At 42.6% G+C, this 72,089-nt stretch overlaps 3 protein-coding genes and 1 long non-coding RNA gene across 10 annotated transcripts; 2 read left to right on the top strand and 2 right to left on the bottom strand.

Moving 5' to 3' along the window:
- Positions 1-13,472: 13,472 nt before the first annotated feature.
- Positions 13,473-17,377, bottom strand: LOC122052107. Of its 6 annotated transcripts, none has more exons than XR_006131869.1 (5): positions 17,153-17,369; positions 16,911-17,008; positions 16,684-16,814; positions 15,143-15,246; positions 13,473-14,310 (listed from the first exon to the last, which is right to left on the bottom strand). It is a non-coding gene; the product is annotated as an uncharacterized LOC122052107 (long non-coding RNA). The 6 variants fall into 6 exon arrangements; XR_006131871.1 differs by having other exon boundaries at positions 13,473-14,548; XR_006131863.1 differs by having other exon boundaries at positions 16,684-17,008; positions 17,153-17,377.
- A 16,962-nt stretch (positions 17,378-34,339) lies between these two features.
- LOC122031286 (pectate lyase-like) lies at positions 34,340-36,001 on the bottom strand. Its single transcript, XM_042590441.1, has 5 exons — positions 35,808-36,001; positions 35,089-35,731; positions 34,903-35,006; positions 34,660-34,798; positions 34,340-34,567 (listed from the first exon to the last, which is right to left on the bottom strand). Exons 1-5 carry the CDS (start codon positions 35,999-36,001, stop codon positions 34,346-34,348), a joined length of 1,302 nt encoding a protein of 433 aa, XP_042446375.1. The 3' UTR covers positions 34,340-34,345.
- Positions 36,002-40,890: 4,889 nt separating this feature from the next.
- On the top strand, positions 40,891-43,990 carry LOC122052114 (probable WRKY transcription factor 13). 2 transcript variants are annotated; one of them, XM_042613532.1, is made up of 3 exons: positions 40,891-41,226; positions 41,384-41,662; positions 43,670-43,990. In XM_042613532.1, the coding sequence occupies exons 1-3, from the start codon at positions 41,018-41,020 to the stop codon at positions 43,839-43,841; spliced, it is 660 nt and encodes a 219-aa protein (XP_042469466.1). In that variant the 5' UTR covers positions 40,891-41,017; the 3' UTR covers positions 43,842-43,990. The 2 variants fall into 2 exon arrangements, with proteins under 2 accessions (XP_042469466.1, XP_042469467.1); XM_042613533.1 differs by having other exon boundaries at positions 43,682-43,990.
- Positions 43,991-58,608: 14,618 nt separating this feature from the next.
- On the top strand, positions 58,609-60,170 carry LOC122031372. The gene is made up of 2 exons (XM_042590516.1): positions 58,609-58,964; positions 60,095-60,170. The coding sequence occupies exons 1-2, from the start codon at positions 58,609-58,611 to the stop codon at positions 60,168-60,170; spliced, it is 432 nt and encodes a 143-aa protein (XP_042446450.1).
- Positions 60,171-72,089: the final 11,919 nt, after the last annotated feature.

Genomic DNA, 72,089 nt, shown 5'->3' on the forward strand with positions numbered 1-72,089 from the left:
AAATCTTTCTTTTTAGATACGCATGGCGGTAAACAAGGCAGGAATTCTCTAGCCAGGATCCATAGACCACTTTTGAATTCCTGTTCAATCACTGGTATGATGAATTGTACCCTAACAGATGAGGTTCAACTCACCCCGCCAATAAATTTACAGGGCTTTTCCTAGTCCAGAAGATCCTGGATCAGAGGATCTGACCTTCAGTAAATAAGTCAAATCAAGCTGAATCAAGATTTGGGATATTCTGTTAGACACAAACAATCTAATGTCAGAGATTTATGGGTACTTAGTTGAATTTAAAACTTCACAGAATTTAAATTTAACTTACAATCGAAATGACCTGAGCAGATAATCTCAGGTTGCCAGCAGGAGCTGGTTTCCGTAATGCAGCAGAGCTGAGCGACAGGGCAGGTCTGCAAAGCGGTAGAGCAGGTCTGTAGGGCGGCAGACCAGAGCAGAAGACTAAGTCTGCAGAGCGGAAGAGCAGGTCTACAGAGCGGAAGACTAAGGCAGGTCTGCATAGCAGCAGACCAAAGCGGCAGGGCAGGTCTGCAGAACGGAATGACCAGGTCTGTTTGAGCAGGTCTGCAGAAAAGGAAGACCAGGTCTGCAAATCAGAATGACCAGGTCTGTTTGAGCAAGTCTGCAGAAAAGGTAGATCAGGTCTGCAGAAAGGGAGACTAGGTCAGACAGTAAGGTCGGGCGAAAATTCCGACCGGGCAAGCTGATCGAGGCCTGCGAGTAGCAGCTTCCTTGAAACAGATTCACCCACCTCCGACTGTGATTCGAGGTTTACTTGGGTCGTCTGTTTCCCAGGATAGAACGATCGACCGCGAACTCTACCACGGGCACTCTAGCGAGCAAGAGTTGCACGACAGAGGAGGGGAATGAGGAGAGCTTCTGCCTTCATAACCTTTTGCCTGTGGTCGCAACCTCCTTATGATCATTACTCAACGCTAGCTTTTCACTTAGTCGTTTTGATTCTGCATTAATCTTTCTTTAATGCATCTGTTACACAAGCAGCAAAAAGATATATGTGGCAAAATGTTAGTTGTTCCGCTTGGGCAAATTTTGCCCCGACCGATTCGGCATTCATGTGCGCAGGTCGCGCTCGAGTCAACTTGGTTCAGTGCAATCCGGGCCTTGGATTTGCACCCCCGAGAGAAAGTCTCTCCCCATGCATTTGTCCACATCCTCAATGTATGTGAATTAATATAAACCAACAAAGATGCCAAGAAACTCCCAATGTGGGACTAAAGTCTCATGCACAATAGAGCTTCTTCTCTTCTCCATTCACACTTATTCAACATATTCAAATTTGTTTGATAAAATAACTGAGACAAGTCAAGTCTAGCTTAAAATGACCAACCTTTTAAAATGATTATTCAAGCTTGCTTGATTTATTTTTTATAAGCTTGTTTGAAACTTGACTTGAGTTCGTTTAGATGTTATCAAACTCTCAATTCAAGCTTGACTTGAGCTTAGTTCAAATTTGATTCGTTTAGATATTATCAAACTTGTTGATACAGTCTGACCTGGATGTTGTTTTGATGTTGACACTGATTTAAGTTTCAATCAGATATTGAATTAACTCAGACAAATCAGGGTTGACTTGGTTGACCTGATTAATCTGATTGGGAAAAGTCCGAGCAAGGAGCTTGGCATTGGAGAAGTCCTGGTGAGTGAAGCCAGGCAATTGGAGAAGTCCTGGTGAGTGAAGCCAGGCAATTGGAGAAGTCCTGGTGAGTGAAGCCAGGCAATTGGAAAGTCCTGGTGAGTGAAGCCAGGCAATTGGAAAGTCCTGGTGAGTGAAGCCAGGCAATTGGAAAGTCCTGGTGAGTGAAGCCAGGCAATTGGAAAGTCCTGGTGAGTGAAGCCAGGCAATTGGAAAGTCCTGGTGAGTGAAGCCAGGCAAGGGAAAATCCAGATGGATCAAGGGTGATCGGACATCTGGTATTGGGAAGTCCAAGTATGGAAACTTGGCATGTATAGTCGGAGAAGAGCTCGGTAGCTCGGTCTCTGGACTGTCAGGATTAAGGGTAGCAAGCTTGGAAGCTTGCCTCTTAAATCACAACCTTGGATCGGTCTGATGACCGATCCAGTGGCACAAGTGGCACGGGTGATCGGTCGGCAGACCGATCCAGTGACACTAAGTGTGCCCTGATCGGTCTACGGACCGATCAGTAAACACTCAGTAGCATACTGTGTTGGATCGGTCCGTGGACCGATCAGACTATGGGTGGATCGGTGCACAGATCGATCCCCCCCTCGATTCTGGACTCCGTCAATTGTTTCTGATCGGTCAGGAGACCGATCAGATAGCCCACAGAAGCTTCTGTGTGGTAACTGATCGGTCCACTCAGTAACGATGGAAAAAGAGATTTGAACGTATGGATCGGTCTGCAGACCGATCCATACTATAGTCTGTTTTGCATGCACTTTCTCTGATTCTTTCTGATTCAAAGTTGCTTTTGCCTAAATATTTCTAACCATCTGCTGCAAGATTTTGAGGTGCAGGTTACTGGTAATTTGCAATTGGTTGATTTCAAATTGAGCTTCATTAGTAGAGGATACCAGAGAAACTTTTGCTATGTTCCACTGTAAACCTGTTAAAGCAGCAAAGTCGTGGCTGCGATCTGGCGGTGATCTGGCATCGATCAGCTCAACTCATGGTGATTGGGTGGAGCTCAGAGACACCAGTGAAGACCAGAATTCCATTGGTGTGAGCTCAGATGATCAGATGAGAAAGAAGCGTGATTGGCGATGCTATGGCTGGATGCAGAGATTTGCTGCAGTTTGGCAGGGATCCGTTGCGGGCGAAAGGCAGAGATGGCAGAGACATAAAAGGCTGGTTGAAGAGAGGGTTAATAAGAAGTTCTTTTGGGGAAGAAAAAGAAATACTCTCTGTCGATCAGTGCAAAAGCTTTGACGCTCGGGGCTGAGAAGCGGCTGTCTCGACTTGCTCTCTGTTTCACTGACCTTCGCGTGACTGTAAGCTTAATTTTCATTCTCCTAAGTCACCAAGCTCAGTAAGTCTTGTGCTATATTCTACATACCTGTTGAGATTTTGTTGAGAGGTCACTCCACCGAGAAGGAGAAAGTTCATAGCCGGGTGTTCACCGGGGTTGATCTACCGAAGATCGGCTTGTCCACCTTACGGACACCGAGGAGTAGGGGCAAGTTATCCCCGAACCTCGTAAACACTTGAGTCACTGTGGTTTGCTTTGTTTCTTCTCTTATTCTTATTCTGTTCTTAACTTGTTTTCCGCTGCGCTAACCACTCGTGTGAGTTTTATCTTTAAGTTTTAGCTTTTGAAGAGGCTATTCACCCCCTCTAGCCATCCAAGATCCTAACAAGTGGTATCAGAGCTTGGAGCTCTTCATCCGGCTTAACAACCTAAGAGCAAAGAGATGGCCATGAGGGAAGGTTTTAGCACAAATCGACCACCTTACTTTGAAGGGGCAGATTTCCAGTACTGGAAGGGACGCATGGAGTATTACCTAAAGACGGACATTGCCATGTGGTTCTCAGTCAAGGAAGGCTACACACCACCAAGAGATGAGGAAGGTAAGGAGCTCGAATCGTCAAGGTGGTCTACCGAACAACTCCGCAAAGCACAAGCCGATGCCAAGGCCATGGTCACCTTGCAATGTGGAATCGCCAAGGACCAACTAGTCAAGGTAGGTCCTTTTACTAGTGCAAGAGATCTATGGAACAAGCTCATTGAGCTTCAAGAAGGGACTCGGGACTCTCGAATTGCCAAGAGAGACTTGTTCCTCAACCAACTCCAGAACCTCACCATGAAGGAAAATGAGAATGTAAGTGAACTTCATGGTAGGTTTAAAGAGATCATTAACGGTCTACATTCCATAGATGAACATGTAGAAAACCGCGATCTTGTAAGGTATGCACTTAAAGCTTTTCCTAGGAATGCCTTGTGGTCATCTATGGTAGATGCCTACAAGGTATCCAAGGATCTTTCAATTGTCAAGTTAGATGAATTTTTCTGTGAAATGGAATTACATGAACTTGCTAACAAAGGCCAAAAGGAGAAAGGTATTGCTCTTGTTGCAGGAGAAAGGAGCAAGGATGGGAGAAGGAAGAAGGAAAAGAAGAAAGAAAAGGAGATCTCCTCATCCACCTCTTCCTCCGAGTCCGATGACGAAGGCGAATCATCGTCATCAAGCGAAATGGCAAATTTCGTGAGGAGGATCATGAGAAGAAGCCGAAGATACAAAGGTAAACCTAATGATCCGAACATTGATAAATCTAACGTTACGTGCTATGAATGTAGTAAGAAAGGGCACTACCGAAGTGAGTGTCCTAAGCTCAAGAAGGAAGAACGAGCCAAGAAGAAGGAAGAACGAGCCAAGAAGAAAGAAGAAAGAAGCAAAAAGAAGAAGGCCCTTAAGGCCACTTGGGATGAGTCATCTTCAAGCTCATCCGAGGAAGAAGAGAAGAAGGAGAAGAGCACTCGCCATTTAGCACTCATGGCAAGGGAGGACTCCGGAAGCGATGGCAACTCAAGTGATGCTTCAAACGCGGCCTCATCATCCTCGGATGATGAAGAGGTAACTTCTTCTCATGTAGAAAAATGTTATAAGACTATTACTCATTTATCTACATTGCTTAAAAAGTCGAAAACAGAAAATAAATTGTTAAAAGAAGAAGTAGAAATGCTAAAGGCTCTTAGGGAAGATGAGGTTGATGACCTCCATCTAGAGCTTCTTGAAGATGAGAACAAGGCTTTGAAGAGTGAGGTTGAGAAGCTCAAGAAAATGCTTGAGAAATTCTCAACTAGCTCTAAGACATTAGACATGATCTTAAATGCCCAAAGGGCAGTCTACAACAAAGCCGGGATAGGTTATCAACCCAAAGAATCGAGTTTTATCTCATTAGTGTCTAGGACCCAATACCATAGATCAAATGATTCTAGGGTTCATGGAACTAGGAAGGGTATGACCAAAGCATGGGTTCCTAGGTCACTTCTTGTAGATGCATTAGGTCCCAAGATTTGGGTACCTAAAACATTTATCTTTCGTATCTTGTAGGCATTGATCGAGGGGGAGCACCTATCAACTTGGTTTGTTGATAGTGGATGCTCCAAGCACATGACCGGGGACAAATCTCTATTTGCTTCTCTTCAAAACAAAAGTAGAGGTAATGTGTCCTTTGGTAACAATGGTAGTCTTAAGGTAATAGGAGTTGGAGACATTCATATATCCGAATGTCTTCATATCAAGAATGTCCTTCTAGTCAAGGGAATGACTTTTAATCTCCTAAGTGTCAGTCAATTGTGTGATACGGGTTACACAATTGAATTTCATTCAAGTCAATGTTTGGTTAAAAACATTGACACTCTTGACACAGTACTAGTAGGCACAAGGGTAGACAATATTTATCAAGTATCATTTAAAAGTGCTACTAATGCTTTGATTAAGTGTTTCATGTCAAAAGAAGAAGAGTCTTGGCTATGGCATAGAAGGTTGGCACATGTAAACATGAAGAACATCCGGAAGCTAGCAAACAAAGGATTAGTGCGAGGCTTACCAAGCATCAAATATCAAAAGAACAAACTATGTGATGCATGTCAAAAGGGTAAGCAAACAAAAGCGGTTCATAAAGGTAAAAGCATTGTAAGTACTTCTACTCCGTTAGACTTATTGCACATGGACCTATTTGATTGCAGTAGTGTAATATCTTTGAATGGAAGTAGATATTGTCTTGTGATTATTGATGATTTCACTAGATATACTTGGACCTTCTTTTTGAAACATAAGGACCAAACCATAGATATTTTCATTTCTTTTTGTAGAAGAACGGAAAATGAAAAATCAACCACAATTAAAACCATTAGGAGTGATCATGGTGGTGAATTCCAAAACCATAGGTTTTTAGAGTTTTGTCAAGAGAAGGGTTATAGACATGAGTTCTCTACTCCGAGGACCCCACAGCAAAATGGGGTTGTGGAGAGAAAGAACCGAGTCCTACAAGAGGCTGCACGAAGTATGCTCTGGGCCGAAGCTGTGAGTACAACTTGCTATGTGCAAAATCGAGTCCTAATACACAGATTTTTAGGAAAGACCCTCATGAACTTTGGTTTGGGAAACCACCTACAATTAAACATCTTAGGGTGTTTGGTTGTAAGGTGTTTATCTTGAACACAAAGGATCATCTTGGGAAGTTCACGGCTAAGGCTGATGAAGGGATACTGGTCGGGTATTCACTCACCAGCAAAGCCTATCGAGCCCACAACAATAGGACTAAATTCAATGAAGATTCCTCTGATGTAGCTTTTGAAGAAATCCCTAATTTAAATGATCAATCAAGGGATGTAGAACAAATTCAATTCGAACTTAGAAGGCTAAGTTTGAATGACCAAAACATCGAAAGAGTCGAAATTGACTCTGATAATGATGAGCAAGGACAACAAAGAACTCAGGTGGATCCATTGCCTGATATTGAGTCCTTGTCTGTGCCAAGTGAGACCACTCATGAGGCACCATCAGCACCAAGGCAGTCTAGGCTAGACACTAGTCACCCCCAAGACCAGATTGTGGGAGACATCCATCAAGGGGTTAGGACTAGGTCATTCTTTAGAAATGAGTCCAATGAGGTCGCTTTGATCTCAGAAATTGAACCTAGATTAATTGATGAGGCATTGCATGATCCTGAGTGGATCATAGCTATGCAAGACGAATTAGGTCAATTTGAAAGGAGCCAAGTATGGGACTTGGTTCCCAGACCTAAGAAGACCACCATTATTGGAACCAAATGGGTCTTCAAGAACAAATTGAACCAAAAGGGAGATGTAGTTAGAAACAAGGCAAGACTTGTAGCCAAGGGCTATAGTCAAGTTGAAGGCCTTGATTATGATGAGACATATGCTCCAGTGGCCCGATTAGAGTCCATTCGCTTAATGCTAGCTTTTGCTGCACATAGAGGTTTCAAGCTCTATCAAATGGATGTAAAATCGGCCTTCTTAAATGGTCTCATTAAGGAAGAAGTTTATGTTGAACAACCACCGGGATTTGTGAATACCGAATCTCCAAATCACGTGTACAAGCTCAAGAAAGCACTTTATGGGCTTAAACAAGCACCACGAGCTTGGTACGAAAGGTTGTCAACATATCTACTAGAGAAGGGCTTTGTTAGAGGACAAATAGACCCAACACTATTTCTACGTAGAGATGGTGAAAATATTTTTGTAGCCCAAGTATATGTCGATGACATAATTTGTGGCTCAAACAACAAGGGCTATTTAAATGAGTTCATCACTCACATGGAGAGTGAGTTTGAGATGAGTCTAGTGGGAGAATTGACTTTCTTCCTTGGACTCGAAATCAAACAAACTAGAGATGGTATTTATGTCCATCAAGCAAAATACACTCAAGAGATGCTCAGAAAATTCAATATGAGTGACTCTAAGGAAGTGTCCACTCCAATGGCGACAAACACTCGCCTTGACAATGATGAGAGTGGAAAACCAGTTGATCTAACGCAATATAGAAGCATGATCGGTAGTCTTCTATATCTCACAGCCAGTAGACCCGATATACTTTTTGCTGTGGGCATGTGCGCTAGGTATCAAGTCTGTGCAAAGGAATCTCATTTAATTGCAGTTAAAAGAATTTTGAGATATCTTAAGGGCACAATAAGAGTAGGTCTTTGGTATCCTCGTACCGAGTCTTTTGACTTGATAGGTTATACCGACTCCGATTATGCTGGGTGCAAATTGGATCGAAAAGTACGAGTGGGGGTTGCCAATTTTTAGGTTCATGTTTAGTTAGTTGGTCAAGTCGGAAGCAACATTGTGTTGCTCTCTCCACGACCGAGGCTGAATATATTGCCATGGGAGAGAGTGTATCACAGTTGTTGTGGATGATACACACCCTAGAGGATTATGGACTCTCTTATAAGGGTGTACAAGTGCTATGTGACAACATTAGCACGATCAACCTAACTAAAAATCCAGTCCATCATTCGAGGACTAAACACATTGAAGTGCGTCATCACTTCATAAGAGATCACGTAGCTAGGGGTGACATTGCACTCACATATGTTGAGTCAAAGTCAAACCTAGCTGATATTTTTACCAAACCCCTTCCGGAGAATGAATTTAGTCATTTAAGGAGGGAGTTGGGAATGTGTTTGGCTCCTTAGGTCATTAGAACTTTACCATGATCAATAAGGACTATTAAAATAACAAGAGTAATTGGGACAAAAATTTGGGCAACTTGGGAACATCTCACATACACTATAAGGTTTAACAAAATGTTTTTGTTTGCTAGAAATGGGGTGAGATGCTAGGATCAACCAAATTATTCAAAATGTATCATGCATCCCTTGAATAATTAGGTTGAAGAGACATTAATTGAGTTTGGGGAACACCATTACACAATTCATGTGTATTTGGTTCCTAGATCTTACTCATATATTCCAACCAAGGAATCTTGGTTGGACATTTGCCTAGAAATTCTCTAATCATGGTTGATGGTTGATGTGTTGATTGGTATTGTTGCTTGGTTCATGTCATGACCTTGATTGATAAAACGCTAGGTTATTAAAGGAAATAATAACAAATTGGATATATTTTGACAAACTTGAAACTAAACATAACAAGAATCAAGAATTTCAGCTTTCATGCCTTGATTGCAAATTAGGACAAGTTGTCTATTTTGACAAACTTGAAACTTGTCTGAAATCTCAGTGTTTGTAGTCGAATATGAAAGTCTCAAATTATAAACAAATTCACACCATAAGAGCCCATCGTTAGGACATAGTTATGATTGTAGATTCTCAGGGTTCTAGATATTGAGTTTGACAGTTTTACTGGAGAAACTTCTACGACCTATCAAACATATCTAAGGATTTCGGTTACTGAAATCACTGAAAATTTCAGTATCAGACACTGATCGGGCTACAGCCCGATCAGGAGAAGATGGATCGGTCGACAGACCGATCCAAAAACTTCCCAACCTTACTGTCTGTAATCTGATCGGTCCAGGGACCGATCAGGGTATGTTTGTGCGGCTCACTGATCGGTCCAGGGACCGATCAGGATAATCTGATACGCATAGGGTTCTTCTGATCGGTCCATGGACCGATCAGTGGTTCTAACTTGGGCTTACTGTTCGATCTCTGATCGGTCTACGGACCGATCAGGTAGTTCCCTGATCGGTCCGAGGATCGATCAGCTTCGCACTTCCTGATCGGTCTACTGACCGATCAGGAGGTTCCCTGATCGGTCTGGTGACCGATCTGTGGGCTTCCGAAACCTTCTGATCGGACAACCGTCCGATCTTTTCTTCACTGTACACCCATCTTAACCCTTAAAACCCCCGATTCTTCTTTCCCTCATTCACACGAACCCTAGCCGACTCTTCCCACCAGTTCACTCCTTCTCTTCTCTTTGCACGCCGAAGCTCCAGCACTCGCCCTATACTAAGGTTCAAATGGCACCAAGGTAACTTCTTACCTTTCTAGAATTTGGCAGCATTATGTTTCTCACTGAATTTGTTGTTTTGTTGTCTCGGTTCTTAATTGTCGGTGGCTCCGGTGCTCCCCATTTCACCCCATTGTGTCCCCTTAGGAAGAAACCCACTGATGGTGAGGGAACCTCTAAGGAACCAACCAAGACATCCAAATCCAAAACTCCTGCTGCTTCTTCCCGACCCCAACCGGCTAGTTCCAGTAGATTCCCAAACCGCCGGACTGAGGAAGCTTTTCAACAAAGGACATTCAAATTACTCCCTTGTAGGTCCGTGGATAGAAAATTCATGGACGAATTTTGCCCACAAGTGTCCGAAATCTTAGCATACTACAAACTCGATACTCTAGTCTACTTGGAACGGGATATCAACTATGACTTGGTCTCTGAGTTCTATAATAACCTTCATGAGACTAATGATCAAGGTTTTAAAACAAGAGTTGCTAGGCGGACTCTTGATTTCAGTATCTCATCTTTCTTTGAGTATCTCGATTGTCGGAGGTGTTCCGGTGATGTCTTTTCGATATTTCCTGACCTACCAGAAGAGTTACCTCCACCGTTTGATATCTCATCTGACGAAATCTATGAGTACTTCTTCAGACAGCCTAGACTAGGGCTAGATGAGCTAGATGTTGACTTCCCTACTTTTGCAGCCTTGAGATTATCTCCTCAAGACTACATTCTTTTTAAAATTGTCACGAACTGCCTTCTACCTATCACATCTAAACCACTATCTGAGATCCGACCATATCATTGTCTTATGCTTTATGGTTTGCGTCGGCGTCTCGATTTTGATATCATGTCAAGCATCTACTCCTCGATCATATCATATTCTCAGCCTAGCGGCTTCACTATTTATATGCCTTATGGGCATATAATTACTGATTGGCTTGAGACCCTTCAGGTTGATGTCTCTAAGGGTAGAATAATCAAAATGATCAGGCAGGATTGCCGACTTGGGAAACGAGCATTTTCCAAGTCTGGAATCATAGGGCGAAATGGGGAGGTTCAGTGGAAGGATGGGAGAGCTTTAGGTGAGTTACCACGACAGGTTGCAGCTGCTCCTCCTGCTGACATTGGCGAGGCGGACCCTGATCTGCGCTGGCAGATCGCGGAGTTGGAGGACCGATTTGATCGCCACGAGGAGATGGTGGCTGCTGAGTTCGTTGGTCTACGTCTCCACATTGACCGACGCTTTGAGACCCTACAGAGACATCAGCTGGCTACTCATCAGGCGTTTATGGGATGGATGGCCAGCCACCCACCACCTCAGCCTTCTACAGACGATCCATCTTCAGGCAGCGGCGTGCCCCCTCAGGGATTCTCTTATCCTGTTGCTGATGACACTGCTCCTCATGATGAGGATGCGAGTTGATTTTGATTATGTGATTGATTGTTGATTGTGCTACTTTGTTCTAGATACGATGTTGATTGCCTGTCCTGGATGGTTGCTATTTTAGACATTATGTTTATTTTCATGCGTTTTGTACTCCTATGATATCTTTTTCATGCTATGTATATGACATTGCTTGAGTTCTATCATATCTTACTTCTTTTTGTGGATTATGATATGGGTTTAAGGGGGAGGTGTTTGTCAGTCCTCATATTTTTTTATATATATATACCTTTTCGGTGTTTGACAAAGGGGGAGAGAGTATTTGAAGTTTAGAGACGAATTGTAAACTCAATATGAAAAAAAGGGGAGAAGATATTTGAGATATATCCGTCTTAGGGGGAGGATCCCGATTTCCCTAAAATTATGGATATGAAAGCATTTCTGATCTAAACTTAAATCGTGTTGTCAAACAACAAAAAGGGGGAGATTGTTGATACAGTCTGACCTGGATGTTGTTTTGATGTTGACACTGATTTAAGTTTCAATCAGATATTGAATTAACTCAGACAAATCAGGGTTGACTTGGTTGACCTGATTAATCTGATTGGGAAAAGTCCGAGCAAGGAGCTTGGCATTGGAGAAGTCCTGGTGAGTGAAGCCAGGCAATTGGAGAAGTCCTGGTGAGTGAAGCCAGGCAATTGGAAAAGTCCTGGTGAGTGAAGCCAGGCAATTGGAAAGTCCTGGTGAGTGAAGCCAGGCAATTGGAAAGTCCTGGTGAGTGAAGCCAGGCAATTGGAAAAGTCCTGGTGAGTGAAGCCAGGCAATGGAAAGTCCTGGTGAGTGAAGCCAGGCAATGGAAAGTCCCGTGAATGAAGCGGGCAATTGGAAAGTCCCGTGAGTGAAGCCAGGCAAGGGAAAATCCAGATGGATCAAGGGTGATCGGACATCTGGTATTGGGAAGTCCAAGTATGGAAACTTGGCATGTATAGTCGGAGAAGAGCTCGGTAGCTCGGTCTCTGGACTGTCAGGATTAAGGGTAGCAAGCTTGGAAGCTTGCCTCTTAAATCACAGCCTTGGATCGGTCTGATGACCGATCCAGTGGCACAAGTGGCACGGGTGATCGGTCGGCAGACCGATCCAGTGACACTAAGTGTGCCCTGATCGGTCTACGGACCGATCAGTAAACACTCAGTAGCATACTGTGTTGTTACTGATCGGTCCGCCGACCGATCAGTGAGAACTCAGTAGCATACTGCGAATACCCAGTATGCTACTGTATCGATACTGACCGGTCTCGGGACCAGTCAGATTGATGCCTGATCGGTCCGGAGACCGATCAGGTTAGTTCCTGATCGGTCCGCAGACCGATCAGTAACGATCGAAAAAGAGATTTGAACGTATGGATCGGTCTGCAGACCGATCCATACTATAGTCTGTTTTGCATGCACTTTCTCTGATTCTTTCTGATTCAAAGTTGCTTTTGCCTAAATATTTCTAACCATCTGCTGCAAGATTTTGAGGTGCAGGTTACTGGTAATTTGCAATTGGTTGATTTCAAATTGAGCTTCATTAGTAGAGGATACCAGAGAAACTTTTGCTATGTTCCACTGTAAACCTGTTAAAGCAGCAAAGTCGTGGCTGCGATCTGGCGGTGATCTGGCATCGATCAGCTCAACTCATGGTGATTGGGTGGAGCTCAGAGACACCAGTGAAGACCAGAATTCCATTGGTGTGAGCTCAGATGATCAGATGAGAAAGAAGCGTGATTGGCGATGCTATGGCTGGATGCAGAGATTTGCTGCAGTTTGGCAGGGATCCGTTGCGGGCGAAAGGCAGAGATGGCAGAGACATAAAAGGCTGGTTGAAGAGAGGGTTAATAAGAAGTTCTTTTGGGGAAGAAAAAGAAACACTCTCTGTCGATCAGTGAAAAAGCTTTGACGCTCGGAGCTGAGAAGCGGCTGTCTCGACTTGCTCTCTGTTTCACTGACCTTCGCGTGACTGTAAGCTTAATTTTCATTCTCCTAAGTCACCAAGCTCAGTAAGTCTTGTGCTATATTCTACATACCTGTTGAGATTTTGTTGAGAGGTCACTCCACCGAGAAGGAGAAAGTTCATAGCCGGGTGTTCACCGGGGTTGATCTACCGAAGATCGGCTTGTCCACCTTACGGACACCGAGGAGTAGGGGCAAGTTATCCCCGAACCTCGTAAACACTTGAGTCACTGTGGTTTGCTTTGTTTCTTCTCTTATTCTTATTCTGTTCTTAACTTGTTTTCCGCTGCGCTAACCACTCGTGTGAGTTTTATCTTTAAGTTTTAGCTTTTGAAGAGGCTATTCACCCCCCTCTAGCCATCCAAGATCCTAACAAAACTTTCAATTCAAATTTATTTGAAACTTTTACTTGTTTAATTAATTATTGAACATCCTAATTAAACTTATTTATTTATTTTATTTATTTTATTTATTTAGCGTATTAATAAATATAGTTTATGAACATTGTTCAGGAGCGTTGTTCACAGAAATTATTCACAAACGTTGATCACTAAATACATATATGTTTAAATTTGTTTGTTTAATTTAACGAGCTGTTCAAGCTTGTTTAATTTAACGAGCTGATCTTATGTATATTAAACGAGCGTAAATAAGTTCTTACCAAGTCAAATATCAAATTTATTCATAAATATTTGATTCATTTACTGTCTTACATATACAAGATTAGATTATACATAGGGACCTAAACTACTTGCACATCTATCTATTAATTACAACAATAATAACAATTAAATTTTATCCAACTAGATGAAGTTGATTTGCACATCTATTAACTATTTTATCTTTTTAGACTAATAATTTAAGTCTAATCAACGTACGATTGCCATAATCGATATTTATGTCTTGCTGCTAATAGTATACATTTCTGAAGTATACTATTAGCAGCAAGACATAAATATCGGTCACATACACTTAAATTTGGATTGCCCACCGAGTTTAGATCTGCCTAAATTGAATAAAGCGCTCTTCCCGTGTTTAGTTCCAATAAAGTCAATAAAAGCCACCAGGAATCCTGGGGAAGGAAAGAAAATGGTCTTCAAGTAGCCTTCTTCTCCTTTGTTCTCTAGAGCTTTCTCCACTTGAGGAAGATCAAAGACCTGAGAAGACCATAACCACACTAGACCATTGCTTCGTTGATAAAGAGTTGCCACTTATCAATGATGATACAATGATGCTGACAAAATTCCGGGTGGTGACGATGGTTGTGTTAGCAAGTGAGCCAAATTGGCTTATGGTCAAGAAGATGAAATTTTGTCCCACTGCGCCGCAGAGACAGTACATAAGGATGTCCCAAGCTGCCTCTGGGCGCTCCTGGCAAAACCTCACTGCCTCATTATCACTTGCATGGGGCCAGCCAAACATGTAAATAACATTGTAAATGGTTCCCCAAAGGTTCATTCCAAGCATGATCTCCCAAGCAGAAGTTTTTGGGTACCTATTAAAGGTTTTTTATTAAAAGAGAAACAAATAGATGCAGTTATAAATTATTGTGAAATTTGGATACAAGTACGATTAAAGCACTAAAATAAATTTGAAGGTACACAAGCATTTTTGTTTCATCTTGTTTAAGAAATGGCGTTTGTGAAGCCGTCAAATGCTAAATTCAGGAAGCAAAGCCCATAGCCAAGTGGAGCATTTGGATGGGCAAGCTTCTTTATGGTCTTTGAGCTAGTCTGTAATCAATCGAATCAAGCAATTTAATAACAAAGCTATTGTAAATGTATTCAGAGAGTGAAGGGCATGAAAAGTTCAATAAACAAAAATGTAACCATATCAATATAAAATGTAGATTCTAATGTACTGTGGTAGTTCAGAAGATACACAGCCAGGCATGGTCCATTTCCATAGACCATACCCTACTAACCATATTTCATGGAACAAGATAATACCAAGAACATCAGGCCAAAATGACTGGCATTGAGGATGAAAATGACTTACATGAGCAATCATGAGGTTTTGGTCCTCAAATAAAGAAGTTAGATCTTTAATAAGGTGTTCATTATTTATGTCTGAAATCAATTCCACATACCAAGGCACAACAAAGAACCCAGTCCTTGGAATATAACAAACTCACTCAGAAGCCACTGAATGACAGTCATAAAAAAAAAGTCATTTCTAATGTATATTCAAAATTGTTAGATGCAGCCACCATCTTTTATCCCAAGAAATTAGTCATTTGGATATGCATCCCCATTGCAAGAGTTGGATCCCCATGCGTGAAAAAAAATTGATTTTGATGCAAAAGAGTATGAAGGGAAATGCCAAACCTTCAAAAGTGCAAATGAAGATACCCCTCCGGCAACAAGGAAAGTGAGAACATATTCTGGAAAACTATAATTGATTCCATAAACACGAACACCCACCAGTATAACTGTGAGATCAAGGCATAGTTGTCAGTAGCAATTATCAGTTGGAGAAAAAGTATGCTTATGTTTATGTTAAGCCTCCATTCAGATAGAATACTTACGGAATTCTAAATAACAATCAATTTTTCAAGTTGGTTATCTTTAAACTAGTTCTCCCATACTAGAAACATCAAATCTTTCATTATGGAAAAACAATATGTATCCTTAATTAGGAAAAAATAAAATATTTATTATCGATAAGGTTAAACACTCTACTCAACAGGAATCATTTTTGTAGACTTTGCCAATACCTGTTATAAACAAACTCAATACTCTTAGAAGTCCTTAATATGGCAGCATAAAAACAGTGATTTTTAGAAGGGTAATTTTTTATCCATTCATGATACAAACAAGGGAATAAGGGATGCTAGAGAAGTGAACTAGGAGAAACAAAGTGAGGCGATCATGTCAATGTGCGGTTGTGCCCAATCACACAGGTAACATAAAAAGGAACTTGTTTCCACAAGCTCACATTCTTAGGATAGTTTAGAGTTCAAATATTAAAAATTTGTTATTGGTAAATATGATTGCCTTTGGAAACATACTAAGTTCCAAACAAATTAATTTGGGAGATAGAACCATGTACATCTTTGAATTGCATTAATTGGTTAATCTGTTAGAGCAACAATTAGAGCTGACTATTAAACAACCCGACTCGAAACACAGTTATTACACGACCTGAATATATAAATAGGTTAATATAAATTGACCCATTTATCAAAAATAATTCATTTAAAAGAAAATATCAGTAACTTTATGTGACATATCTTAATGTTAGGATCATCACAACGGAAAAAGCACACTAGGATGTTGCAAAAACATATTATTTATTTTTTATCATGCTTGCATCCATGTGAAGGAAATTCAAACTATGTATTGGAATGGAAGAAAGTTTAGGTCGCCATATCTTAAGCAAGATGCAATAAACACTATGTCCTTTACGCTATCCATGTGACTCAATCCCTTGAGCAGGAAAGAGGTGCTAGAATACTTGGATTGGAGGGAGGGAGGAAGGAGGAGGAGATCTAACCACCACCTTATAAGTATGTCCACCACCACAATAGGAAATCTATGGAAGCTAGGGATCACCTTATTCATCAACCAACACTAAATTGATGTGTTATCATTGTAGTCACATAGATACTTTTACAGAAAGAACAATTTTAAGGCATCATGAAGAATATATCTGTCATGTATATAATTGGTTAAAAAAAAGCTATATGTTTTCCTATCTATTGCATTCAGACTATCAATGCTAAGATATTGAGTTGCAATTGCTAAATCTAGAGCTTTACTAATGAAAGTACAATGACCCGAGCCAACAGACACGATATTAACTATATGAATTAGTAGTCGGCAAACAAAGAGGAAAACATCAAAAGCGTTGGACAATCTAGACTAACCTCTTCGGGATAACTGATATACTTCAAAGCTTCAATTCCCATAGATGAACTGATGGTATTAGTGATGCTCGGGCTCCAGTAGCTCCGTAATGGAGCTCTCCCAGACGAACTCCTCGACCACAACTTTATCACTATGCAATTAGTCATTCCCAAATCAAAATGAACCAATTAACAATCTCACATCACCCTCAATTGACAAGAACATGCAAAATCCGCAATGCGCATACTGATAAACGACCACGCGAGGCAAAGCACGTTCTGCGCCAAGTTTAAAAAGGAGAGGTGCTCGGATCGTTTCCCATTCGGCCCAAAAAGCTTGGTCGATCTGCATAGAAAAATAGGAAAGAAGATTCGTCTTTCAAAACCCTAAATGTCCGTGCCAAAGATAAAGGATCAATTTAGGATGGAATGGAAAAGTTAGAGAAAGGTAAAAGTGGAAGCGAAGCGAGAATGAAGTGAAGGTGCTCACACAATTTCTTACAGGACACCCTGGAAGATGTAGGCGGACCACATGCCGACGCAAGAAGATGCGCTCGAGCCCGGAAACGGCATCGCGAAATTCCATCCTCTGGCGGAGGAATATCCTCCGTAGCGCGCTTGCAATCGATGTGAGGAGAATGAAGAGAGAGAGAGGGGACGGGAATGTTGAGAATTAAATTTTATTTTTTTAGACATAAAAGTTGATGATAAAAATTTAGGAAGATAGAGAGACAGAAAGACGTGATAATTATTGATGAGAGTTTGTAACAGGATCAAATTTGATGAGGTGTCTTGATAAGGATAAGAGTCTCGTGGAGATAGAATTAAAAAAAAAATTAGATTATTAGTGTTTATCCAATGAACCTATAAATATGTACCTTTTCATAAATGAAGTGGAGCATTTTGTTTTTATTCTCCTCCTCTTCCATGTAAAGATTCTCCTCTTTTTCCACAATTTTTCTTCTCCCGTAATTTTTTTTCCAACAAAGTGGTATCAGAGCCATGTCGATGCTTCCTATCCCTCAACTTGCTGATTTGAAGTATAGTAATTGGAGTATCCAACTAAGTGTCTTACTGGAGAGTGAAGGCTTGTGGGATATTGTTGAAAGAGGCTATAAAGTGCCTCAATAAGGAGTCGACCAAACGGAGGCACCGAGGACAGCAATGGCGGAACAAAAGAGAAAAGATAAGAAAACTCTTTTCTTTATCTATAAAGCTCTTGATGAAACTACTTTTGAGAAAGTAGTCAAAGCTACAACTTCCAAAAAGGCATGGGAGATCCTACAAGTAGCATACAAAGGTGATGAAAGAGCAAAAAAGTATTCGCCTTCAAATCCTAAGAAGGGAATTTGAATCGTTGGAGATGAAAGAATCCGAAAGTATATCAGACTACTTTACAAGAGTATTAGTTATTGTCAACCAATTAAGAAGAAATGGTGATGACATTGAAGATAGTCGCGTCATAGAGAAAATTCTCTGATCGTTGGAGCCAAGGTATGACTATGTAGTTGCGGCCATAGAAGAATCAAAAGATGTAAAAGACATGAAGGTGCAAGAACTATTAAGCTCTCTACAAGCTCATGAAGCAAGAATGCAAAGAAGACGGAGAGAGCCTATGGAGCAGGCTCTACAAACCAAGCTCACGATTATTGACCAGAAAGAAGAGTCAAAGACCGAAGGTTCGCAAGAAAATGACGGTAGCCATGGTGATTTCCGTGGACGTGGCCGAGGTAGAGGCTGTGGCAGGGGCTTTGCTTGAGGTCGAGGAAGAAGTAAATGTTAGGACCTTGACGTTCGCTAGAGGGGGGTGAATAGCGTCTCACCCAAATCGTCGCTTTCTACGCTTGTTAGTGCACAGCGGAAACAAAAATACTAATAAACAAAAGCAAAGCTAACCGTAGAAAACAATAAACAAGAAGAAAATCCAATGACACGTTGTTTTACGTGGTTCAGAGATGAAGCTCCTACTCCACGGCTGTCCGTAAGGTGGACGATCCCGATCCGTCGGTGGATGACTCCCCGGAAAACCTCCGGCTAGCTCGTGTAGCTCCTTGTGGGTGGAGAAACCTCGCCACAACCTCGTACAAGCACGCTAGATCACTTGGACACTTGGAGACTCTAATTAGGGTTAACCACCACTAATTTCGTCAACTTCAACTAAGCTTCTAATGCTTGGTTATATAGGCCACGGGTTAGAAAACCCCGCCTACCAGTCGACTGCCAAAACATGCAGTCGACTGCCCTTCGTGGAAATTCGACCGTTGCAGCCCAACGACTCGATACCAACTCTCTGTTCGCTACCAGCCGACTGCACCAGTCGACTGATGAAACTGTTAGGACCAAAAGTAGCTAGAGGGGGGGTGAATAGCTCGTCGCGTTCGCTCGGTGCTCGGCGTTGCTTGTTTCTTCAAAGATATGGCAGCGGAAGATACACAAACAATCACACAACGCTAACACGGTTGGTTTACTTGGTATCCACCTCACAAGAGGTGACTAATCCAAGGATCCACACCAACACACACACCCTCCACTAATAAAACTCTCCTTTATGGTAACTACCAAGGACGAAGAAGCCCTACAAGACTCAATACAAGAAGAGAGGGAAAGGATACAAGAAATACAAGCTTACACGCTTACAATGAGTATAAACCCTAACCCTAGCTTCTCTTCTTGGCTTTGATCCACCTCTTGACTTGGAGAACTTCCAAGATCCTTCAAGAACTGGCGATCTAAGCTTTGTGAGTGCTGTGGAGGAGCTGGCGAGAGATCTGGAGTGAATCGGTGAAGAGATGCCGAAGACAACGTTCGCCTGCGGCTATAAACCCGACGCAACGGTCGGATCCCGATCGATTTGAATGTTCCCAATCGATCGGGGAGGCTTTGGATCGATCCACGGATCGATCCAGAGCGCCTCTGTGCTCTGGGAAAAACGCCTGGATCGATCCATGGATCGATCCAGCGCTTATCGCGCAAAGCAGCCGCGTCCCAATCGATCCACTGATCGATTGGGACATCTGGATCGATCCACGGATCGATCCAGAGGCTCTCTGTTCGCTTAGGAAAGGCCTGGATCGATCCACTGATCGATCCAGCACTTGGTTTTTGCCCAAAACCAAGTCCCAAGCCTCTCAAACCAACATCCGGTCAACCTTGACCTGTTGGTACATCATGCCTAGCATCTGGTCACTCCTTTGACCTGCTAGGACTTCCCACCAAATGTCTGGTCAATCCCTTTGACCCACTTGGACTTTTCTATTCATGCCAAGTATCTGGTCACTCTCTTGACCTACTTGGACTTCCATCAGATGTCTGGTCAATCCCTTTGACCTATCTGTATTTCCTCGTGCCAAGTATCCAGTCAATCCTTTGACCTACTTGGACTTCCCAACACCAGATGTCCGATCATCCTTGATCCATCTGGATTTTCCCTTGCCTGGCTTCACTCACCAGGACTTTCACCTAGCTTCACTCACTAGGGTTTTCCATCTGCCTAGCTTCACTCACTAGGGCTTTCACCTGGCTCCACTCACCAGGACTTTCACCTAGCTTTACTCACTAGGGTTTTCAATCTACCTAGCTTCACTCACTAGGACTTTTCTTCTGCCTGGCTTCACTCACCAGGACTTCCATTCTACCTAACATCCCAGTTAGGACTTCCCAGTCAAGTATCCGGTCAACCTTGACCTACTTGACTCTTCTTCAATCAATTTCTTATTGTCAAACATCTAAACTCAAACCAAGACTCAGCTTGGTCAACCAGGTCAACCTTGACCTGAGGGATGTTGCACCAACAATCTCCCCTTTTTTGATGTTTGACAATACCACAATAACACTTACAATACCACATGTAAGTTAGGCTAATCCTATAGCCTCAATCTTCATGCCACTAGGTGATGAACACATAAATTAAGCTCTTCATTCTCCTCCTAAGAGGGCACACTCCCTCTAGGTAATGAAAGCCTAACTTACACTCATTCACAGGTCCTTTCATTCTCCCCCTATTGGCACACATCAACCCATCTTTTGGGCACACATCAACCCTTGCCCCAATTTTGGGTACACATCAACAAATCCATTTGTTGACGACTCTCCCCCTGAAGAGTTGTTCCTCGTTGTTCACAACATCACTCGTTGTGATCAACACGATAATGAAGGTCTCATACCCTTCATTTATCCTTAACTTCTCCCTCAATGTAGACAAATACCCAACCTTGAGTATTTTCTAACCACTTGAGTTCCCACTTGAAATAATGAAGATATCCACTCCCCATTTCAAGTTCAAAAGCTCATACATGAGCATTTTCTTTAAAGAAGGTTAACCACCTTCCAAGGTTCATGAAAAATAAATTTTTCATGTCTTTAAAGAGTCCCTCCCCCTAAAGACATGGTGGTAATCATTGCACCAACAATGACTTGGAATCCCTAAACCTTTAGGAAACCCAAATTTAGAAGTTTTGAGGTTCAAATACTCAAAATTTGAAACAAACCTCAACCTAAACTTCAATGAAGCCTTCCTTAACCAATCCATCCTTGTTTTCACATGAAAACACCCTTTGTATGTATACAAATGTATTTTAGGGGTTTGGAATGGTTACCTAGACTCAAAGAGGTTCAGAGATGCTGAAATCAAGCCTTCCCAGCCAAAATCAGCAACTTGGATCGATTGGAGTTGGGTTCCAATCGATTGAACCTTTCTGAATCGATCCACTGATCGATTCAGACTACCTGGATCGATCGGCTGATCGATCCAGCGAGCTTCTGCTCGCGGGAGACTTGCCTTCTGAATCGATCCACGGATCGATTCAGGCACTCCAATCGATCCATGGATCGATCGAAGCTCTGATAGTTGCTGAAATTCCATTTCAGTCAACTTCAGAAACCCCTAGAAAATTCTACAAAAATCCAAAAATCATAAAATTTCGTGTAGACATTATTTAGGGCATACTTAATCATGGAAAAATAGTTTTCTATGAAAATACATCATATTTTCAAAGATTGGCACAAGCTTGAAAACTTGCTAAAACTTTAGCGTTTTCTTCAAGTTTGTGTCTAACTATTCAATGGTGATTACTATCAAAAGATAGCCTTCACCATGGTTTTCCAAAAGCATTTTAAAAATATTTTCAAAACCAATATCCCATCATGTTCCTTGGGCATAATGCATATGACTTGTACATTAGCTTTCCCAATGATGGGAAAACACATAACTATGTGTTTTGATGAACCTAAAAACTCAAAAGAATGCACTCAATCAACATCTTGAGCTTTGTTCATCACCCTAACATCTTACTTGTATCTAATGTGCACTAAAGCACATACAAGTCACCTTATAGTCTTTGTGAGATGTAGATTTTGGTTTTTGCCCTAATCTAGGAATCATGCATATCTATCTAGGCATTTTAAAGATATTAGACATCCACCTAGGATGTCACTTGTTAATAAGTGTTGTTAAATGCCATTTGTCCTTAATTACCAGGAATTAAACTAATGCATGATAATGTTATGACATACATCAAAATAAAATAACTTTCAAAAGAAAGATTCCTATAACTACATGATGTATGAATGTCATGACATGGTATTTTTTGATTTTGCATAATAAAACATGAATGCAAAAATAGACATGATGTCATGGCATATGATGGGCAAACAATCATGGCAAGATTTAGCATAAATAAAATATACCTAGATTAACTATCTAAGTATCCTTAAAATCTTAGCTAAACTTACAACTTAAACCTAGATTGCCCTAAAGTGCTTCATGAAAATGCCAAAGCCTAAATTGGCATTTCTAATTCCCTTGATTAATGCATGCCAATTGAAAATAAGCATTCCTCAAATGTTGGCATATTTCATTTTTCCACAAGAGTAGCACCTTTAAATTAAGGCACGGAACCCCTTAAATTTCCTAAGAACATACCAAAATCCCAACTTGGTAGTTCTTACGAATTTCCCAATATGTGTCATTTAAGATTAAAATCAATTCTTCCACCATTAGGCACATTTTACTCTTTCAAGGAGTAAATAATAATTCCATTTCATTTTCAAAAGTTAACAAAACCTTGAAAATGCTCCTTGAGTGTCAATTTCCTCAAAGTTGGGTTAACTACCCTTCTAATCAGAGTTGACACTCTCTAACCCATTTATGGGGTAGAGAAAATGCTCCTAGGAACCCAACACCTATTGGTGCTCCTTGGATGCTCTAGGTACTCACTAGGAATAACTTCCCTAGATACCTTCCTAGTGACCTTGTTGGGCTTCTTAGAAGCCTTGGTCACATTTTCTAGGTCAACACTAGGGATAGCCTCCCTTGTGACTTTGTTAGTGACTTTCTTAAACTTCTTAGAAGTCTTAGTCACTTTGGTTGCAAAGATACTTCTAGGGATATCTTCCCTTGTATCTTTGACTTGACCTCTAGACTTAGGGTTTGTTCCATAGCTATATGGAACCCTATGATAACTAGGCACATCCTTTTTTGCTTTGGGTTTGTATCCCAAACATCTATGGTCATTTGATGGCTTTTGTACCCCTAAACCTAGGTTATGCTCATTTTGACCTTTTAGGATATTTTCCATCCTTTTTAGGGTCTTTTCCATTTTATCAAGTCTTGATCTCAAGACTTGATTTTCTATCATTAAATCCTTAGATTTTGATTTTTCATTACACCCATGAGCATTTTTGTTTTTGGGCTTGTATCTATTATCCTTAGTGTTCTTTCCCAAGTGTCCATCTACCTTCCTAACCTTAGGTTGGGTAGTTTTGGCATGTAGGGCCACATACTTTTCCTTAAAGCCCTCATGCTTCCTATTCTTATGGTAAATCGCATTAAAATGATAAAAATTAGAACTATCATGCTTTTTACCATAATGTAAAGGAGTAGGCTCAATAAATGTTACCTTCTTCTTTACCTTGGAGGCTCCCCCTTGACTAATGCCTCCTTGAGCCTTGACCATCTTCTTCCCCTTGAGGCATTGACTTCGATAATGCCCTTTTTGTTGACACAAGAAGCACACAATGTGCTCTTTGCTCTTCTTTGTCCCGGGGGTGGTCTCCTTGGGCTTCACCTTGCCCTTTTGTGCCACTTGACCCTTTTTCTTGGCCAGTTTAGGGCACTTGCTCTTGTAGTGCCCATGTTCCCTACACTCAAAGCATATAATATGATTTTTATTATTAATTGAAATATTTATACCTTTGCTTGTAGGGGTGGCATCTTTTCCTTTGGATCCGGAGGTAGAAGCTTCCTCTTGATCGGACCTTGATTCTCCTCCATTTGATTTTTCTTGACTTGTGGAGGTAGAATCTTCTTCCTCCTCTTCGTCTCTTGACCCGGATGTAGAAGCTTCTCCTTCTTCTTGATCAGGTGTCACCAAGGATTGCTCCCCCTCAATCCTAGAAGTGGAGGCTTCATCATCTTGAATATGAAACAAGGAGTATGCTCCCTCCTTGTTCCCTTCGTTGCATTCCCTTGAGAATGAAGCTTCTTGGATTTCCTCTTCTTCGGAGGTTGAGCATCTCTCAACCTCGGAGTCCTCCTCTTGGTCTTGCTCCAAAGAGTCACCCTCTCTGGATACTTCTTGTTCTTGTACAGTGGAGGGGATCTCTTCATGAAGCTTGGCCAATTTGCTCCATAATTCCTTTGCATCTTCAAATTCTCCAATTTTGCAAAGGATGGTGCTTGGCAATAAATTGACCAAAAGCTTGGTCACTTTGTCATTTGTCTCGCACCTTTGGACTTGCTCCGGGCTCCATTTGCTTTTCTTTAGAACTGTGCCCTTTGAATTTCTTGGAGCCTTGAAGCCTTCCATTAGAGCAAACCATTGCTCTATCTCCATCATAAGAAAATTTTTGATTCTTGATTTCCAAGAATCGAAACTTGTGGAAGTGTACGGTGGAGCCACCCTTGTGTCAAATCCAAGTCCATCTTGAAATTGCATCTTGAAGTTGAGCTTGATAAAGTCTTGAACTTGAAGAATTTGCTCCAACTTCTTCACCCTCTAGCTTTTCTTGATATGCTTGACCCTTCCGGCGATGATTCCGGTGAAGAGCGGCCTCGCTCTGATACCACTTGTTAGGACCAAAAGTAGCTAGAGGGGGGGGTGAATAGCTCGTCGCGTTCGCTCGGTGCTCGGCGTTGCTTGTTTCTTCAAAGATATGGCAGCGGAAAATACACAAACAATCACACAACGCTAACACGGTTAGTTTACTTGGTATCCACCTCACAAGAGGTGACTAATCCAAGGATCCACACCAACACACACACCCTCCACTAATAAAACTCTCCTTTATGGTAACTACCAAGGGCGAAGAAGCCCTACAAGACTCAATACAAGAAGAGAGGGAAAGGATACAAGAAATACAAGCTTACACGCTTACAATGAGTATAAACCCTAACCCTAGCTTCTCTTCTTGGCTTTGATCCGCCTCTTGACTTGGAGAACTTCCAAGATCCTTCAAGAACTGGTGATCTGAGCTTTGTGAGTGCTGTGGAGGAGCTAGCGAGAGATCTGGAGTGAATCGGTGAAAAGATGCCGAAGACAACGTTCGCCTGCGGCTATAAACCCGACGCAACGGTCGGATCCCGATCGATTCGAATGTTCCCAATCGATCGGGGAGGCTTTGGATCGATCCACGGATCGATCCAGAGCGCCTCTGTGCTCTGGATCGATCCATGGATCGATCCAACGCTTATCGCGCGAAGTAGCCGCGTCCCAATCGATCCACTGATCGATTGGGACATCTGGATCAATCCACGGATCGATCCAGAGGCTCTCTGTTCGCTTAGGAAAGGCCTGGATCGATCTATCTCCTGGATCGATCCACTGATCGATCCAGCACTTGGTTTTTACCCAAAACCAAGTCCCAAGCCTCTCAAACCAACATCCGGTCAACCTTGGCCTGTTGGTACATCATGCCTAGCATCTGGTCACTCCTTTGACCTGCTAGGACTTCCCACCAAATGTCTGGTCAATCCCTTTGACCCACTTGGACTTTTCTATTCATGCCAAGTATCTGGTCACTCCCTTGACCTACTTGGACTTCCATCAGATGTCTGGTCAATCCCTTTGACCTATCTGTATTTCCTCGTGCCAAGTATCCAATCAATCCTTTGACCTACTTGGACTTCCCAACACCAGATGTCCGATCATCCTTGATCCATCTGGATTTTCCCTTGTCTGGCTTCACTCACCAGGACTTTCACCTAGCTTCACTCACTAGGGTTTTCCATCTGCCTAGCTTCACTCACTAGGGCTTTCACCTGGCTCCACTCACCAGGACTTTCACCTAGCTTTACTCACTAGGGTTTTCAATCTGCCTAGCTTCACTCACTAGGACTTTTCTTCTGCCTGGCTTCACTCACCAGGACTTTCATTCTACCTAACATCCCAGTTAGGACTTCCCAGTCAAGTATCCGGTCAACCTTGACCTACTTGACTCTTCTTCAATCAATTTTTTATTGTCAAACATCTAAACTCAAACCAAGACTCAGCTTGGTCAACCAGGTCAACCTTGACCTGAGGGATGTTGCACCAACAGAAACCACCGGTCGACTGCTACAGTACTGCTACAGTAACGGTACAGTACTGCTACAGTAAACCCTAATTTTGGAATTTTCCCCCGAGTACATTCACTCAGCACTCGTTCTCGCCCGACCAACCTAGACCTAGCCTTCTAGTCTTCTCCATCAGCCTTGCGTCCCTCGGATGCCTTCCCATCCTTCACGCCTTGCCTTCTGGAGCTTCCATCGGCCTTGTCATTGTTGTCGGGTCTTTCTTTGCCAAGAGGTCGTGCCTCCGGGACTTCATCCATTGCCAAGTCACACTTGGACTTACGTTGCCAAGACTACATGCTTGGACTTACACCGCCAAGACTCATCCTTGGACTTTCCTCCTTTGCCAAGATCACACTTGGACTTACGTTGCCAAGACTACATGCTTGGACTTACACCGCCAAGACTCACCCTTGGACTTTCCTTGTTGTACCTGTATCCTACACACTTACAATTCATATCAAATACAACAATAAACCTAACTTAAACCTTTACCCAAACATCAAAACCTAGGGTACCCAGATTGCTCAAACAATCTCCCCCTTTTTGATGTTTGGCAACCCGTTTAAGTTAGGGAAACAATATAGCAATACATATGCAAATAAATATATGTAATCTATACATGCATAAATCATGGAACCTAATCCTAGGCTCCCCCTTCACCTAAGCTCCCCCTTGAGCTAGGATTTCTTGCAAATGTAAACTTCTACCCCTTTGCTAATAAATGAGCAATCACTCCCCCTTCACCTAAGCTCCCCCTTGAGCTAGGATTTCTTGCAAAGGTATGTAAGTTTCCCACTTAAACCTAAACTTCTCCCCCTTTGCCATACATCAAAAAGAGCTCCAACAATATCTCAATTATTGGACTCTTTGACCTCTAATGACCATAAACATCATGTATTAATCCCCCATAAGATTACATACATGTTCACCACTCTTTTGGTCATTTTCTAATGCTTGAAAAATATTTTCAGACCGTATCAGTCGACTGCCCTCATGAAAACGAGCTTACAGAAACATTCTGTGCTCGTGAACAGTGTTACCAGTCGACTGGTACACTATTCATGAAAAAATCAACCTTTTCTGGCCAACTTCAGAAATGTGCCAGAAATTCCACAGACCTCCAAAAATCCCCAAATTTTATAGAGAGGTCTATTATATCAATATATACTTGGAAAAAATATATATAAAAATATATCTATCACAGATCCCAAGATTGACATAAAATTCAAAACTAGCTAAATGGTTCAATTAAACTTTGACCTAAAGTCCTAGTTTTGGCTTCCTCTTGATGTATCTGCCCATACTAAATCATAATGCATCACTAGCATTAGTTTATATGACATCTATACATCAAAAACTAATTTTCATGCAATATGAACCCAATTCATATTTCTATGCATAAAACTCAACTCAATTGTGCCAACCCACTATGTTAAAGACTTAAGTTCGTCTCCTAACCACTTGGCACATTTGATAACTCATCTACCATGGGTCCCAAAGGCTCTTCCTAACCTTAAGAATCTTAACCTTAGTCACCTCCCTTGGTGACTCATCCAATATGGCTAGGCCACTTCGGTGCACCTCGGGTGATACTTGGCCTACAAAACTCACCTTCTTAACCTTAGACACATTGTCTTTGATTAATTTCTTCTTGTCCTTAACCTTGGACATCCCATCCTTGCCATAATTATATGTCACCCTAGCATATTCCTTCTTATTGGCCTTGGATGACTCTCCCTTGTCTTTGGTCATACATCTCTTACCAATGTCATGTGCTACCTTAGCACTTGACCTCCTTTTGGTCTTGGAGGGACCTAATTTGACATTTTTGGATCTTTGACCACCCAAATATATGTCAAGTCCTTTAGGTCCAATAATGAACCTCTCTAGGATTTTCTCCATTTCCTCAAGCTTTGTCTTCAAGGCTTAATTTTTCAATTCTAGGGTTCTAACCCTAAAGTCAACATGTCCACCTTGGGCATCCCTAGACCTACCCACCTTCCTAGGCATATGTCTCCCTTTCTTGGGATTAATGCCTAGGTTTTCAACCACATTCTTCTCCTTAGGCAAGATAGGTTGTTTCCTTTTAGGTCTATCATTTGAAAATGATTTCCTAGGGTTATCACCTACATTAACCCTATTCCTATCATTATATCTAAAACCATAAATATGCATGGGAAAATAATTCATATTATTTTTAACATGCATAGAGGAATTTGAATTTGAACTTAAATTCAAATTAGGGTTTACCTTACCCTTTACCTTTGGAGCTCCCCCTTGACATAAGCCTCCATTCTTCCTCCACTTCTTCTCCCACTTCTTCAAGTGCGCCAATTTCTTGAGCTCTCCTCTCCTTGGGCACTTTGTGTGGTAGTGACCCCACTCACCACATGTAAAGCACCTAATGTGCTTATTCTCCTTCTTCTTCCTACAACTCACATTAGTTTCCAAATTAACTTTAGTTAGTTTAGGGTTTACCTCCTTTACCTTCTTGAGCAAAGGACACCTACTCTTGTAGTGGCCCATCTTACCACACTCAAAGCATTTAATGTGATCCTTTGTGCTCTTCTTGGTAGTTGAGGTGGAGGGTTGAGCTTCCAAGATCTCCTCTTCCTTTGATTGCTCTTCTTCCTCTTCACTTAAAGATGTGGACGATACCTCCTCATCTTCCTTCTCCTCCTCGGATGTTGAGCTCGTGTCAACATTTGATTGGTCCTTCTCTTCTTGGACCAATGAGTCCTTCTCCTTGGGTTCCTCCTCTTCTTGGATTTGTGTAGGACTCTCATGAAGCGTAATTACCTTTTTCCAAAGGTCACTTGCATTCTCGTATTCACCTACATTCAATATCGCATTAGGAGGTAATAAATTAATTAAAATTCTAGTTACCTCCTTGTCCGTCTCCGATTGCTCCCTTTGCTCATCGGTCCAATATCGACGTCGGAGACGCTTTCCCTTCTTGTCTGTTGGAGCTTTAAACGGTTCCTCGAACGCAATCCATTGGTTCCAATTCATTTGGAACCACATCTCCATGCGCTTCCTCCAATAGTCGAAGTCCTCGCGCTCATATGGAGGTGGGATTCGGATGTTCCATCCGAGAGGTCCCTCCGACTCCATCTTCTTCCTCTAGCCGCTCTCTTGGCGATTAGTTCAACAAGAGCTCACCTAGAGGGAGGGTGAATAGCGTCTCACCCAAATCGTCGCTTCCTACGTTTGTTAGTACACAGCGGAAACAAAAATACTAACAAACAAAAGCAAAGCTAATCCTAGAAAACAATAAACAAGAAGAAAATCCAATGACACGTTGTTTAACGTGGTTTGGAGATGAAGCTCCTACTCCACGGCTGTCCGTAAGGTGGACGATCTCGATCCGTCGGTAGATGACTCTCCGGAAAACCTCCGGCTAGCTCGTGTAGCTCCTTATGGGTGGAGAAACATCGCCACAACCTCGTACAAGCACGCTAGATCACTTGGGCACTTGGAGACTCTAATTAGGGTTAACCACCACTAATTTCATCAACTTCAACCAAGCTTCTAATGCTTGGTTATATAGGCCACGGGTTAGAAAACTCCGCCTACCAGTCGACTGCCAAAACATGCAGTCGACTGCCCTTCGTGGAAATTCGACCGTTGCAGCTCAACTATTACAGTAACGGTACAGTGCTGCTACAGCAACGCTAGAGTACTACTACAGTAAACTCTAATTTTGGAATTTTACCCCGAGTACATTCACTCAGCACTCGTTCTCGCCCGACCAACCTAGACCTAGCCTTCTAGTCTCCTCCATCAGCCTTGCGTCCCTCGGATGTCTTCCCATCCTTCACGCCTTGCCTTCTGGAGCTTCCATCGGCCTTGTCATTGTTGTCGGGTCTTTCTTTGCCAAGAGGTCGTGCCTCCGGAACTTCATCCATTGCCAAGTCACACTTGGACTTACGTTGCCAAGACTACATGCTTGGACTTACACCGCCAAGACTCATCCTTGGACTTTCCTCCTTTGCCAAGATCACACTTGGACTTACGTTGCCAAGACTACATGCTTGGACTTACACCGCCAAGACTCACCCTTGGACTTTCCTTGTTGTACCTGTATCCTACACACTCACAATGCATATCAAATACAACAATAAACCTAACTTAAACTTTTACCCAAACATCAAAACCTAGGGTACCCAGATTGCTTCAACAGTAAAGACGACAATAAAGGTAGAGACCAAAGATATGACAAAAGAAATGTAAGATGTTATACTTGCAACAAATTTGGACATTTTGTATCGGAATACCGCTCAAACAATGTGTAAGGGAATGCTAATTACGCATCAAAAGAAGGCAATGACAATGATATAGTTTTGCTAGCAAGAAAGGATGGAGATTCCACAAACAAGAATTTATGGTAGTTAGACCCCGGGGCAAGCAATCATATGTGCGAGCATAAAGATATGTTTACTGAGTTAGATGAAATGGTGAATGGACAAGTCTCGTTTGGAGATGCATCCAAAATCTAAGTAAGAGCTAGGCGTTGGTAAGATTCTCATCAAACTTAAAGATGGTGCTCACACATACATCACTAATGTTTATTATGTGCCCAACATGAAAACTAATATTATTAGTCTTGGATAATTGCTTGAGAAAGGTTTTAATATGCAATTAAAATATGGTAGTCTTCGTTTAAGAAAGCAAAGCAAACTTATTGCTCATATTCCTATGTATAAAAATAGGATGTTTTCTCTCAATATTAAGCATGTTACGGCAAAATGTTTAAGTGCATGCATAAAGAATAGTACATGGCTATGGCACATGAGGTACGAGCATATAAATTTCAGAACTCTAAAGCTTCTCTCAAGCAAAGGAATGGTGAATGATTTTTCTCATATTAATACCCAAGATTATATATGTGAAAGGTGTGGTCTTGGCAAACACCCTAAAGCAAGTTTTCCAAATGAATCGCGCAATCGAGCTAAGAAGTCTCTTGAACTCATTCATACAGACATATGTGGGTCAATCACTCGATTCACTCTGACCTCCTTTGGAGGTCATCGATATTTTCTAACCTTTATTGATGATTTTAGCAGGAAAACTTAGGTCTATCTTTTGAAGAATAAAGACAATGCTTTTGAGAAGTCCAAGGAATTCAAAGGATTGGTAGAAAATCAATCCGGCTATACTATCAAGGCAATGCGGTCAGATCGTGGTGGTGAATTCACCTCAAAAGAATTTGAAAAATTCTACAAAAATCATGGCATCTGAAGGCCTTTAACCACACCTTACTCCCCTCAACAAAATGGAGTTGCTGAAAGGAAGAACCGAACTATTCTTGACATAGTTCAAAGTATGCTAAAAACGAAAGAAGTACCTAAAGAATTTTAGGCTGAAGTCGTAAACTGTGCTATATATTTGCTAAATAGATCTCCTACAAGGAATCTAGAAGGAATTACACCTCAAGAAGCATGGACAGGATACAAGCCATGTGTATCTCATTTGAAGATTTTCGGGTGTATTGTCTATGCACACATTCCGGATCAATGAAGAACGAAGCTTAATGACAAAAGCTTACTTTGCATTTTCATTGGCTATGATGTAAAATCGAAGGCTTACAGACTCTATAATCCAGTGAACATAATAATTATCATAAGTAGAGGTGTTGAATTTCAAGAAGATGGTGCTTGCAATTGAAGCACTAATATAGTGATGATTCAAGAAGAAGAACAAGTGAAGGAGAAAGAATCAACTCCACCACCGTCGCCTACTTCTTTATCATCCTTGGATGAAGAAAATCCTCCACCACAAAAGATAAGGAGTCTTCAAGAATTATATGAGGTGACAACTCCACTTAATCTCATTTGTCTTTATACTAATGAAGAGATTGTATCTTTTGAAGAAGCTATTAAAGATTGCAAATGGAAGAAAGTCATGGATGAAGAGATGAAGGCAATTGAGAAGAATGAAACTTGGCATCTTATTACTTTGCCCGATGGCCACAAACTCATTGGCATGAAGTGGGTTTATAAAGTGAAGAAAAATGCTCAAGGAGAAATAGAAAAGTACAAAGAGTGACTTGTGGAAAAAAGCTACAAACAAAAGGTTATCATTGACTACGAAGAAGTATTTGCTCCCATTGCCCGAATGGAGACTATAAGGTTGATAATCTCTTTAGTCGCTCAACTAAAGTGGCAAATATTTCAGTTTGATGTTAAATCGATATTTCTTAATGGCTACTTAGAAGAAGAAGTCTATGTTGAACAACCGGCTGACTACATCAAGAGAGGGCAAAAAAGAAAGGTGTTGAAATTGAAGAAAGCTCTCTATGGCTTGAAGCAAGCACCGAGAGTATGGAATTCAAGAATTGATGCATACTTCAAAGAAAATGGCTTTATGCAATGCCCTTATAAGCATGCTCTTTATGTTAGAGCAAATAATGAGAACATCTTATTGGTATCATTATATGTAGATGATATAATCTTGACAGGAAGTTCACCTCAAATGATAAAACTTTTCAAGGAAGCTATGGCAAAAGCATTTGATATGACCGATATGGGACTTATATCCTACTTTCTTGGCTTGGAGGTGAAACAAGGAGTTGATGACATATTTTTGACTAAAGAACAATATGCAAAGGAGATCCTCAAGAGATTTAGAATGGATGATTGTAATTCAATTAACACATCGATGGACTGCGGAACAAGCTATGAGCTATCCAAAAGTGACGAAGGAAAGACGGTTGATCCCACACGTTTCAAAAGCTTGGTGGGAAGCTTGCGGTACTTAACTTGCACTCGACCGAATATATTATATGGAGTCGGTCTTGTAAGTAGATTCATGGAGGAGCCTAAAGAGACTCATTGGAAGGCAGCCAAGTGAATCCTTTGTTATGTCTAAGATACTCTGAATCACGATTTTTTTTATTCTCACTCTAACAATTCTCAACTTGTTGGATATTCAGATAGCGATTAGAGTGGAGACTGTGATGACCGGAAAAACACTTCCAGCTTTGCATTCTTCGTTGAAGATACAACATTTTCTTGGATGTTAAAAAAACAACTTATTGTTACTCTTTCCACTTGTGAAGCAAAGTACATTGCGGCATCCTCATGTGTTAGTCATGTTATATGACTAAGAAGTTTGCTAAAGGAAATAAAATTTGAACAAAATGAAGTAACTCAAATTTGCATTGATAACAAATCGGCAATTGTTTTTGGGAATAATCTTGTATATCATCAAAGAAGTAAGTATATTGATGTTCGCTTTCATTTTATTTACGAACATGTGAAAACCAAAGATGTGAAACTAGTCTATATGAAGACTAAAGATCAAGTTGCTAACATCTTTACAAAGGCACTCAAATTTGAAGACTTCATTAAATGTGATATTTACTTGGAGTCACAAAATCAAATTTAAGATGAGGCGTTGAGAATTAAATTTTATTTTTTAGAGATAAAAGTTTATAAAAATAGAATGATAAGGTGACAATTATTATTGATAAAAGTTTGTGATAGGATAGAATTTGATGAAGTGTCATAATAAGGATAAGAGTCTCGTGAAAATAGAATTTTAAAAAAGTCTAGAGTATTAGTACTTATCCAATAAATCTATAAATATATACCTTTTTCATAAATAAAATAAATAAAAAATTTTATTTTTATTTTCCTCATCTTCCACGTCAAATTCTCCTCCTCTTCCAAAATTTCCTTTCTCCCATCATTGTTTTCCAACAAGGAAAACGAAAGCACAGAATAGTCAGGTCGCGACTATTTGCGCTGGTGGAGAGACGACTCGCTCATGACGCGGGACGGGAAGCGGAGGGGAGAAACGTCAGACATCTTACGTGGGAGTGTATCATTGGATAATTAAGGAAAAATGAGCCTCATTGGTCAAAACGACGTGGTGCATGGCAATGGCGACCGACGTGGGCTGAAGTGCAATGCTTCTATATAAAGAAGAAAAATAGAAATCCCAACAAATAAAATGACTGTCAATTAAGTAGATTCGCCTTGTGAAGCCACAGCATACACAAGATAAGAGACAGGATTTGAGAAATTTTTTAGAAAAGGAAATCCATCTCATTCCCATCCCTTCTCATCCGCGCTCTTCCTCCTCCATCACAATAGCAAACTTCGCATTTGATGCAAGCGTCGACGTCGATCAGCAGGGGCGATTAGGGCGGCAGTTGAGAGCACCGGAGAAGCGAGTGAGGCGTCCGACCGCCGTCCCAGGCTTCGCCTTGATGAGTAGTTGCCTGGAGAAGCCACCGGTGGTATCGCGGCCCGACTGAACGAAGAAGGCCCCGTTCATTTGCAGGTCCCTCTCCGACGTCCAGTTCCAGTTCTTCCACACGGATTCCTCCGCGTATTCCCTGTGCGTCACCTGCCGTGCATATGTATATCAACCTCTTATTAATAATTTCTCAGATTAACCATTTAATATGGATTGATTAATTAGTTAATTAATCACCTCACCTCTTTGGCGGCTTGATTTGGTGGGCCGAGATATCTGTTGCCTTGGCAGATGATGGTGGGGTGCATGCTGCCGCCGATGGCGTACATCAGCCAATGCGTGTAGTCGTTGTTCACTACGTGGACGAATCCCCATCGGCACCTACATTCAGTTCGTTGATTGATTAGTTAGCGTTAATTAATCACTAGTGCGACAACAAATCCCTGAAATAATTTCAGGATTATTTATTCCGACTAATTCCTGACCTTGGCATCCTCTGCACAAGGCCTTGCCCGAAATGGTTGTACGCAATCGTCACCTGCATCTTCACATCCTCTGAATTCGCGTCGCTGGCGCCCAACAAGATCACCTAAAATTTTTACATACAAATTATGTAGTTTTGTTTTCCCCCCTATATAGAAGACCAACATTATCGAGTGAAATGTGGATACGTCATTGTGGCGGGTAAGATGGCAGTTGGAGATGGTGATGGCGGTGGAGGCCTCGATGGCGTCGATGAGACCGTCGGCGCAGTTGAACATGGAGATGTGATCGACCCATATGTTGGAGGCGCCGAAGATGCTGATGCCGTCGCCGTCGCTGCGGGTGCGGATGCCCCAGTGCTGCTCGGAGTCGCGGATGTTACCGCCGGACCCGGATTTGATGTCGTGGATGTGCAGGTTGTGGACGATCACGTGCTGCACGAACTGGATGGTGAGGCTGGCGCCGTAGGCGATGTGCACGTTGGCTCCCCGCCCGTCGATCGTCTTGTAGTTGTTGATCATCAGCTCCTGCTGCAGGCGGATGACCATGTCGCGGGCGAAGATGATCCACAGCGGCGCGTCGCGGGTGACGCCGTACCGGAGCGTCCCCGGGCGCGGGTCCAAGAGGTCGTCGTCGGAGGGGTCGGTCACCACGTAGATCTGCCCTTGGACGCCGCCCAAGGCGGTGCGCCCGAACCCCTTCGCGCACCGCGCCAAACGCTTGCGGTCGCTCGCCCAATCATCGCGGCACCGCCAGCATCGGTCGATGGGGTTCGTCGCGAGGCACGGGCCGTCGCTCTTGCCTTTGCCCCGGAGGCTTCTCCTCGTGCTGCTGCGGTTTGGCCAGCAAATTTAACGTCACAATTCAGTTAATCTAAATTGGTCATTTATATAAAATAGTGGCTCACAGATTGGCTGAGCCCGCATTGAAATTGTTGACGACGGTCCCCGGATCGGAGACGTAGGCGTTCAGCGTATTGTTGCGAGCCTCAGCGGCGCGCTTCGCCCAGTAGTCGTCGAAGACGGCGATGTGGGCGTAGGACAGAGCAGCAGAGGCGAGGACAAGCAGAGAGAAAGAGAAGAATTTAACATAAAGCTCCATTTTGTATGTCTTAACTTGACATCCACGCACCGATCGAACAATATAATTTGATCCTTTGTTGGCTGTGTACTTCCAATCGCCGAGGAAAGCTGTGGGTGAGAATTGGTGGTGTTGCTCAATTTAGAGAGGGTGTCTTTATATATCTGAGTGGAGAGGGGGTTTAAATTAAAGAGTTCGTTGGCGAGGAGAGCGCGAGATCAGAGGAGCGCCACAGGGCATAGAGTCTCTGCAAGCGGTGCAAAGTTTAATAATAATAATACTAATAATAATAATAATAATAATAATCATTATTATTATTATTATTAATTAATTAATTAATTAATTAAAGCGGTAATTTGTGTTGGACGGTTGGAGAATGCATAGCCAGCTATGTATCTTGTGGTGCAACCTGAGTTAGAAATTATGATATATTTAAAATTATTTAATATTTAAGTTATAAATCATAGATGTTGTACAATGATTTTATAATTACTATAATTATATATAATGGCTATAAAACCATAATTCTATGTGGCATTTCAATTATAATAATTATAAAATCATAGTTGCTAACAGTTATAACATATCCGAATTTAAGATTTAGATAGAAAATATAGATAAAAAATAATAATAAAAATAATATAGTAAAGGATGACTTGATAATTATAATTAGGTTTTTTTAATTAAAAAATTAAAGTAAAATGCCAGAATTTTAAAAATAAGAGTCATACTTTTGATTTTTTTGACCTTATACGTTAGTCTGATTATAGGAGTGCAGATCTTCTTCTTCGTAATTTTTTGTCCCTCTTATAGGTTCATCTTCTTATTTAGGTTATAGTTTTAAGTCAAGTCAGACGATCAAAGGCTTCCAACAATAGATGAGTTACCGTCTGCTCGGTACTATACAGTTCATCCAATACTAACGATCTCTGATTGCCTGACTCAATTTAAAATTATAAATTAAATGAAAAAAATCATAACTAATTTTGATTAAATTTTGACCACAAGCCGATGTGTACACTATGAAAGGGAATAAAAAAAAATAAAGATTACAGACTAAAAAATCTGAACAAGAAGGCGTTATTGAAGGTTTAAATTAGGTAAAAGACAAGTATGCTATCAATAGTTAAGAGAATTAAATCGGGTTTGATAGCCACACAATAATCATGCACCAGTTTTTGAAGGACACCAGCTACCACCGCCAGTTTTGGACTCGAGGTTTCCTTTCACCCTCAACTTTAATTTTATTTAAGATGCATGAAACATGAAGATGACTCGTCGATCAGGTGAGTGTACCAGCGTATTCATCAATATAAGTCATATAGAAACCACTCTCTGAACACCACGTAAAACTGAAAAGACAGAGAATTGAATTGAGATAGTTGAGATGCTATCATTATAGGTGACAGGACGGCATGATTGACCTCACCCACCGCTATTCTTCGCAGTTTTTCCCCTCATATTTTAATTTTTTTCTTTAATTGAGATGTGTGCATAAGAGCTTGAGAGAGTGTAGTCAAAAGACTGCTTGACATCCAAAAAAAAAAAAAAAAACGTTAGAAATTTTGTTAATATTGTTTGATTAAAATTTATATTTCGAGGGTTTTTTCTCAAACTATGACATAAGCAAGCACAAATTTAGTCTAGCAAATTATTATAAGACATAAAATGAAATAATAATAATAATAAAAAAAAAATTAATAATATAGTGTTTGTATTTAAATAATAATAACACATAAAACTTAAATATTAATTACATTTTATTATTTTTATATTGTTTTGATGACTTACACACTGTATTTAACGAGCACGGTTTGTTCTTTTTAATGCACTGCTAAATTTATTGTGCATGCCATGGATTGGCTTTCAAGAGAAGTAATTAATTAAGTGCTTGAACAACTTAATTGGCCGGATCAAGCGCATTGTTAGGCAAAAAAATTACTGCGCATGCCATGATTAATTTACAAAATCCATATTCTCGATCAATTATGATCTCACGTGTAAGCATGCGTTCATGCATGCGAGTGAAAAAGATGATGGCAATTAGTACTTTAATTATTTTTTTCTCTAATAAGCTGACTATTAATTAAGTCGTGGAAGTGTGTGCTCCAGCACGATTAGATTTGTATAATATCTGACTACAATCGCAAACATTAAACCATGCAAATAGATTCGCATACTACTATGCATGTACTGAACAAAGCAAGTACCTCCAACCAACATAATCAATTAACTAGTGTTGCTATCAAATTGATTGTTTATATATTGTTATTAGGACCTAATTATATGTGCAAGAGGCTTAATTATAAATATCAATATAATAAACATAGTTGGAGAAGACTCAAGTATGTAGATTAGTTTTGTTAAAGTGGAATATAATATTAGAGATCTAATATAATTTTTGTGTTTTAACTGTAAATTAATATTATTTTCTTTCCCATCCTATAATCATATTATCTTGGGAAAATGTTAATGATAATCTGATTGCCAAATGATTAAATATTCCACATTCAGATCAGGATGTACATGTACATTCACTAATTGTTTCATACATATATATATATATATATATATATATATGATCCCGTCTGGAGGTTGAGTCAGGCAGAGACTGGTTGTATTGTCGCTGGTGCTGACGGAAAGTCGTCGAAATGCCTGGGTGACCGGGTACCTCCTGGAAAGGTTCCCACGAGCGGATGACGGGGGGTGATGACAGAGACGACTACGCGAGGGTCTTGTGCACACTCAGACAAACCGCCTCTACGTTAGAGACCAAGAACCAGGGAAAAATTCTCCGGGTTAGGCCCTCCGATGCTCAAGTCAGATGCTTTTTCTCCAGAAGCACAATAAAAGGATGAAAAGTAAAAGAGCAAAATGGAAAGACGAGTGAGCGTACCTGCGTAGAGACAAAACCCCCCCTTTATATGGCTGGAGGTACTTTTGGAGTCTGACGGGTGTCAGGGAATGTCGGGTGTCAGGATTTATCTGGCGGTGAATGACACATGACATCTTCCTATAGGTTTAAGGAGGAATCGGTGGGCAGTGAGCCCTAGACCGTTAGCATATTCCCTGACATGTAGTGATTATTCTCTGACGGGTTGTTACGATTCCCTGGCTTGCTTGTCGTATAGTGTAGGCTCGCCCCGATCTGTTAGCCCTCGTCTGGGTCCTCGTACCTACTAATCTTGACCTGTATGCACAAACCTGCCTTTCCTGGCGCATTCCCTGGCTTGTTTGTTGTCTCACAAATAAAGACATGTACGTCCCGCCCTGCATTTGCCATTCGGTTTATCTTGGTAGATCCAGACCTGCGCCTACCGCCCTGTAAGCCTTCGTCCACATATCCTGACCTGTGCGTTGTTGGTCCGTGTATCTTGTTCTGCGTATCTTGTCTTGTAGATCCCGACTTGTGAGCCTTAGTCCTCATATCTCGACCTGTGTCTTGGCTTCGCGTATCCTGCTCTGCGAGTTTTGATTCGTATATCCCGACCTGTACGCTATGTCCGTGTATCCTGTTCCGCAAGTCCGTAAATCCTGACCTGTAATCCTTGGTTTGCACCTCACAACCTGTACGCCTTGTCCGGGTACCCGACCCGCAAGTCCGTAAGTCCGTAAGTCCTGACATGTAATCCTTGGTTTGCCTATTCGACCTGTATGCCTTATTCGGGTATCCTGACCCGCAAGTCCGTAAGTCCTGACCTGTAATCCTTGGTTTGCCTATCTCGACCTGTACGTCTTATCCGTGTATCATGTTCCGCAAATTAATAAGTCCTGACCTGTAATCTTTGGTTTGCCTATCTCGACCTGTACGCCTTGTCCGGGTATCCCGACCCGCATATCCTACCTTCAGAGTTCCTACTTGACATGTAGGTTAAAATCCGGAATGCTACTTGTGCCCGACTAGGATCATCCTGTAACCCGACCCTTTGAATCCTACGTAGGCCGGAATTTTGACCTCCACGTAGGCCGGACTTTTGACCACCATATAGACTTGACTTCTGACCGCCACGTGAGCTTGACTTTTGACTGCCTCGTGGGCTTGACTTCTGACCATCTCGTGAGCTTGACTTCCGATCACGTTCATTGTCCGATCCCACTATCATGTACCGTATTAAAAAATATATATATAATCATAAAAATCTATTAAAATGATCGATTGGATGAAAAGTGATCTTTAATGGAAGAGTTGACTTCTAATTTTCACAAAACACACTGCTTGTTTACTTCCTTTTTTTTTTCTTTGTTTTTCATTGGAATTTGAAATAATCAATGAGACACTAGTTACAATTATTGTCTTTACTCTGGAAGAGTAAATCTATATTCTTCAGGAAAAAAAACCCTATTAATTAAATACTTTGCATAACTACTGTTTGAAAGAATGTGATTATCTTTAAAATTTTAATTCAAAAAAACAAAATTCTTAAACAAAATAAAGGTGGAGTTGTCGTAGTTGACTACAAGTGGAATAGCTAAGTATGGGCAGCAAGAGCCAAAAAGAGGAGGAATATAATCAATATGCACGTCACATGATTTTATTCCCTTCAATATATACATATATTTAATTCATATAGACAATAACCAAAGTGCTATATAACTAACATACAACTATAACACAGTATATAATTAGACTCTTCAAACAATTAATTAGAAATTTAAGATTTAAATTTCAACTGCAGCATAATACAATAAATTAGTTGAGCATTTCTTGATTTATTAGGATGGTCAATAAAAATTTTTATAGAATCAAATTCATCATCTCTAAAATTAATTGGTTGGAGAAATTAAATATCTCATATTAAAAAAACGTGAAGAAGATAAGGACTGATCAACTGTTGGTAACAATGAAAACAGTATCAGATGCGTACTATAACTATTGGGTGATTGCTGTATAACTTCTTTTTCTCATTGACTTGGGCCTTGAGGCACCTTTCGCTAAATTCCTGTCCTTAATTTGTGAGACACAAGTGACAGAGATCGAGCCAGAAAGAGAGAGGTGAAGGATATATCAAGTTTGTGATTGATAAGGGAGAGGGATCGATGTTTCCTTCCACTTCAGGTGCAGCGAAGATGAACCAGCAAATAGGTTTGGTGGAGAATCCTCCGATCAGCAGCTTCAACTTCCAACCTTCTCTTCTTCCTTTAAGCTCTTCTGCTTACGCTACGGTTGGAGGAGGAGATCTTGTTCCCATACACGGAGAAGATGTTGGTCACCACCGTATTAGGTCTTCAAACAATATTGATTTAGGGTAAAACATTTTTTCCTTTGTCATGAGTACTCTATGATTCTGTTTTTTTTTTTGTTCCTTTCTTATACTTGTATATCAAATCCTTACAAACACCAAAACCAACAAGATCAACTAAGGATTTTTCTTTTGTGCGTGTGTGATTGGTAATTATAATTAGGTCAGAAGGTAGGTCATCCAAGGACAAGCTGGGATCATCGGAAGTTGGAATCGTGCAGATTCATGGCATGATGAGTAGCAAGAATGATAAGGCCAATAGCAGTTTGGCGGTCGGTTCGACTTCGATGAGGATGATGAAGAAGAAGGGAAAGGGTATGAGAAGGAAGATGAGGGAGCCAAGGTTTAGCTTCCAGACGATGAGCGAGGTAGATGTGCTGGATGATGGCTACAAGTGGAGGAAGTATGGCCAGAAGGTTGTCAAGAACACACAACATCCAAGGTAACTGATTTATTTCCTCAGAGTAATTCTAAACCTGTGAAGAAATTGAAAAAGGAGGAGAGAGTTAAGTCTAATTAAGGTAATTAATCATCCTAATTAATGATAAGATACTTAAACAGTCTTCTCGTATGTATTATAAAGATCCTCTTCCAAGATATGTCTAATGCAAATATGTACTTGAACTAAAGCCTATTTCTTCCTCGACCATCAAGATTTTTATTTTTCTTCCTTTTAGGAAATCGCTTCAGATATACATAGAAATCCACAACATATGAAAATTAATAACATGTTGATAATCATATAAACGAAAAGTGGGAAGCATGTACACATGAATTACATGTTTGTGATTCCTTTTTCTCGAACTGTAGATCATCTCATTTCAAGGGGCGGTGCTGTAGGTGAATGATTAAGCAATCACATGTGCCAAAACAGAAAGGAATAAAGGCAAATTGTTAAGTGGTATGAAGTATATATGAAGTGCTAGGGCAAGGATATACGAGCAAATTAATTGCTTTTAACTATCAGGATGCTACAATTATAGTACGAGTTCAGGTTTTAGAAAGGGCTTCAAATGTTTTGATCATTGCAAGCCAAAAAAGCTGGGTGGTAGGGCCCTCTTTGGATTGGGCAAGATCATGAGAAATGATGAGGATTGGAGACCCACAGTCAGATCTAGACAAGTGAACACCATTACTTAATTTACCTCTAAAAAAATTAGCACTTCCTTTGGGCGTTTGATTCAAGAGATTACATTTGAAACTAGATTATAACAAACATATAGAGTCATGACATTGTGTGAGATAATGTTGCCAACATAACTAACCAGTAGATGATTTAATAGGTAGAGTTTTATTACGAAGTATTTACATATGTGCTAGCTTGGCCTTATCGTGTTTAACTTGGTTCTAGAGGCATGGGTCATACTTTAGATGTTAACATAATTAATTTTATCCAAGGTAGAAACACTTTATATTAATCAATTGATCTTTATTACATTGATCATGCATTTTTTTAATTCTTCTAATTTTTTTTTTGTACTTTTCATCCCCTCTAATAATTTAAATTGTTCCAATTATAAAATTCACTGATTGTGTATGATATACATGCATAGGCTATTTTTTTTTTTTTTTCATATTTGTCATCTCTTGAGTTAGACCTACCAGCTTGATGAATGAATTAATCAGATCAAACTTACTAATCATATTTCTTATTTTATTTTAAAAATTAATGTAATTAATTAGTATGGGCATCATTGTTAAGAAGTTTCTCCATTAAAGAATAGCGTTACATAAGTTTTTTTGCTTGAAAGGTCGCATATATATGGAAGATATGTGTTTCTCTATTTTTCCTCACGTGGTCAAATTTTTGACATAAATGATATCTATTGTGATTTTTCTTAATATTAATAATTAATCTCATTTAAAATAATTATTCTTCTCATGTATCTCACATGCATGTTTCAACTTTTTCTTTTATATATCTATATATGGTTTTTCTTTATTAGTTCTATTTACTAGGCTGTAAACTTATTCTCAACTAAAAACATATTTTTCTAAAATCATATTATCTCTTTTTATAAGTTTCAAAAGAAATTACTAATTCAGTCAACTACGATTATCATTAAATCTATTGTTTCTCAATTATGATAACAATAGTGTTATTGTACTTCAAAGAATGCAACTCAAATCTTATGAACAATTTCTTATATGAATTAAATATCTCTTATTATTATTTTTTAAAATATATACTTAACTTTCAAAATTCAAACTTAATATATAATTAAGATGGTGGACCAATATTGGACTGCGTTAACAGTCAGAACAAATAGTCTTAATCAGCTAGCTAGCTTGCACTGTTACCAGTAGTACTACTGGAATGATCAAAAAGAGCGATGATTGAAATTGCAATCATTCTCTTTTTCTCTTATGCCTGAATGCTTTGTCCTTTCTGAATTAGTGTTTTTTATATATATAAATCTAGTTATTGTACGTTGAAATTAATATGCAGGAGCTACTATAGATGCACACAGGAGAACTGCCGGGTGAAGAAGCGGATCGAACGGCTGGCAGAGGATCCGAGGATGGTGATCACGACGTACGAAGGGCGACACGTGCATTCTCCTTCGCACGACGAGGAGGATTGGCAAGCCCCGTCGTCCAAAATCACACTCTTTTGGTAGTTACGTAGTTTAATATCGATCACCATCGTAATTAATTACTTACAAAGTCTTATGCACCCGCAAGACAGATATATATAATCTGCATGTAATGTATCAATATAAACATCTCGATAATTTTTTTTTAATAATTATTTTAAGATTAAACTCTATGCATCATCGTGCATGTCGTCAGGGCCATGATACATGGCTGATGCAATCATTTATAAATTTAAATTTTATTAAACTAATCTAATTTATACTGAACTTTATAATAAAAATTAAATAAATTGAATTGATAAAATATTAATTAATTAATTTAATTTTTAATTGAACTAACTAAAATTTTTAAATATAATTAATCTCGAGTAATTTTGGATTAATTAGTGAAAGTTCTCAGTGGAAGTTAAAAGTGAAGGAAGATGAGATTGTACAGCAACTGTGACTCGTGTTGATACCGAAAATTTAGGGAAGTTCTTCCTTGGCATTTCAACATCAAAAACAAAAAAAAATGGCGCTGCCAGATCCCACGGCCAAATCTTGCTCCGTTGTGGTTGAACTCCAACACTATCTTAGCATACTGCATATTTGTTTAATCAATGACAATCAAATCGTTCGTTATTTACCTCCTTTGTATTGACTCTGGAACGAATTAGCAGGCAGGGGCAGGGCCGGTTCAAGACATAGGCCATTAAAACCTATGCCTAGGACCCCTATTATATTAGGGTCCATAAATTTTACATATATATATCTATGTAAATTAAATATGAATATTAATTTAAAAGCATATAAGTATGAATATTAAATATTTAAAATTATGGTTAAAATAAAATTTAGTTGAGATTTATTTTTATCGGTAATTGTAATTTTTTACTAGCTAAATTATATTTGGTCAAAAATTTCAAACTTTTATAAATTAAATTTGGATCATTTTTATTTTTTTACTCGTGTTAGATTTAATTGATAATTTTAATTTTTTATTATTAAAATTAAATTTAGTTAGTATTTTTTTTTATATTTTTTTATTAAAATTTAATTAGTAATTTTAAATTTTTTAATGATATATTTATTGATTACACTTAATTTTTATATATATATATACACACACTTTTAATAGTCAAAAACATATTGAAAATCATATTGAAAATGTAGAATTATTTCATTCTTAAATTTTATTTTTATTTCATTTTTTTTAATAATTCACGATCAATATTTTCTAGCTAAATATTTTTAGATAAATAAATTTTATTAATAATTTATCAAAGTTAAAATAAATAAAAAGACAATTTAGTTCATGAAACTCGGGATTCCGAGGAAGAGTCTATTATACATAATGATTATATTTAGTACTCGAACCTATTTCCTCTAGGTCATACAATAATTTTATTGTTGTGTCGAAACTTTCCTTCCTCGAAGTTAAAAATGATTGATATTTTTTTTAAAAAAATTATAATTAAAATGTATATTAATAGTATTACAATAATTTATTATTGTTTCTAAATTAGATAACATAAAATATTTTTAAAATTTTACTAATAATAAAATAGTGAGGTTTGACATAAGATAAAGTTTTTATGGCCTAGTTGGTCACTGCTACTAATTGTATAAATAATCATTGACAATATATGAAACTACCCTTTTAAATTTTACTAACAAAATTAAATGTCGCCCCTGGGATATGGTTGATTTGACTATAACTAATAAAATTAAATGTTTCTAATATTTATTTAAAAAATATTAAATTCTTTTTTCGCCTAGGGCCTCAAGAATGGTTGAGACGACCCTGAGCAGGGGCGCTGGGGGCGAACGTATTCGCCTTTTGCCACCATGATCAATCCCTGAGTGTCCCCTCGGATGGGTCTAGTGGCTAGCGCATGAGGTGTTGTCACCATGAGGTATGAAGTTCGAATCTCGGCAAAACCGAGGTAAATGTCTTCCTTATGTGCTAGTCACTATTCCAAAGGCTAGTAGTCGCCCGTGATTTACCTCCTTCGTGTTGACCCTCGGATGGGTTGGCAGGGGCGCTGGAGGCGAGCATATTCGCCTTTTGCAACCATGATCAATCCCCGGGTAACCCCACGGGTCATCGGAGATGCTAAGTGGTGACATACTTGCCACATGAGATCGCAGGGTCGAACTGCAGGGCTGTCGAGGCGTAAATCCCCGGACCCTATGCAACTCACCCCACCATCACTTGCCCTCTCGGCTGCCGTGATTTACCTCCCTCGTGATGCCCTGGGGTCCGATGCGGCAGAGGCGCTGTGGGCGAGCGATTTCGTCTTTTTCCATATGATCAACCCCCAGGGTGCCCTCAGGATGGTCTAGTGGCTAGCACATGAGGTGTTGCCACCATGAGATCTGGGGTTCGAATCTCTACAACGCCGAGGTAAATGTCTCCCTTATGTGCTAGTCATTATTCCAAAGGCTAGTAGTCGCTCATGATTTAACTCCTCCGTGTTGACCCTGGGACGGGTTGGTAGAGGCGTTGGGGGCGAGCATATTCGTCTTTTGCCACCATGATCAACCCCCAGAGGAGTCCCCTTGGGACAGTCTAGTGGCCAGCGCATGAGGTGTTGGCACCATGAGATCTTGCGTTCGAATCTCGGTAAAAGCCAAGATAAATGTCTCCCTTATATGCTAGTCACTATTCCAAAGGCTAATAGTCACCCATGATTTACCTCCTCCGTATTGGTCCTGGGACGGGTTGGCGGGGGCGTTGGGGGCGAGCGTATTCAGCTTTTGCTACCATGATGATCAACCCCCGAGATGCTCTCTCGAGATGGTCTAGTAGCTAGTGTATGAGGTGTTGCCACTATGAGGTCTAGGGTTCGAATCTTGGTATAGCCGAGGTAAATGCCTCCTTTATGCACTAGTCACTATTCCAAAGACTAGTAGCCGCCCGTGATTTACCTCCTCCGTGTTGGCTCTAGGACGGGTTGATGGGGGCGCTGGGGGTGAGCGTAATTCGCCTTTTGCCACCATTATCAACCCCCGGGGTAAGATTGAGCTGGTTAGTACGGAGCAGAGTTGCTACCATAGGACAAGAGTTCGAATTTCGACAAAGTCGAAGAAAAAAAGCCCTCCTCCGCACTGGCCAACTACAACTTCCCGATTTAATTACCTCCTCACAGATGATCGTGGGGTCGACCGTATGGGGCGGCTGGGGTGGCAGATTCTACTTTTTTTGCTACCATGATCAAGAGGTTTACCTCCCCTCGGGGCAGTGCGATGGTTAAGACATAGGGTATTGTCACATGAGGTTTTAGGGTCGAAACTCGATTGTCCGAGCATGCATGCCTTAGCCACTTGCACTACTGATTAGTAGTCACCCGTGATTTACCTCTTTTATATTGACCTAGGGATGGATTGACAGGGGTGCTGAGGTGAGCGAATCACTTTTTTTACCACATGATCAAGAAGTTTACAGTTGAACTTAATTCGTTGAAAATGGTTTCCTCCTCTTTATCAATTGCCCCTTTCTCTTTCGAGCCCAAAAGTGACCCGGACTCCTCAGCTTCCATTGCCTCCTCCCCGTTCATGACCTTCATCGAAATATCAATTTAATTGAATTAAAAAATTTTAAAATAAAAATCAAATAAAATTATCTGAAATAATTATTTTTTTAAAAATAATAATAATTTAAAATATTTAAAATGGCCAATCGACCTTTTGTATCTTTGGCGACCTCGCTTCCGGTGGCAGCCAACCTGCATCTTACATCGGCCAACCCTCCTCTTGCACCTTTGGCTCCTGCTAACTAGCCTTTGGTGCCGGCCAACCATCATCTTGCATCGGCTAATTAACCCTCCTCTGATACCTCTCAAATTGAACTGAATTTAATTGAAATTAAACCCACCAAAATTTTTTTGACTTAGTCGAACTGATCAAACTTTCTAATAAAAATCGAGCAAAAATCAAATTGATAAAATATTGATTAATTCAATTTTCAACTTCAACCAAATTAACTCAACTTTATACGGCTACGTGACATGACCTTATCTCTCCATGCGACACGATTGTGTATATCCACACGATGCGGTTGTGTTAGAAGACATAGTCAGGTTGTGTGACTTGCTGACATAACATCGATTTAACCGAATTAAGAATTTAAAAATTGAAATCAAACTGTATTATTTGAAATAATCTCTAAAAAAAATTTAAATTTTACAAAATAGTTAAACCAAACTTTTAAATTTAATCAGTTCAATCGGTTAACTGAAATTTTATTCACCCCTATTCTACTCCTTCATTGCTTGCTTTTATCTTATAATTTATTTTCACCATATAAAATATATACCATTATATATCACTTTATTATTTTTGACAACCCAGAATTTTTTTTAGAACCGAAATCAAATTAAGCCTATATAATGTTTGAAAATTGATAAATATAAAATCATGCACAACAATTAATGTAAGTGTACGTAATCAAGAAGATGAGGGATCTATAGAAACAATATTTGGATGGAGACACTTTCTACTTCAATTTCGCTGAGAGATCTATGAAACAATATTAGGATGAAGACACTTTCTATTTCAATTCCGCACAATGAAATGAAGTCCAACCCTATATAACTTTACCTTGTTTGGTTGAGAAATAAAATAAGCCAAAATAAATTGAAAACAAAATTTTAAGATTATCTAAATATAAGAGAATTTTATTCGATTCCTTAAAATTTTCCAAAAATATTAGTATAATGATATCCGTTCTAAGACAGTTATTAACAAGATGGATTTAGATTATTTTTTTTTAACGTTGGCAAACTATTATTAAACTTAATAATTTTTGTCCATTAACAGTAGAAATGTGTAGTGTGATACGAGCTTAGTGTGGCACGAAGTTTGGATGACATATCAGATCAAAGTGGTTTGTTTTAATTAGATACAAATTATCTCTAGGATTAGTGGGGACACCTAAATTATATATGTTTAGCTGTAGCAGCAAGGGAAAGGGAAGAACTGAAATAAAGGACACGTAAAACCTTTAGCTTGCTAATTAACCTGCAGAATTAACAGGATGAAGAAGTTAATTGTGGTTGAGCAAAACAACTTGAAGGTGATTGAAAATGGACAAAGGATTGGAGGAAGGCACAGATTTAATAAATCGCAGCTTTCATTTGTATATGCGAGTCCAGTAGGATCTGAGATCCACTCCACAGAAGTAATATCATGCACACTTATCTGCATCAAGTAAAGTCCATCTTCCAGTCAAATGTTTCAATATTCAGACTATTCAGATTCTTTTCCACCGGTCACAACGTCCTTTCACATTCTCTATCTGCTAAATAAAGATTCTTTCATTCATAGTCTTCTAGAATTTATTCTCTATTTTAACAATACATAACAATTATGCCGTTAAAAATCTAAACCCTAATTAAATAATTTAATACATTAAATTTGAAGGGGTTATATTATATGCAGTGGTGGATCTAAAAATCCAAGCATGAAGGATTGATCATGATGAATTATTTTTGAACCGTTAATAAAATCTATGTAATTAAAAAAAGAATTTAGAGTGGTCAAATTATAATAGAGCATATAAAGATAGATTCTATGGTAGTGGATTCGTTCACTAAGAGGTTGTCACCCAAGGTGTTTCATCAACATGTGCTGAATATTGAGAGTTTTTATTTATGAATGAACACATGTATTTGTAACTTATTATATGTACTAAAGTTTTACATGTACATGAGGTTTTGACTCTGTAACATAAGCACAACAAAATTTACTATTGTAGCTTTGCATATGATTTTGTAAATATGATGGGATGCGGATATAGCCTAAGGCCTTAAGCGTGATTAGGGAAGGAAAGAAGGGTATTTTGGTCATTTTGCATGTTGAGGGTTTAGAGGTTTAAAGGGGAAGCACTGTTCATAGCTGAGAGGAGGCTGGGGTTCGTGGTTGAGGGGGCAGCCGCTAGGGAGAAGTTTTTCTTCCTCTCCCGCCCCTCGTCGGCTTCGAGGCCTACCGTCGGTAGATCCCCTCCTTTTCTCCATTGCCTCCTTTCCTTTGGCCTTCTTCACGCCAACACCGCCGAGAAGCATTGTCGTCTACTCCTTTCCTTCTCCTCCTTACGCCGCTGTCGCCAGCGCAGCGCGTCGCCACTGCCGCCTCCTCTGCCCCTTCGCGCTGGCCGCCGCCACAAGGGGAACGCACGACAAAGTCGCGTTGCCGCCACCTCATTCCCCCACTAACGCAGACGCCACCGGGAAAGATCGCCTCTAGCTATAGCGGCCGACGGCGTCTCCCGCCGCCACTGCTGCCTCCAGCGTATGTCGATGCCGCCGCTGACGCATCCGGCAGCCGCTGACGCTCCGGCGACAGCGGCCGACACTTCCAACATTGCCGACATCGCCCCCAGCGGGTGCCGAGCCGAGGTGGTTCCGGCCATTGAGCTGCTGGGTTTTACTCTGCGCATCGTTATTATGAGTGTGAGTTATCTGTACTATCCGGCCTGCGTGCCGCGTATCGGCTTGTGAGCCGTTGTCATGTCCCGGCCTACATGCCGCTTTCCGGATCCAGGCTACACCGGATTCCGTGCCGTCGCCCCCCAGATTCGGCTCCTCAACTAGCTCACACCCCTCTACTCGTCCGAGCCGCTGCGACTCGATCAGCATCGCGATCAGCTCACCGACCCATCCGAGGGCGCCTCCCGGGGCTAGGGTACGTCATCGTACTCGTCCTACATTTACTTCATTGTTGTGCTATTATTTGATTGCTTATACATTTGTGGGACCCGCCTCGAGCATCGAGGTACTAGGGACCGGGGCAACTCGGTCACTGACGACAGGTACTGCTGACCAGAGGACCTCTGACGACTTGGTCAACACAGAAGATAGCTCACCACCGGGTCATGGGGATGTGGTCAACCTTCTAGACACGTCATTCCGGCATCCCCGTCTTCCCAGATTCCCGACAAGATCATGATGTGAGACTCAATTTTGAGTCATAAAGTTAAATCATTTACTACTATATTTTAGCATAAACTATTGGTAAATATAATTTGGACTCGATTTAAGTCATAAGGAGGACTTATTGAGAATGGATTTTATAGATCATATTTCATGTCATTTTTATACTATATGATCCCGTACGGAAGCTGAGTCGGATGAAGGCGGGCCTCGATGTACTGGAGGTTGACGGAAAGTCGCTGCAGCGTCCGATCTATCTGGTACTCTCCGGAAGGGTTCACACGGGCGGATGACGAAGGGTGATGACCAGGATGGTGACGCTAGGGCTCTGCGCATACTCAGACGAGCCAACCAGTCGTTAGAGACCAGAAACCAGGGAAAAAGTCCCCGGGTCAGGCCCTCCAACGCTCAAGTTAGGTACTTTTCCCCCAGAAGCACAGAGAAAGGACGAAAAGTAAAGACGAGTAAGAAATGATGAGTGCGTGTACCTGCGTAAGGGACAAAGCATCTCTTTTTATACTGCATCAGCTGTTTCTGGGGTCTGGCAGGTGTCAGAGAATGTCGGCTGTCAGACTTTGTCTGGCGGTGAATGACACGCGACATTTTCTCATAGGCCGGCGGCAGGACCAAAAAGGGGTAATGAGCCCCGACTGTTGGCATATTCCCTGATACTCTGATTATTCTTTGACAGATAGTTACGATTCCCTTGCTTGCTTGTCATGTAGTGCCTGGTATCCTCCGTTCGTGATTGCTAAGCTGGGTCTTTGCGCATGCTAAACCCGATCTGACATCTTGCTACCCCGATCTGGTATCGCCTCCTGACCCTAGTTTGGTTCTGTTTATCCCGACTCCAAAGTTGTACGTCTGACTTCATCCACCCCGACCTGTATACCTGCATCCAATTCTGCTTACCTTGGACCAGGAGGCTATGAATCATGACCTACAACTTTAGCTGGCACATCTCGACCTGCACGTTTCATCGATCCAAGTATCCTGAGCCATAAGGGTATAAATCCTGACCTGTATGCATCGGTCTTCTTCCGCTTATCTTGAGTTCCGACCTGTACTCTTTGATCCCTTTATCCAATGTCATGAGGATATAAGTCCCGACCTGCATCCTAGGTAAGCGCACCCCTAACCTGTGCGCTCGGTCTACATATTGACCTGCTTCTGTCTGCTGTTATCCATGACTTGTACGTTCTGACCTGTACGCCAAGTCTGTATTCCAACCTACTTCTGTCTGCTGTTATCCATGACTTGTACATTCCAACCTGTACACCAGGTCTGTATTCCGACCTACTTCTGTTTACTGTTATCCACGGCTTGTACGTTCCGACTTGTACGCCAGGTCTGTATTTCGACTTGCTTCTGTCCTCTGTAATCCCTGGTTCGTATGTCCTGACCTGTACGCCAGGTCTGTATTCTGACCTGCTTCTGTCTACTGTTATCCATGGCTTGTACGTTTTGACCTGTACGCCAGGTCTGTATTCTGACATACTTCGGTCTGCTGTTATCTATGGCTTGTACGTTCCGACCTGTACGTCAGGTCTGTATTCTGACCTGCTTCGGTCTGCTGTTATCCATGGCTTGTACATTCCGACCTGTACATCAGGTCTGTATTCCGACCTGCTTCGGTCTGCTGTTATCTATGACTTGTATGTTCCGACCTGTACGCCAGGTTTGTATTCCGACTCGCTTCTGTCCTCTGTAATCCCTAGTTCGAATGTCCCGACCTGTACGTTAGGTCTATATTTCGACCCGCTTCTATCCTCTGTAATCCCTGGTTCGTATGTCCCGATCTGTACGCCATGTCTGTATTTTAACCCGCTTCTATCCTCTGTAATCCCTGGTTCGTATGTCCTGACCTGTACGCTAGGTCTGTATTCCGACCCGCTTCTATCCTCTGTAATCCCTGGTTCGTATGTCCCGACCTGTACGCCAGGTCTGTATTCCGACCCGCTTCTATCCTCTGTAATCCCTGGTTCGTATGTCCCGGCCTGTATGCCAGGTCTGTCTTCCGACCTACTTCTATCCTCTGTAATCCCTGGTTCGTATGTCCCGACCTGTACGCCAGGTCTGTACTACGCCAGAGGCCTTTCCTTCCACGCCATTACCTGGCATGTGGGCCCTGCCCTCAATTGCCATCAAGGCTGAATCTTGTCCAACTTATAATCTTATCTTTTGACTGCCCCGTCAGCTGAGACTTTGACCACGGCCACGCAAGCTTGACTTCTGACCTCCACAGGGGCTAGACTTCTGACCTTCCTATGGGCTTGCACTTTGACCACGTCATCCGCCTGACCCTCTTCTCATGCATCGTATCACTATACATCCATATTTGATCCATGTTATTAATGATATTAATACTATGATTATTGTTGGATCATATTATAGTCATGACTTTTTTAGTCCTGTATTAATTGAATTAACAGTCCAGATTATTTAAAGAAAAATTTAACTCATAAAGTTTTGACATATTGAGCTCAACTAAGTTGTTGTGTGGTGTATACAATATCAAGTATAGATCAAATGGGAGATTATAGGATTTAATCTCTATTTGGTGGGCTAACACTTAATTAACAACACACGACAATTATGTTATAAGGGTCTAAACTTTAATTAAGTGATTTAATGTATTAAGTATGAAGGGGGTTTATATTATTGGATGTGGATTCAATATATAGATTTGTTAACATGTTTCATTAACAATAATGAGTTGTTAATGGGTTATGAGTTATTATGTGGATGAACCCTATAAGATAAGCCAACGTACATATAGGAAGAAGCTCATTAATTTGGACATGTTGAATCTTTGATTCAATTGAGCTTCTTCATCTTCCTCATCTCTTCTCCATTGCGAAAGATTATGGATCGTTGCCCACACTCCTGTAGAAGTTCATTCCGTACTCGTCTAGCAATAAGTAAGATCAATGACTCTTGCTATAGACTCAGATTAACTAATTATTAATTATTGTTTCACTTTTGAATATAGATGATAGTTAGATCTTGTAATTGATATATCATATGAATTGGTTTTGATGTATCACTATTCCTTTCAAGTCTATCCAACATTCATCTCTAGTTAATTTCACTTCATCACCAAACAATTTATGAGTCAAATCAACTAGATTCCCATGCTTGTATGTAGAACGTGGGTTCCGAATAAGGTGTTATGGTTAAATCTTTTAGTAATAGATCAGGGATCTAGAGTTCGAGATTCAACTATGGTATATTATTAAAAAAACGGAGAAGGAAATGACGGGAGATAAATTCGAATATTGTAAGGCTACACGGCGTCATTTTCCCGAGGGCTGAGTAAAGTTTTAATATTTTTTATCTTCACTTACGTCTGATACTGTATATTTCTTGACTGCAGACGGGGTCAGAGTGTTCCCTTCAAACAATCCCTGGTCGGGAACTCACCCCCAGGTCGGCAACGTCTTTCCCCGAACGAGCTTTCTTAAGAAGTCCTGGTCGGCTGCCCCAGACTCTCGCCCCAGTGCGAGTTATAAGTGAGCTATGTTCTCACGCCCAACGACCTTACCGGTCGGCTATCCCAGACTCTCGCCCCAGTGCAAGTTATAAGTGAGCTATGCTCTCACGCCCAACGACCTTTCCGGTCGGCTGTCCCAGACTCTCGCCCCAGTGCGAGTTATAAGTGAGCTATGCTCTCACGCCCAACGACTTTCCCGGTCGGCTGTCCCAGACTCTCGCCCCAGTGCGAGTTATAAGTGAGCTATGCTCTCACGCCCAACGACCTTCCCAGTCGGCTGTCCCAGACTCTCGCCCTAGTGCGAGTTATAAGTGAGCTATGCTCTCATGCCCAACGACCATCCCGGTCGGCTGTCCCAGACTCTCGCCCCAGTGCGAGTTATAAATGAGCTATGCTCTCATGCCCAACGACCTTCCCGGTCGGCCGTCCCAGACTCTCGCCCTAGTGCAAGTTATAAGTGAGCTATACTCTCATGCCCAACGACCTTCCCGGTCGGTACAATGACTCTCCCGGTCGAGGCCCTTTACGTTCGCCTGTGCAAAATACAACAAACCATGTTCTCGTGCCTAACTGGTCAGTAAGCTATATTTCCATTGTTTCTGCTAAATATAAAAATTAACAGGGATATTCTCAAGCATCTTAGCTGCTCAAGCCTTTTGATTTTCTGGTGAGAGGTAAGAGGAAGGCTGGGTAAGCAGGTTATCCTTATTATTTTTGCTAGAAATGTTAGAGGAACGCAAGTGTTTTATAGAAACACAATGATACCAGAGCAAGAGGACATGGGGCTACACCATGAACAGAATCCAAGAAACATGTTTTATTTCATTAACAAGGTGAATATTTTTTTAGGGGTTTACATTGCTACCAGATCCAGAGGCTTGATCCTTCCTGGCCAGATGAGCCTGAGCTCTAGTTAGATCTTCCTTAATAAGATCGATGGTACGCTTTAGTTGGCTAGTCTCATCTTTGATCCGTCCTTTCTCTTTCAGGAGGGCCACCTCGTCCTCATGTTTCATCTTCAAGTGGATAATATAGTGAACCTGGCTCTGGAAGTCCGATTAAGCTTTAAGTTTGAGAGCAATCTCGGCCCGGGTTATGGATTTGGCGGCCAGCCAGAGGTTTTCCATTTCATGAGTAAGGGACACTTGAAGATCTCTGCTTTCAGTCATCTCCAGCAAAACTTCCTCTTTCTGAGCCAATAACTCCTTCAGATGGGCAATTTGTTGAAGCAAAGAAGCGGGTTTGCTGGATTCCACTGCAGGTTCCATAGAAGCTTGATACTCTAGTAACAAGAGGATAGCTTGAAGAAAAGAGGATGGAGGTATACTCGGACCTTTTAAAGGGGAGGAGAAGGTGAAGGGATTACATTGGAACCTTAAACGACATGTTGGGAAACAGTAGGTTATTTATAAAACAAAGGCATGGTCGGAAATCAAGGAGTTATCGCACACACATTAACATCCAGGCTATCTCTTACAAAAGATGATAAAGTTTAAGCGGGACATTGGGGAAAAGGCCGGTCAGTAGGCAAATGCAGGGCAGATGTCCAGGATCCAGATCGGGTGACAATAGGATTCGGGTCTAGTCAGTCGGACTAGATCCTCCTTCGACTAGATTTGAGGGGGAGGCTTGTGATACGGTGCATGATCGTGGGGTCGGCGAAATGAGGTGGTCGTGAGTCAAGACCACAAGATAGTCAAAAGTCAAGCTTACGTATTGGTCAGAAGTCAAGTTTACGTGGGGGTCAGAAGTCAAGCATATGTGGCGGTCAGAAGTCACGCCTACGTGGAGGTTATAAGTTAGGCTTACGTGGGGGTTAAAAGACTGGCCTGCACGAAGGTCAAAGATCCGACCTACGTGTAGTGCTAGGGGCCCAGTTGCAAGATGGGCTGGGCTAGGCACGAATGACGTCCTAAGAATGGACGTAGCGTACAGGTCGGGATTGGCCAACCAAGGATACAGGTTGGGGCTTCTAGCCTTGTGGCACAGGACGTAGCGTACATGTCAGGATTGACCAACCAAGGATACAGGCCGGGACTTCTAGCCTTATGGCACAGGACGTAGCGTACAGGTCGGGATTGACCAACCAAGGATACAGTTCGGGGCTTCTAGCCTTGTGGCACAGGACGTAGCGTACAGGTCGGGATTGACCAACCAAGGATACAGGTCGGGACTTCTAGCCTTGTGGAACAGGACGTAGAGTACATGTCGGGATTGACCAACCAAGGATACAGGCCGGGGCTTCTAGCCTTGTGGCACAGGACGTAGCGTGCAGGCTGGGATTGACCAACAAAGGATATAGGTCAGGGCTTCTAGCCTTGTGGCATAGGACGTAGCGTATAGGTCGGGATTGGCCAACCAAGGATACAGGTCGAGACTCAAGATATGCGGAAGCAGACCGAGGCATACAGGTCGGGAGTGTGCCTACCAAGGATACAGGGCGAGACTCAAGATAAGCGGAAGCAGACCGATTCATACAGGGCATGATTGATAAGCTTGGAGCACAAGATACAGGGACAAAAGTGTGCAGGATGGAGGCAGGACCAGGATAAGCAGAGTTGAATCGGGGCATACAGGTCAGGTTAGACGGAGTCAAACAGACGTATAGCTTTGGAGGCGAGATAAACAGAGCCGAACTAAGGCATACAGGGCACGATACGCGGGGCAATAAGAGGCAGGGCTGGTCGGGAAGCTGCAGCATGGGATGCATAGAGCACGGTTAGAGGTACAGGTCTGAAGGCGACACCAGATTGGGGTCAGCAAGTGCAAAGACCCAGTTTAGCGATCACGGACTAAGGAGACCATTCACTACACGACAAGTACACAAGGGAATCGTAACCACCTGTCAGAGAATAATCAGAGTGTTAGGGAATATGCCAACAGTCGGGGCTCATTACCCCTTCGGTTCTTCCGCCAGCCTATGGGAAGATGCCACGTGTCATTCACCGCTAGACAAAGTCTGACATCCGACATTCCCTGGCACCCGCCATAGTCCAGAAACACCCAGAGCAGTATAAAAAGGGATACTTTGTCCCTTACGCAGGCACGCTCACTCGTCATTTTCTTACTCGTCTCTACTTTTCGTCCTTTCTCTGTGCTTCTGGGAAAAAAATACCTGACTTGAGCGTCGGAGGGTCTGACCCGGGGACTTTTCCCTAGTTTCTAGTCTCTAACGACTAGGGAACTCGTCTGAGTGTGTGCAGGATCAGCAACTTCGTCATCCCCATCGTCAGCCGCTCGTGGAAGCCTTTCAACGCGCTGCCAGGTTATCTAGGAGGCCTAACGACTTTCCGTCAACACCGACGACACCACGATCACCTTCATCCGACTCAGCTTCCGGATGAGATCACTCATCCATTCAGCTTTGCTGACCAGCTGGAATGAGCATATGAACTTAGTTCACGGTACTAGTGGATTTTAGAAAACAATTCTGATGTGGTTCCATTTTATTTAGAACAGTTATATTCCAAAATAAATTCTGCACTGGTGCCAAAATTGTCCAGTGACTATGCAGGCTTAGGTCATTGTTTCTCTGGGAAGGTGTAATGATTATCCTGTGATCTAACAATAAGGAGGATTGAGGAAAATGCAAGAAAAAAAAAGCTGAGAAAATAAAGAGAAATCTCATCCTTTGCTGAAAAATAAAGCTTTGTCAGTAATAGAGGATAATTCTTCAAGAACATATGTTTATATAGATTCTGGATCTTAATATTTAAAAGAAAAGAAATAAATTTTAATATATAGACTTCAATTCTTATTTTATAAAGAAAGAAAAAAATCTTACTAGAAAAAGAAAATTTATAACAGAAATAGATTAGTAAAATAGGACGTTTAGATAGACAAACCTTAACTCATAAGTGTATGACATACCAAAAATTCTCTAAATATTATAAAAATAAAAATTATTAAAAATAATAAAGAATATGTTTGGAAGTTTTGAAAAGGGTTTAAATGGTATTTTTGGATCCGAAATTTGACGGTTATGAGTTTCTAATAACAAATGTAAATTTTTGAATTTTTCTTGCATGAACACTGATGGAATCTGATTCTAAATTCCAAATTAAAAATTATGATCCATTAAAAATTGTATACTTCGATGTTGGTCTGCATTATAAGCTTCTCCATGATAGGAAGAAGAGGCAGCTAAGGCTAAGGTTTGAATGAAGTATGATCCACTGGTGCCTTGATGAGCTAGCTGCAGCACCACTGTTTACTGCATAATGAGGTGGCCTATTTGGCTCCAGGTTATTGTTAAGACATCTCTCTTTTGGTCCTATACTATGGTATTGGAACCCCATGAGAGTTTCGCTTTCAAATATATATATCAGTTGGTAAAATAGAAATCAATTCTCAAATTTCAGCTGGCTTCCCTAAAAGGGCGAGTCTCATGTGGATTTACTTCATCTCCATCAGTCGTGCCAACACAGGAGAAAGTGCAACATCACCTCCTAATGCAGCTCTGCTACATGATTTTGAAACTTCCTCAGAATCTTCCACTACTGATAGTGGCAAGGAATCTGTTGCGGATGATGTAGCTGATGAGCCTGAAAAACAGATATGTCTCAAGAGTAGCATGAAGAAACCACTTTCAGATTGCTCTGTTCCAGCTGCACAAGACGTTAAAGCAGATGATTCGTCACTAGAATCACCGAGTAGCACATTTGGATTTGCCAAAAGAAGGAAAGTACAGTGGACTGATGCATGTGGGAAGGAACTTTTGGAAATTAAGGAGTTTGAGATCAGGTATGGTGCTATATGAATTGAAAGATCTTTCATACTCCCTCCAATCATGATCAACTTATATCAGTTGATTAAGGTGAAGGATGAATCAAAAATATTTGTTTAGGCAATGAGTGGTGCATCATTGTCGATTTATATGTTCACATTTGTTGTTACCTAGTTAACCTTGTATTTACAATTGATGGTAAAACTATACATATTCTTGACATCTGATATGAGTTATAGTGAGCGAATCCAGAAAATAACGTGGTACTCAAAGTCAAGATGATGTGACAGTCAAAGTCAGGATAGAGGAACATTCCACACTTGGTCCTGTTGATCACCCAGCTTCAAAATTCTCGGGTCCTGCTCGCGCGACTCTAAAGCATGACGTTCGGATAAAGCTGACTTGGTACACACCTGATCAAGTATAAGGACTCTAGGGCTTTACTCTAAAACTAAAGAAATAACATGCTCGGTCAACAAATAGCTGGTCGGATTCAAAGGAGTATGGTCAGATGAAAGGTCATCCAGGCTCTAGGCACTTAAGTATTATGAAACTCTTAATATACGATCGATTAGATAAAAGTTGGTCAAACATAAGACTTTCTGTGTACATCCGGCCGGGCAAAGTCCGATCAGGCCTAAAGACATTTAGCCTCACAAATATCTTAATATACGATTGGCCGGATAAATGCCGATCAAACATAAATTTCTCTGTGCATGCTCGACCGGCCAAAGTCTAGCTAGGCCCAAAGACACTTAGCCTCACAAAGATCTTAATATACAATCAGCTGGATAAAGGTCGGCTGGACATAAACCTCTGTGTGTACGCCCAGACAGGCAAAGACCGGGCATGTTCAAAGATGCTTAGTCTCACAAAGTTGTTAATATATATGATCGGTCAGATAAAGGCCAGTCAAACATAAGACTCTCTGTGTATACCCGGCCGGGCAAAGGACCAGACAGACTTAAAAATACTTATTCTTAGAAGACTCTACATATATAGTCGGTCGAGCAGAGGTTGGCCAGGTTTAAAATTACTTGAGGTCATATTGCCCCTAAAAATAAAGACTCTAACATACATAATTTATCATATGGTTCAATGAATAGATCTTTGGCATACTATGGGCACCATACTAGTCTCTGAACAGATATTCGCTGATCCTGTCCGAGAGTGAGTCGACGGACACTGGGGAGGTGGCGCTCACATTACTGTGCGTCAACTGAAGATGACGTGGACCTCCAACGAGCTAAGCCTGCAACCACAGAGTCGTTAGTACCGAGCCAGGGAGAGATTCCCCGGCGATGGCCCTCCGACGCTCAAATCAGCTACCGGCGGCAAGCAAATGAAGTAGAGAGGAAAGGAGCAACGTAACTGTAGCAACAATAGTGAAAAACATACCTCCATTGAAGTTTGGGGGTCCTTATATAGGGCTCTTAGGAGGTGCGCGCACGCTCCCCAAGGCATGCACTCTTCTCAAAGTGTACCTGGAAAGGATGTATCAGAAAAGCATGCATGACATCATACCTTAACAACCCGAGCATATCCCTGACGTGACAGTGGAAGTTTCCACCGTACGATTTTCTGTCTGACCATGCCGCCGACCATGCCACCTGTCGATGACACTGGTCTCTAGGAAGATATCGCCAACTGTCCATTTTGTCTGTTATTGGGCAGAGCGGGATAACCGCCCGGCCAGTCTGCCGTCCAGGTGATGCAACGGCAGGGCCAAGCGTCTGCTCGGCCTATGAGTTATTGTCCGGCTCCACCCTATCAAGCGAATGAGCCTTGCCTGCCGGGTCGAGATTGCGTCCCCTACCTAGCCGAGCTGGATGGCCACTCGACCTTCGTCTCTTCTTGCTTTAAGCCTTATGAGCGTCGAAAGCTCGGTGTCTGACCGAGCTATCGAAGTGTCGAACTGGCTACTCTTCCTGCTGATCGGGAAGGTAGTTCGCCCGGTCGGATGCCTACCTAGGACGTTGACCACTTTGACCTCCTGCCAAGCGGGCCCCACCTAACCACCGAATCACGTGCCTCCCCCTCAAGTCTAGTCGAAGGAGGCTGCAAGTCCGACTGACTGGATAAGTAGTCTGGTGACAGATTGGCAGATCAGCCAAGGGGTGGGTTGAATCCCGATCGACCCATGTAGAACTGATCTTTCTATGCTGGTCGGCACATTGAGCCTTCGTACTAGGATCTTTTCTCCTCATTCCCAATGAGGTGTGAGCCGGGCGGTCAAGGCTGACGCCACCCCGAATCTCCTTGGAATACGTGTAAATTACCCCCATTAAGGTCGAGCACACGCCCACGCCCATTAAATGCTGGCCTGTGGGAGGGCGCCATGTGTCACTGCCGCAGCCGTCGCACTTCCGAGGTGACAGCTACTGATGTGACGTTTGACGGTTCGAATTCAATGGCTGAATGTGCGCTTCAATTCTCGTGCCCTAGATCGGACGACTCTAGTCGGCCGAGCCATTCTTTATAAAGTCGTGGTGTTGGCTTCTGCTTCTGCTTCGGCGTCTTGCGTTTGCTGTGTGCTCCGACGATCGTGCATTTGCTTGCTCCAGCGAACCTTGGCTCTCCACTACGGCGATCCTCTGCCCCCGGTGTTTCTCTCCCTCTCGTAAGCTTTCCCTTTCCTTCTGTTGCTTCTTTTCCAGTGTTCTTTCCGCCTCCAAAGCTTTCCGTTTTCTGTGTTTTCCGATCATTTTCCCATCGAACCTTCTGCCTCTTCGTTTTCTGATGATGGCGAGTTCCTCTCAGCTGTTCGACCTTGCTCCCGGTCTCTGGTATGCTACCATGGAAACCCGGTTCGACGCGGGTGACGCTGCGAGTCTAATAAACACCTTTGATATCCCTTCCGACCATGAAATAGTTCTGGCCTCCCCATCTAATCGACCCATTGACCCGTCGATCTGCACAATTTGTTTCTTTCGAGACCAGTTTGTGGCTGGTCTTCGATTTTCTGTCTACACTTTCATAACTGAGGTCTACAACTACTTCCGTGTCCCGCTCGCCCAGCTTGTCCCTAACTCCTTCCGCCTGCTGTGCGACTTGATAGTGTTGTTCCGAGTGCACAACATTCCACTGACCCCTCAGGTCTTCCACTACTTCTACTATCCCAAACAGTCCGAGTTGGGCACTTACCTTTTCCAATCTCGGATCGGTCTAGTCTTCTTTGATAAAATGCATACCTCCAACAAACACTGGAAGGAGTACTTCTTCTTCCTGAGACTCCCCGAGTGGCTAAGCTTCCGGACCAGATGGCAGACCGGGCTTCCTCCTCAACCTGATTTGAAGAAGTACAAGACCCGACCGGACTACCTTCATGCTGCCAACATGCTGGCCGACCTAAAGTTTGACATCCATAAATTGCTGCCGGAGGGTGTGATGTACATATTCGGGCTAAGTCCGATCTGAGCGAAGCTCCCGAGCAGCCTAGGTATGAAATTTCTCAACCTTCTTCCCTTGAATCTAACTGATTCTTTCCTTCTTTTGTAGCCGACATCATGATGCGTGCTCGGGCAGTCATCATAATGAAGGCCAAGCAAGTTGAGATTGAAGCAGCCGCAGCCAAGGAGATGGAGCGGCTTGACTTGACCTCTGTCGGTTCACAGGAGGGCATAGTTGGGTGGGCGACAGGACCGCCGAATGGACACCCAGCGTAGGAGGGGTGGCCGACCCGGGCCCTGTCCAAGAAGTGCCACCCGTCATCAATGCTGAGGGTTCGGGATCCTCAGGCGATGAGGTGCCGCTCACTCGCAAGAGACACCGAACGGACGCACCTTCCCGCTCCGCCACTTCGACCGTACAAGCATCGGCGGGGGGAGGCACCTCGTCTCCAGCCGCTCCTGCAATAGTGGAGGCTACCTCCTCTGATCGGACTCCGTCTGTGGCTGAGCTATCGGAGCCGCTCACCGTTTGGCCGATCACTTCCCTGCCTCCAACCAGGCAGAAGATAACACGATCCGCTATTCTTCCAGTCCCCCCTGCCCAAGCTTCCGGCCCAAGCGCCTCTTCCCAATCTGGGCCGAACGGGGGATGATCCGTCACTGTCACTCTTCTCCTGTCGACGGAGGACTTTCTTGCGCCAGGAGACCAACCCAGCTCTCCCCAGCATCAGGTCTATTTTCGTGGTCAGCTCGCCCACATCTGGGAGGAAGCGAGGGCACGAGCGGCGATGAAACCCCCTAGTGCGCTTGCTGATAGCCATCTGGAGATGTCCATCGGGGTTAGTATTTTCAACTATCAATTCATTAGTTACCTCCGCTCGGCACTAATGTTTGCTTGCAGTACTGGGTGGAGAACATTTCCATGTGCCAGCGGCTGGCCCAAGTGGAGGATGAGCTGAAGAAGCTCAAAATTTCCGGAGAAGCCTCCTCCTCCCAGGGGCCATCGGTCGCCCGTCTGCAGGTCGAACTGGAAAAGGCCCAACAACTTCTGGTGGAGGAGCAACAGAAGTCGGCCGACCAGGCTAGCAGATTGGGCCAGATCGAGGCACAATTGAAGACTTACGACCGAAAACTCGATCTGGCTTCCACAAGGAAACAACGGGCCATCGCTGAACTGGAGCAAAAGAATAAGGAGGCTTGGCAGTTGGCCGAAAAGCTTAAGAATGCAGAGAACTCCCTGGTTGCTGAGCGGGAGAGCCATTCAGCTAAGGAGGCGGAGCTCCAAGATCAAGTGAAGCGCCTTGAAGAGGATCTGGAGGCCTCCCATGCTGCACTGACAACCTACCAGGAGGCTGAGCCGGGCCGCTTCGGTCCTGAGGCAACAGTACCTCCTCTTGAACCAATTTTTAGAAAAGGTGACCAATCAGATTGTCCGATCGTTTGAGCTAGCCATCGACGCGATGCTCAGCCAGCTGAAGGCGAACGACCACGTCTCCGTAGCTCTGTCTGATGGCGATGTCAACCGCGTCCAGCTCCTCGACTCCATTCCCGATGAGGTCTTTGATTATACTGAGTGAGCGAGGGGCTTGTAGAGAGCATATTTTTAGAAGCTTTGAATGTATTTCTGCCGTTCGGTAGTGTTTAACTTATTATCAATGAAGGCTGGAGGTGGTTCGCGCTCCAAGGGTGTTCTAACCGCCGCCTGTCTTCATCCTCTAGGTAGTAGGCGCTCGAGCGGAGCTTTTCCATGACCTTGAAGGGTCCGGCCTAGGGAGCCTCCAGTTTGGTGACGTCGCCTACCGACTTCACCTTCTTCCACACGAGGTCGCCGACCTGAAATGACCTCTGGATCACTCGTTGATTATAGTTTTGTCTCATCCTCTACCTATAAGCCATCAGCCGAGCAACTTCTTTGTCGCGCGTCTCATCCACAAAGTCCAGCTCCAGAAGCCTTCGCTCGACGTTGTCTTCGCTGTAGTGTTGTATCCTATTGGATTCGACTCTGACCTCGACCGGGATGACCGCTTCACCATCGTACACCAGGTGGAACGAGGTTACTCCCGTGCCTTCCTTAGGGGTTGTGCGGATTGCCCATAACACGCCGGGGAGCTCGTCCACCCAACTACCTCCGATGTGGTCGAGCCGAACTCACAAGATCTGCAAGATTTCCCGATTGGCGACTTCAGCCTGTCCGTTGCTTTAAGGGTATGCTACGGAGGTGAAGGCCTGCTAGATTCCATACTCCTCGCACCACTCTTTGAGTTTCCGTCCGACGAACTGTCTACCATTATCGGAGACGAGTCGACACGAAATGCCGAATCGACACGAAATGCCGAATCGACAAATGATATGCTGCCAAATGAATTTTTGGACCATCTGCTAGGTTATTTTCGCCAGCGGCTCGGCTTCAACCCACTTGGAGAAGTAGTCTACTGCAACGAGCAAAAACTTTCGCTGTTCGGTCGCCATGGGGAAGAGTCCCACAATATCCATGCCCCATTGGTCGAATGGGCACAACACAGTGGAAGCCTTCATTTCTTCGGTCGATTGATGAGAGAAGTGATGGTACTTTTGACAGGACAGACAGTTAGCTACTATCCGAGCGGCATCCTCCTGTAGAGTCGGCTAGAAGTACCCGGCCAACAGAATTTTCCTTGCTAGCGACCGACCGCTCGGATGCCCTCCGTAGGAGCCTTGGTGTACTTCTCGCAGTATATAGTCGGCGTCCTCCGATCCAATGCATTTAAGTAACGGCTTGGAGAAGGCCTTCTTATAGAGCTTGTCCCCGACTAAGGTGAAATGACCGGCTCTCCTCCTCAATAAGTGAGCTTCCTCCCGATCGGACGGCGTGGCTCCTGATCGTAGAAACTCTACTATGACCGTTCTCCAATCGCTAGGGAAAGTGAGCCCCTCCATCCGATCTACGTGCACCACCAAAGATACTTGCTCAATCGGTTGCGTAATGACGACCGACGAGAGTGAGCTTGCCAATTTAGCCAGCTCGTCCGTCGTTTGGTTCTCTTCTCGGGGGATCTTCTAGATGATCATCTCCTAAAGGTTTGCCTTCAGCTTTTCAAAGGCTTCAGCGTACAACCTGAGCCACGTGTTACTGATCTCAAATGATCCAATCAGCTGCTGAGCGGCTAATTGAGAATCAGAGTGCATAAGAACCTTATCGGCGCCGACATGCCGAGCGGCTTGTAGGCCGGCTATAAGTGCCTCGTACTCAGCTTCGTTGTTAGTTGCCTGGTATTCTAGCCGAACGGACAACTGCACCCGCTCTTCTTGTAGGGAGATAAGCAGTATGCCGATTCTACTATCCTGTCGGGTGGATGACCAGTCCACATATACTTTCCAGATCGAGTCGGGTTCAAGGTTTTGTACCTCTGTGATAAAATATGCCAAGGACTGCGCCTTGATGACGGTTCGGGGTTGGTATTGGATATCGAACTCACTAAGCTCCTTTGTCCATTTGATCAACCGGCCGGATGCCTCTGGGTTAAGCAGGACTCTTCCCAGAGGGCTGTTGGTCATCACAATGATAGTGTGAGCGAGGAAATAAGGATGGAGCCTCCGAGCGGCAAGTACCAACGCAAATGCGAGCTTCTCAAGACTGGTGTAGCGAGATTCAACATCCTTTAATATATGACTCAAGAAGTACACTGGCTGTTCTTCGCCGTTCTGCCGAACCAGCACCGAGCCGACGACATGCTCGGTTGAAGACAGATATATCCAGAGTGGTTCACCGGCAATAGGCTTAGCTAATACAGGTAGCGAGTTCAAATACGCCTTGAGCTCCTCGAAGGCCTGGTCACACTCTTTGTCCCACTGAAACTTGGTGGCTCAGCGTAGAATCTTGAAGAAAGGAAGGCTCCGGTCGGACGACTTGGAGATGAACCGTGATAATGCTATTATTCGACCGATGAGACACTGAGCTTCCTTCAAGTTTCTCGGCGACGACATATCCTGGAGTGTCTTTACCTTGCTAGGGTTTGCCTCAATGCCCTGCTTGGTGATGATGCGACCACTCTTCGCTCTGAACAGACACTTCTGAGGATTTAACTTGATTCCGTACGTCGGAGGGTCTGGCAGGTCTCCTTGATATTAGTGCAGAGATCGGCGGTTCGGAGGGATTTAATTAATATGCCGTCGACATATACCTCCATGTTACGACCGATCTGCCGCCGGAACACTTTGTTTATCAGTCTTTGGTAGGTGGCTCCTGCATTTTTCAGGCCAAACGACATTACGTTGTAGCAGTACATACCGTCGGCAGTGATGAAGCTAACTTTCTTCTGATCTTCATGGGTAAGCGGCACTTGATGATACCCCTGATATGCATTCAGCATGCATATCAGCTCGCACCCGGCCGTAGAGTCTACCATCTGATCTATCCTAGGCAAGGGATAGAAGTCCTTTGGGCACACTTTGTTAAGATCCCTAAAGTCGATGCAGATCCTCAATTTATTGCCCGGCTTGGAGACCAGCACCACATTGGCAAGCTAGCTCGGAAACTGAACCTCGCGCATGTGGCCGACCTCCAATAGCTTCTCAATCTCCGCCCCGATAATCAAATTCTGCTCAGCACTAAAGTCCCTCTTCCTCTACTTCATCGGTTGAGCGTCTGGTCGGACGTGGAGCTCATGTTGCGCGACGCTCAGGGAAATGCGGGGCAGCTCATGCGTTGACCAGGCAAAAACATCATGATTCTGTCGAAGGCACCTGATCAGCTTGGCCTTCTACTTGACCTCCACGTCGGACGTTATGAAGGTCGTTGCCTCTGCTCGGCCCGGATGTATCTGTACTTCTTATTTTTCTTCATAAATTAAAGTGGGAGGCTTCTCGATTATGGCACTTACCTCCAGCCGGGGCATCTTTCGAGCGGACTTTGCTTCCATTTTGACCATCTCAACGTAGCAACGTCGAGCGGCCAACTAATCTCCTCTTACTTCTCCGACCCGATCCTCCACAAGGAACTTGATCTTCTGGCAGAAGGTCGAGACGACCGCTCAGAATTCATTGAGGGTCGGCCGACCCAGAATGACATTGTAGACAGAGGGGGCGTTTTATGAAGTTCGTGGTCCTCGTCCTTCTAAGTGGTTCATTCCCGAGCGAGAAGGCCATCTTGATTTGGCTAATCGGTAAGACTTCGTTACCGGTGAACCCATACAGAGGGGTTGTCATTGGAAACAGCTCGCCGTAGTCGATTTGGAGCTGGCCGAATGCCTTCTTGAAAATGATGTTGACCGAGCTGCCTGTGTCAACGAATATACGGTGAATAGTATAATTGGCTATTACCGCTCGAATAATGAGTGCGTCGTCGTGCGACACTTCAACTCCTTCGAGATCTTGGGGGCCGAAGCTAATCTCAGGTCCAATGGCCTGTTCCCGGCTACAGCCCAGTGCATGGATTTCTAACCGTCGGGCGTGTGACTTTCGAGCTCGGTTGGAATCCCTGCTGGTCAGCCCGCCGACTATGATGTTAATCTCCTCTCGAGCAGCATTGCTCCTGTTTTCCTCCTCCCGAGTGGACGCCCTGCTTCGTTCACGCCAGGCTCTTGTCGGCTCCACGCTTCTCCGATGAGGATGCCTTGGTGATCACCTTGCTTCATCTCGTCGATCGGAACGATGATGCTCGTGTCGTCGATCAGGAGAAGGAGATCGACGACGATAACTCTTAGGCACCGGTTGGCCAACTGAGTCGAATCTGCGATAGTCGTGGGTGTTGTGAGATGCAGACTAATGGAATGAGCAGAACAAAGGGGTCCATACCTTCCCCTTGGGCCTCGGTCGCTTTGCGGTAACATGCTGGACGGCGTGTGGCCTTGCTTCTTGGTGTGGGCATACTCCTTCGGCTCGAGGCCCTCTCGGAGGTTGATGGCTGGATGACGACCGTCGTTCAGTCGGCGCCGATGGTTCGGATGGAGCCTCCTTCCTTCTGGCCGCTTGGGCTTCTTCCACGTTTATGTACTCATTGGCCTTCTTCAACATGTGGTCGTAGTCGCGGGGCGACTTTCTGACGAGCGATCAGAAGAAGTCCCCGTCCACGAGCCCTTGCGTGAATGCATTCATCATGGTCTCGGACGAGACCATGGGGATATCCATCGCCAGCTGGTTGAAGCACTGGATGTAGGCTCGTAGAGTCTCCCTCTGGCCCTGCTTCATGGAAAACAGGTTGATGCTTGTTTTCTGATAATGTATGCTACTCGTGAAGTGGTGAAGGAAAGCCGTTCGGAAGTCTTTGAAACTTGGGATAGACCCGTCTGATAGCCTTCTGAACCACCGTTGGGTTGAGCTGGAGAGCGTAGTGAGGAAGACTCGGCACTTGACTCCATCTGTGTACCGGTGAAAGGTAGCCGCGTTATCGAACTTACCGAGATTGTCATCCGGGTCGGTCGACCCGTTATATTCTCCGATCGCCAAGGGAGCGTAGTGCTTGGGCAGCGGATCTTGCAGAATGGTCTCAGAGAATTGTCGATTGATCCGCTCGGGCGACGAATTAGCTCGGGGCGCTTTGCCCATTCTTGCGTCCTGAATGGGAGCCTCATCTGAAGAACCCCTATCCTGGTTGACTTGAGCAATCTCTGAGGGTGTCTGAAATAACGCTCGGTGAAACGGAATGGGTGTCGGTGGAACCTCTCCTGGAGTGTCGGTCGACATCTTGTTCTGTCGCCATATGGAGAGTTGCTCCGGCCGGTCTTCATGCACCGCTCGGCCTCCCGAGGCCGACGTTGCTTGTTGCGCCAGTCGGTCGGCTAGTGCCTTTTGTTCCTGCTGCTCGACTATCTTTGCCGCTAGTACCTGAATGAGCGCATCGAGCTCCTCTGGAGTGAGCGCCACAGCACGGAGACATCCAGCTTCCTCCATCTTCTCAGCTCGGATTCAAGTGCGTTCCCACAGACGGCGCCAAATTTGATCTTGTCCGAGAGTGAGTCGACGGACGTTGGGGAGGTGGCGCTCACGTTGAATGGGCGTCGACTGAAGATACGTGGACCTCCAACGAACTAAGCCTGCAACCACAGAGTCGTTAGTGCCGAGCCAAGGAGGGGTTCCCCGACGATAGCCCTTCGACGCTCAAGTCAGCTACCGGCGGCAAGCAACTGAAGTAGAGAGGAAAGGAGCAGCGTAACTGTAGCAACAGTAATGAAAAGAATACCTCCATCGAAGCCTGGGGGTCCTTATATAGGGCTCCCAGGAGGCGCGTGCACGCTCCCCAAGGCGTGCACTCTTCTCAAAGCATACTTGGAAAGGATGTATAAGAAAAGTGTGTTTGACGTCATACCTTAACATCCCGAGCATATCCCTGACGTGACAGTTGAAGCTTCCATTGTACGGTTCTCTGTCTGACCATGCCGCCAACCATGCCGCCTATCGATGACACTGGTTCCTAGTAAGATATCGCCAACTGCCCCTTTTGTCTATTATTGGGTCGAGCGGTATAGCTGCCCGGCTAGTCTACCGTCCAGGTGATACAACGGCAGGGCAGAGCGTCCGCTCGGCCTATGAGCTGCTGTCCGGCCCCACCCTGTCGAGCGAATGAGCCCTGGCTGCCGGGTCGAGGTTGCATCCCCTACCTAGCTGAGCGGGATGGCCGCTCGACTTTCGTCTCTTCCTGCTTTAAGCCTTATGAGCGTCGGAAGCTCGGTGTCTGACCATGCTGTCGAAGTGTCGAACCAACTACTCTTCCTGCTGATCATGAAGGTAGTTCACCTGGTCGAACGCCTGCCTAGGAAGTTGACCACTTTGACCTCCTGCAGAACGGGCCTCACCTAACTACCGGATCATTCGCAATATTTAGCACACGATAGAGCATATTGATACCAATACAGGTTAAAGGTGTTTCATTTCATAGGGCTTACTATATATGATCAGCCAAATGAAAGATCAACCCAAAATATATTCAATGAAAGATATTCCAATTAAGCAGCCGACTTAAGGACCGACCGAGATATATTTAGCAGATAAACAACAGACAACATTTTGATAGCTTGTTAAAGTTGTCGAGGAATATTCCTTGGGAATTTCTTCAATAATTGATTCATTACAACAGTATACTCCAACAACCTCATCAAAAGCCTAAGCCATAAGCGACAAAAGAGGTACATCTGCAGGTAGAAAAAAGATTCTTCGGACTATCATTGCAGATCACCCAGACTATACTCTTTCCATCACCTAACAAACTCTGACACAAGGGGTCACCTCACGATCACGAAGGTTGTGAGAGGTGATATATAAAGGAGGATTCTCTCCGTTAGCAAGGTACGCAATTGACATCATCTAGACCTTACTCTAACGCTTATCCTCTATTGTTCTTCTTTTTCGCCCATTCGTCGGAAAGTGTACTGCCTCAAGCGTTAGAGGACGTTGTTAAGAATCTCCTGTTCTTTGTCACTAACACTTTGTTGGATTGTTGGATTGTGCACAAGATCATTGAGGAGCTCCATCGCCGGTTAGAAAGTCTTCTACCAGTGAATATACCATCCACCTGAATCAACGCATCATCTTCTTAACCTTCAGACATGATCAATATCTATAGATAGTGCATTAGTATTAATTTTCATAGGCCCAAACATTTTGTTTGTCAATTAGTGCTTCAGAGGGCTGGAATTCACAATACTAGAAAATCAACCTTGGCGTGCACAATTTTTAATACTTAAAGGCATAACCAAGAGGATCATGTGAAGTCTCTTGCCATTCATCTTTTTAACAATATTCTCCTTGTTGGAACGGGTGAAGTTAACATGTTTTTTCGACAGTTTTGATATTAGATTAAGCGAGTCAAGGCACAACATTGGCGTGAACAATTTTTTTGCTTTAACTTTCTTTTGCGATTACTTCTTTTATTGATTTTAATTGTTGATCAAATATTACAGCGAAAATGATTTATCAGCATGACGACTTTGGACACCGGGTGCTACATGCAATTGTCTCATATTGTAGATATATATATTCAATGTAGATGAAAGACTCCGGCAACTAGATAAATTATCATCATTTGCTAGTCAATGAAAGGACATTGCTAGTAGATATTGACAGTTCCACATGATGTTTAATTTTGGATTGTTCGTCATAAGTATTTTTTGATTTATCTTAATCGATGAAAAAATCAAATCGGTTAACTCAGATTTGGTATTATTTGATTCATTATTTTTTTAATAGATACTGACAGTTACTTGTATTTGTGAAATATTTATTTTTATCAATGACCTGGGACAATCTCTAATATTATTGCATAGATAGATTGTTTTCTTAGACCGCCGTTGAAAGCCAAATATTTCCATTCTAAAGTTTGAATTCAATTTGCTTGCCCAATAAATATTGCCAAAGGTCAATATGCTTTCATTGACTCACTCGCATTATTCCACTTGTGGCTTGTTTAAGTTGAAAGACAAGATTTGCTCAAGGCGCTCCCTTATCCAAATCTTAGACACAAAATTATGAAGGCCAATTACAGTGACACGTTTGTAGAAAGTTTAGCCGAGTAGAAAAAAAAAATCCAATTAGGTCAATTTCAAAGTTGTAACCAGTATTATTTAAGGACCTCCGCTCACCTTAGAAAATGTACGAAATCGCCAAACCTCAGTAACTGTTGATGTAATATCCCTAAATTAAGATTAACCTGGTTTATTAAATTTGAGTTGGCTCAAATTTAAGTTTTGATGTTTAAATTTTAATATTTGATAATACATGAAAATTATAGATATAATCGTCTGATTGGGAAGATTGTTGATACAATTTTCCTCTGGTCAGAAT

The sequence above is a fragment of the Zingiber officinale genome, chromosome 1B, assembly GCF_018446385.1.
Source record: "Zingiber officinale cultivar Zhangliang chromosome 1B, Zo_v1.1, whole genome shotgun sequence".
In the NCBI taxonomy this organism is placed as follows: domain Eukaryota; kingdom Viridiplantae; phylum Streptophyta; class Magnoliopsida; order Zingiberales; family Zingiberaceae; genus Zingiber; species Zingiber officinale.

Bases quoted from the DNA above. Each gene is read 5' to 3' on its own strand.
- LOC122031286 (XM_042590441.1), bottom strand. From the start codon at position 36,001: ATGGAGCTTTATGTTAAATTCTTCTCTTTCTCTCTGCTTGTCCTCGCC. The intron at 35,007-35,088 runs GTATCCACATTT...TAAAAATTTTAG, and splicing joins ATCTTACCCGCCACAATGAC to GTGATCTTGTTGGGCGCCAG. The intron at 34,568-34,659 runs GTGAGGTGATTA...TATGCACGGCAG, and splicing joins CAAATCAAGCCGCCAAAGAG to GTGACGCACAGGGAATACGC.
- LOC122052114 (XM_042613532.1), top strand. From the start codon at position 41,018: ATGTTTCCTTCCACTTCAGGTGCAGCGAAGATGAACCAGCAAATAGGT. The intron at 41,227-41,383 runs GTAAAACATTTT...AATTATAATTAG, and splicing joins TCAAACAATATTGATTTAGG to GTCAGAAGGTAGGTCATCCA. The intron at 41,663-43,669 runs GTAACTGATTTA...ATTAATATGCAG, and splicing joins AAGAACACACAACATCCAAG to GAGCTACTATAGATGCACAC.
- LOC122031372 (XM_042590516.1), top strand. From the start codon at position 58,609: ATGTGGATTTACTTCATCTCCATCAGTCGTGCCAACACAGGAGAAAGT. The intron at 58,965-60,094 runs GTATGGTGCTAT...GTCTCTGAACAG, and splicing joins ATTAAGGAGTTTGAGATCAG to ATATTCGCTGATCCTGTCCG.